Source organism: Neolamprologus multifasciatus, chromosome 5, assembly GCF_963576455.1.
Source record: "Neolamprologus multifasciatus chromosome 5, fNeoMul1.2, whole genome shotgun sequence".
NCBI lineage: Eukaryota > Metazoa > Chordata > Actinopteri > Cichliformes > Cichlidae > Neolamprologus > Neolamprologus multifasciatus.
In genome coordinates, this window is record NC_140443.1 from 26,150,863 (window position 1) to 26,220,333 (window position 69,471).

Below are 69,471 nucleotides of genomic sequence, written 5' to 3' on the forward strand. Positions count from 1 at the left end.
TTTAGTTCAGGCATTGACTTCCACGTTATATGAGCAAAGACAAAGAGATAAATGTTAAGATTCACAGGCTCTCTGATGAATGACAATCGTTTACACGTTATTTCATTAGAGAAAAAGAACCACATGAAGGAATACATGTACAAGGATGTATCAAATATGCATAAAATAATGCAGTATTACAGGATTCTTACAACCACAAACAGCAGGATGTAGTTTTCATAAGTCAAAATGTTTCCGTTTTTATCCAAATGAATATCTCACCCCAAATACCTTTATTTGAACCGGTACTATCACACAGAGATTTGCTACAGGTGATGATGAGAGCACAAGACTGACTTTTCTTATCGTTAGTCTAATGGTGCAAGAAAGCTACAAATACTTCACTGTGCATGCATGCAAATGAGTTTTCACAGTAATACATTAAAACAGCTGAAGCTTTATTTTGTTATGACCGCATAAATGAGAGTCACAGATCTCTTGACTTAACCATCCCACGTTAGTAGAGTAACTTCTAAATATCTGCTGATATATTAAATGAAAGGAGTGCCATGATTTCTGACTGATTACGTACACAGTATACAGTATGGTGTCTTTATAGGTTACAATTGCATATGGAAAGTAGTGCAACAGCAGCCTCTAGTGGTAAATGTTACCATGTAGAAAATACACTTTGGTTTTTACAGTGTGCAAAAAGCATTCTAATTTCCCAACGGGTATCAGTGTTTACACAGAATATATTTTTTAAGTATTTGAAAGTTTTTCTCAAAAAAATGCCATGATTGGTAAAGATCAGAGTGTGTCAACATGAATATATAAAATAAACCATAAAATCATTAAAACAAATGTTTTAATGATACGGCAACCAATGCTCTCAACAAAAAAATAAAAACATACTAGCCAATATTAGCGATTCTCACCTCTTTGTTCATTCTAGCTCTGTGTGCTTTTCATGTGTGCTGATGCATACCAATGACTTTCTTATGGTCTATGATGCATCCATGTAACTGTGGTTACAACCACATGTTCAGGGAGGGGGGGGGGGGCAGCATTGAAAACAGCATTAAACATCACATGAAGTAGGAAATCTCAATCCCTAAATTAGTGTGAGTATGGTTGCTCGGTCATTAAAAACTCTTATAATCAGAGACGGAGCCAATAATAAAACATTAGTGATTAAAGATATAAAAAAAACAAAAAAATTCTACATTCTCTCATCTTTTGAAAAGAACAAAGATCTTGTTAGAAAGCTTTCTTTAAAAAAAATATCTTCAGTAATTAAATTGGTAAAGTTATTGTGCTAAATTTGCATAGTCATATTCCAACAGGATTATATAAATACACATATATATTCATTTACTAGAAGCTTAATGTAGTGAGGGGTTTTTCTTTCGTTACCATTACTTCAGCTGGGGAGAAGCAAAGAAGCTTCCCTGGCGATTACAGGCCGATGTCGCTTTGCTCTTGCTCCCAAATCTAAGGATGAAGAGGTCGGGGTTGAAGGGAGCACACAGAATTAGAAGGTTAGTAAAAGTCATTTCAGACAAACAACTGAATCACTATTAAGATTATTGTTTTCAGGGAAAACCAGGAAACAATTGGACAACTGAGCTAACTTAATTTGATTATTGACTGCTCTCTATGCAGGCAGTCATGTTACTTACACGTGGCTTTTGGCGCCCTGAAAAACTTCAGGGCGCCAAAAGCTGACAATCCAACATTTTCCAATTCTCTCTACCATAAAATATTGAGAGACAAATTTCTGCATATCCAATCTGAAGCCTTTAGTTAACATCATAAATGCAGTGGAATATCCACAAGATGTTTTATGTCCCGCTGATTAAATGACAAGAACAGCAATTGATCTGCTCTAGTCCAGAGTCTCAGTAAGTACTGCTAGTGGCACAGCATGTTTATACTTGTACTTTTTACAATGTGACAAATTGAAATGTGTCATGTCTCTTGGAACCTATGAGGGAAGAAACAGCTTCACTTTTTTTAGTCAAGTATGTGGATTTTGGATGCTGAAGTTCCGAAATCCTGAAGTCTCTACATGATGTTGCTCACAGGATGAGATGTGAGGTCAAATATGTCCAATATTCTGTCGTTTTGCCAGTCGATGCATCATATACAGTACCAAATAAATTATAGCCAGAATCCTTGCATGTATTTTCTTGATTACTTATCCACCACAGGGTCTTTGTAATAGTATACAGAAAAATAAACTGGAAATTTAAAATTTGTCTGTCTTTAGCTCAGAAAGTGCGTGTTTTGGAACTTCCTGAAGCTTGTTATGTTGAGGGCAGAGATGTGAAAAAACTAAACCATCAGATGTAAATTTGACTGATTTAAATTGATAACATTTCAGTCTGGATAAGATGTACCAATCTAACAACTCTGCTTCGATCTTGTTTACTGTGAAAAGAATTGGAAAAAGAGAGTGAACTCACAAGGTGGTACTGGAGAGGGTGTGCTTCATGCGCTGAGACAGTGAACTGGAGGAAGGTGTTTTGGCCATCATCTGGTGCTCTGGAGTAGTTACTGGCCCCAGTATGCTCACTACAGATAAACCCATAAATCAACAGAACCTCAATTTAACAAGACAATATTATCAAATCTGTTGAGTATAAATGCTGAAAAAAAGGATTAAGGTTGGTTGATTTGATTCGATTCGATTTTTATCATATGCCATTTGCTCCACCAGTTCTAAAATCTAATCAAACCCACTTTTATCGGGGTATTCATTTTAGAGGAGCCTTAATGTACCTTTCATTGATTTACCTTTGTGGTTTGGAGTGTCAGTGTTGTGAGCATTGTCAATGCTTGCATTATCTGGATAAGCAAACTGGCTCCAATAGCTGTCTGGAATACTGAGCAAGCGCTCTATAACCTAAGAAGACAGGAAATAAATCCATTATTTATAGTCGAACACACTGAAGGACAAACACTGATCACTGAGGTACAACCATATACACCCACACACACACACTATGTGCTACTTTATAAGACATGCATTAGAGTTCTAAACATAATGCCTATGCTGAGAAGCCAGTCCTTATTCTTCACTTTACCCTTGGTTGCCTGTTGGTGTCGTGCAGGATGGTCATAGGGTCTGGGTTAGGAACAGCATGACCTACAAGGGTGGGGCCAAACACCCTGGCCAGGTTATTTACATCCATCCTGGTGTCCACACTTCGAGACACCCTGATAATAGAAAGAAATTCAGTTTTCTTGAGCTGACCTTATAGTGCAGATTCAAGAGATTTCAAAATTACAAACTGTAAATCTTGTGTATTAAGCAGAGTAAATTAAAAATAAGATAAAAGGATTCTTAACACGACTAAAGAAAGGAATGAAAATTACTTCTGCAGATGGATCATCACACAGGCCAGTGTGTCTCGGTTTGGTTGAGGCAGCTCACTCATCGTCTGATACAACATAGCAAGACTGTTGTCATCATCCTGGATTTCTACAACATCCAAAAAAAGAAATTAACAAAATAATAAGTACATAAGATATTTTATATTCATGGATACTCTTCCCTCTATCCCAGGCAGGAAATTCAACCACTCAGTGCAAATTCAGCTCTCTTAAAATAAAAGATTCAAACACATAAGAATTCCTGCAGGTCCTGCAGTCTCACAAACTCACCCGCTGCTTCCATGAAGGCTTTGTTGAGGTGGAAGGTGAGCAGTGGCTCTGGAAGGTTTCTGAGGAAGTCTTTGAGGACGCCTGCAATGACATTGATGTCTTCGACTTTGTTAAGAGGAGGTAGAGTCTTTCCTCTAATGAGCTTTTCCTTCAGCTCTTTCACCACACGCTCATGGCCAGAGACTCTGTACAGGCCAACCTGGGGTAAGGAGGAAAAAAAGAAACTAGAACTCAGCTCTCACTGTCCAGCCTTACTGTGACTCTGCTTTACTTTGAAGTAAAATACCTAATTAGATGGAAACGATCTACTGTAATTACTTAACGGAAAGGATTGAACTGTTAACATGCAAACAACAAGTACACAGGGCTTCAATAATGCCTTTCCCACCTCATGTAGACCTCTTTTTTCAATCTCCTTAATGCAGTAGATAACCAAAGCAGGGATCATTGGAGCAGTGAGTGGAGCAAAGTCAGCCAGAGTAGACTACACAAGAATTATATCAATTAATTTCTATGTAGGTGTGAAAAAAAAAATCATGCAAAATATATGGAATAGAAGCGATGAGACCAATAAGAACAATGTACCTCTGTGTTCTTGACAGGAGTATTAAGAGCAGTAGGATTACAGGGCATGGGACACAGGTCACGACACTCAGGATGGGCCACAGCCCTGCAATCCTGGCAGCGAAGATACAGCTTGCCAAACTTTGTTCTTCTTCCACATGACACACAAAACTCTGACCGGATCACCTTAGTGATAGAGGGAACACAACTCAATTAAACAGGCTGGTGGGGATTAAGAAGATAGAGATATAATCTCAGTTATTTACAGTGAATTCATTTTAGTCAAGAATTTAGCCGTACTGTTTTGGAGATGAAGTGATGTTTCTTTCCTCCTTCATTAGTTTTGGGAGTCTGGAGTTGGGCTGGGAATTCTGAGACAGGTGTTCTGGGAGCCTCGCTGACAGTTTCAGAGTTGTCAGTAGTCGGTGTATCAATCCAAGATGGAGCAACTGCAGGCACATGTAATGTCACATGTAAATCAAACCCCAAAACACGGAGGAAACTCACCAGTCCAAATCACTTATTTCAAGCGTACATTGGTTGTTTGGTATAATCATGTTGCTTTGTTACACAAGTGTGTTTGTAAGAGGCTATAAATAAAACATGAGGAAAATTCTTACCGCTCTTCTTTCTGCTGCGCGTCCAGTAGGGCACGGTCTCAATGGTGGAGACAGCCTCAACAGCACCACCATTTACAGGTACAGTGATGGTTGTTTTGGCCACAATGGATTCATTCATCTGAAGTGTAAGGAAGAAGATATTTCATACTAATTCATAGATACAATCACCTAAACTTAGGCTTACAGATCCAGACTTTTTTAATGTTATTTAGCACATCCAGCTGCAGAGGTCAGTATTACCCTATCTGATGGGCATCCAGTAGAGCGAGGCTTCTTCACTGCCTGCAAGTGACCTTCTGAAGGTTTTCTGGAGGAACGCTGTGGATTGAAATTAAATTTTCAAAACCAAAGTAAATATCAAGACACATCTGATGTCCCTTCTGACACTGAAACATGTCAAGATGACACAGAAAATTTAAAAAAATCAATGCAAGAAAAGATTCATGTGTGCAAAATGTGATTTAAGGCATGACTCACTCGTTTCTGTCGCCTGCGCAGTCTAACATTCTTCATCACAGATGAATCCCAGTCCTGCAGAAAACCACAGCATTTTACATTCACTTGGCCAATTTACTACTGATTTTTCTCAAAAACTAACAAACAAAAAAACAACTATGCTGTCACACCATTTGATCAGCAGTTCTCATAAGATAAACCTTTAAGGATCATTTTACCAAAGAGTCATCCGTATGGTCGTAGCTGATGTCTGACAGCAAAGAAGCTGATTCATCAATAGTAGTCAGTCTGTAAGACAAATCGAGTTAGTTGTCTGTGTATATGCCAAGTTTAAGAATAACACGGTTTTAATCACACATATGAAATTCTCTCCCTTAAAGTGTTCATGCATATGTGCTAACCTGCTACATGCAATAAAAGTTTAGCTTGTCTTTGCTCAGGGTATAGCCATTTCTTCTCAGCTTGTTTTTGTCCCCCTCCCATGCAAAAAAAAGAAAAAGGAGAAGAAGAAGAAGAAGAAGAAGAAGAAGAACAAAAAGAAGAAAGAAACAGAAGTGTCTCCTTCTGACCTTCGGCTGGAGTTGAGGTTGCTCTTTGCAGCTTGTGCTGCCTGGGAGTGGGCATTGAGGAAGGCCAGGGCTGAACGCTGTTCCTCACTGAGGAGGACGCTGCCACCGTTGTTCTCTGAAACCAGCAGCTCTCGGATCAGCTGTAGCTGTCGCTCCTTTTATACGCAAGGTTGAAAGAAACATGTTCATTTAAAAAAATGTATAACTGTCAGTCAGCAACAAATTAATTTTGTAATCTACACAGTGAAATGGGCATCGTCATTATCTGAATATGAATCTTCATCTATTCTTTCTCCATCTAATTTCACATCAGCAATCCTGCTGGTTACATAAAGAAAGAGTAGAAAGAAAAAAAAACAGAGTAGCACTGACTAGCTTCTCATATACGGCCTCAGCTTTCTGCCGCCGGCGGATCTCCACGTCCACCTGGTTTCGAGCGTGTTTTAGTTTGACCTCCAAGGCTCCCCTGTCCGTCTCCGCTTTAGCCAGCATCTCCTTACAGGAAACTAGCTCCTCACCTGCCTGCAGCCATTTCTTGCGGCAATCCTCAAAGTTCACTGCCATCTGGAGGAACTCTGGAAAACAAGACAAGGGGATTGCTGTATTGCTGCTGTGCACGCTGTACAATTCCTTATTTTTATTACAAAACGTATGGATAAGATCAACAAGGAAGATCTGCATCTCCTCATCTGTCCATTTTAACAGTGTTTGGTTGTTAGTCTATTTATTACATCACTTCTACTTTCCCACGCTGCAAAGCTCAATGCTAACACCATTGCTGTAGTCCAATCATCTTTCTTCAAACCAATTACCATCAACTCTTCTTTAAATAGTACTGCTCATCTTTCATTCTCCCTTCCAGACTCCTTCATGCAACCCACCTTCTCCCCATCCTTGCTTCATCCAAGCCTCCATCTTATCTTCAACGCCACAATCAGCATCTACACTCAATCATGTCTTAATTCCCATCACCGCTGGGATTTTGTTCTGTTGTGATGGATCATTGGATTCTAATCGCCAAATAGCATAACTGAATTCTCTGTAACAATAAATCATGTTCAATTGCTTCTAATGATGCCTCCTAATTGAGATTTAGATCTGTTATTTATAATCTATACTATTTAGAAAGAGGACAAAAACATAAGATTGTTTGTAGTAAGTGAATAAATAAAAAATAAATGGAGATGATTGTGACTTTCTATTTATTTTACTACACTCCTAATAGTTATTTCAATTTCTATTTGTATCATCAGATGTGTTATCAATATTCACTAGCCTTCTATTCACTAACCTTTAAGTTACTAATGCAGAGGCTCTATAATCAGTGCTGCTTCTGTGTCCATACAATTCATCACACCCTCTAACAAGTACTCGGATGGGAGGAGCAGGTTGGTGTTAATAGGTTGGCTGAAATACATCCACCTTAGTACAGCTACCAAGTATAACACAATTCCAGAGCAGATGCGCTTAATGCTGTTACTTAATGCTTACAAACACTGCAGTTTCACTGAAAGGCTTCTACAAAGGTGACTAATACCAAAGCTACCTAAGAAATTAACTTACGTGGTTCAATGCTCTCATTCAGGCCGTCGACCTGGGCTCTGAGACTCTCAAACTGGTTGTACAGGTTCACTGCTGACAGCTCCATGGTGTCTTTCTGTAGATGTGTTAGCTGAAGATTAGTGAGACAATAATGTTCCTTTCACTTTAATTACACTTCACACTCTTAGTAATGAATCAAGTCAAAATGGGCAGTCACGTTAGACAAAAGGTTTATCGTATGACAAATAAATACTAGGTTTGTTTCCTTGTTGTTTAAGCACTAATATTGGCATTATCATCAGTTTATTCAAACACTCGCAAGCGGCTAAGCTAACTCAATGCTAGGTTTATCATTACAATGAAGTCACTGGCGTGCTAGCGCTAACTTTAGCAGGTTTGAGGTCAGCTGACTGTGCAGCCTATCGTTAAAATAACCGAAAGAACACAGAAACAACAAAAACAACGTACCTATGCAATAAAGATGTTGTAACAGTGTGGCGGGCAATGTAATGTAACACAATCCGATGCTAAGACCTACGCTTATCCCCACAGTAACAACAAAGCCACACCTGCCCGATTAAGTTTACACATTCTTCTCCAAAGTTCAAAATCAGCGCCGCTTTTCTTCCTCGTCTATTGAAACCGGAAGTGTGTGCACTCTGGCACCCCCATAGAACCGGAGTTGTAACTGCACCATAAATGTGCCGCTCTTTATGTCCGATTGAGTTCGAGTCATTGAGGGCCTTACGGTAAGGATAACGAAAAAAAAACCGAGAAGAAGGCAACCCTGTGTGTTCTACTGCATGTGCAATCATCAGATTTAATCTCTCATATGATTAGCAAATAGCAAGCAGCTTTCATTATCTGAAATGTTGCTGCTTGAAAAAAAAAATTATTATAACTTTTTATTATTAAATACATAATGATTAGTTCCATAAAGATGTACAACTTTTGATCATCATATAGGATGCTTTTTCTTTTTACTTTATCCACTGATCTAGTTTTTAACATGCTCTAGTTATATTGTAACTATTAATTAACTGATACATATTATTTTCCCTTACAGATCCATTGTATTGCTTCATCTAATATACATGAGGACATTGAAAGATGTGAAAAGAACTGCTCCAGTTAATTTATCAATCTCTTTATTAGTTTTAATTATTATGATTATTACTATTTAATTAAGACACTAATTCGCAAGGGTGGTAGAATCATTGGTCAGAAATTGGAAGTGTTTGAGTCAGTGACAGACAGGAGGTCACTGAACAAACTGCTCTCCATTATGGACAACCCAGCACACTCTGCTCCACACTTCTGAGGCAGCAGAGCTCCTTCTCACTCTCTGACTGATTCATCCTCGCTGTCATCTCATAGTATAAGCGGGGCGGATGTAGAGAAATTTTCTTAGGGTGGTATGAGGGTGGCATTGAAATCAAATGGGTTGGCAGTTCAAAGCCATTTTTTACACATATGCAGGTGTTAGAATCTGTAATATCCATTATATATATCGTTAAAATACATCAAATGCAGTATGTTTCATATAAATATACTCTATACATTTCTTATTTTCTTTAGCCCACATAATTAAACATTTCAACTACATAAAACATGCAAATTTTGATTTTATGTACTGTATAGCCTATATAATAAGTATGTAGTCCAATAAGTATAAAATCCAGAAAGCTACACAACATGGGGGGTGGGGGGGGGGGGGTGTCCATTTACAAACACAAGTCTAACTTAGTTTCACACCCTCTTTTTCTTAGAAACAATCAATGCTTACATGCTTAAATTTACACAAAATGCCAGAAATCTGCAGTCATGAACATATTTTTCACCAACATCTCAAAAACTATTAAAGATTAAAGGTGAGTGGATGGAATGTCGCTATATTAAACAGTTTAAAGGTAATGTTTGAAAAGCACATGTCAACTCAGAGTGTAATGAAAGAAACAAAACCTTAAATAAACACTGCATTCTTGATGGATTTTAACTGACTTAGTGCAAGCAATCGTTGCCAGTACGATTGTTTATTATGTTATTATGTACTCTATGTGTTAATGTGTTGCATCATCTGTTATAGGTTTCCCGTTCATTTTCAGTTGTGTTAAATACATAAATAAAAAATACAGTGAAACAATAAAACTGGGGTTTCTGACGGTATTCATCTTTGCTGAAGCTCCACATAACTGTACTGGACCACACCCACACATACAGATGTCACATTGCATATGGACAAAAATCAAGCCATGCAGTCACAGCTAAACCTCAATCTCTGTATCTCATTGTAAATGTGTATAGTGAAAATAAAATGCATGCTGTTCTATCTGTAAACCTTAATAATGTGGTCTGGGTGTTCTCTGAATGTTCCAAGAACCAATAAACACAAAATAGTTTGAACTGGCCCTCATCTTCCAAGATGGAGTGGCACATTCCTTCTATGTCTGATTTCCTTCCAACCTTGACCCATTCCCTCTATGTCTGGTTAAACCCTTAAAATTGTGCATTCATATCAGTGTAGCAATGTGAAGAAAATACAGGCAGAACTAAGAAGATCCAGTTTTTCTATGAAAAATTCACTATGTGTATGGAAACATTGTTATCCTTTGCAAAAAAAAAACAAAAAAACAAGTGCACAAACAAAAATGCAGAAAACCTGTGCAAATTTAGTTCTTACCACTGTGTGTTTTTAGTCAACAACAATCCATATACTGCTATGCCTCTGCTTCTCTTTGCAAATAAACAAGTTTACCTCAAGCTGAAGTGGAGAAAGTGATGATGGTGTATGAAAGACGCCTGCATGAAAACAGGAGGAGATGTGATGAAAGAAAATGAATCAATAGTGTCACAAGTCAGAGATTATCTATATTTTTAATACATGAATTAGAAAACATGAAGAAGCTCCAGCTGTCTTAGAAAAAGTACTAATAGTAATCATATAACTCTTTCTACATTATTATTATTATTATTATTATTATTATTATTATTATTATTATTATTATTATTATTGTTGTTGTTGTTGTTATTGTTGTTGTTGTTGTTGTTGTTGGATTCTCCTTGGACCCCCAAGAGCAGTTCATGGTAATGGGAGGGGTCTAGAGGTCTTGGAGTCCAAATGGCTGGGGCTCAAAGGACGGTTCCTCGGGTTTGTGATGATCATTTCACATAAACTGACTGGACTGACCAACTCAGCTACAAGAAAACAAAAAGGTCATCTATGTTAATCATGACATAATCAGAGAAATTAAGGGTTTAAATCTCAAGACATGTACAGATCATAGTAAAGAACAACTTTGCATGTTCTCGGCTGTGAACAAAGTTTTGTGATAAATGAATGCAATCTATAATATTTGTGAATCATGAACAAATTGCCATTAAGCTTGCATAGAGTTTCAGTGATGTTTAATAATGAATTTGTGTTCAGCACTTAGGTTTTCATATTTGTATTTCAGTTAAATATCAGTCTATTGAAAGTAAAACAGCTAAAGTCAGGTGAGAAACCTCAAGCCTGCTTATTGTATGCACGCAATTTAAATTTCTCACCCATAACATACATCTGGACACCTGTATAGACGGCAATACTAAAGTAAATCTCACATAATGCACTCGCATAAATATGATATATTTATTTAGATCAGCATCTCGCAGTAGCCATAACTTATTTTGCACACTATGCGTACAAGATCAAATTTGGCCACATCTCCCTAATCTCCCTCAACATTAGTTAAAAATAATTTGTTCATTAGATGTACAGTTTTCACAGCACTTGTAGAAAAAGCTCCTGGTAACTCTCACACGTGAAAACCAACTTGACTGCTCTTATACCTGCCCCCTCAACACTTAACCCTTAGCACCTTGACTCCCAGTGTCACCCAAGCGAGGTGAAGGGATAAACATGTCGGTTTTATTTATTCAGAATAAGTTTCCCATAGTTATCATATTTTTTTTAAAAAAAAATCTCATTTAGTTTCACAGTTTCGATAAGTATTTTAATAATTGTAATATTGTAATATGTAATGTATTGTAATCATCGATTCATCACAAAATATTTAAAGAAAATAAATCATCTTCATGCGGAAAAAATAAATAAAATAAACATGAATATATAAACAAAAAAAATACCCGTGTACAATAAAGTTGGTGTACTGTGAAATATTGTCCGAGCGTTTAACTGCGCCTTTGATAAAGACGTTTCGCCCTTTTTCCGTTGTAGTACAGAATGAAATTTACCTGAAATGTATTAACGCCTGTTTATAGTGATTTAATCCCAACCTTTAACTTTAAACTATTGTACAAACGCAAATTTCAAATTTGAATAAATAGCTATCCGTTACGCTTTTACAATAGCCTATGAAGGTTAGAATTTAAACTAAATAATCTGCCGCATTTATCATTTTTTATTGAAAATATCTCTCCGTAAATAAAACTGGCAAATTAAAGTAAATCTCTACACCGCACCAGCCTTTTTTTACACAGTATAGCCTCATAAAATCGATACAGCTGTGACATTAACCAAAAACACCAAGATGTACCAGAATCCTCTTGCTATACCATGTCCTGGTTACAGGGTCCAAGGAGTTTCCTTATATTGGATTCAGGAGATTCATTGACCCCAGACCCACAGCAGCTGACGACACCTTTCACGTGCTGCAGAGTCCGAGGGAGAACACCATTCCACCTCCTCCACCTGCTCACCAGGTAGTATGATGGTGCTGCCTGCTGGGTCAAGCCTCCATTCTCAGGGCAGTGGAATCAGGACACCGGTTCCCCTCAGATAATGCCACTGCTGATAGAAGCAGCAGGATGAATTCATAAGTGCGCAGTGCAGTACTATAATCTCTCCTCAAATTTGGCTGACGTCGGTTGATTGGACTGCTTTTACCAGTGGAACTCCATAAGGACCCAAAATGTGCTGCAAAAACAACTCAAAATTCTGTTCTTAATTTTTTTTTATTTTTATTTTTTATCGCAGAGCTCCTCCTTTCCTTTGGAAGACTTTCATTAGCAGCAAGGAATGGTGATCTAGCTGCTGCATGAATTTGGATGTCAGTGGGACAATGGTGGTGCAGGTAAACTCTGCTTACACCTGCAAACATTTAATAATTACAAAGTAAAATGTGAAAAAAGTGTTCTGTGGACCACAACAATATGATATAAGATAAGGTTAGGCGAATGGACGAATATATCGACCACCGACGATAGTTTGAGGCTTTCACCGATCATTTTTACAAGAGCGATTTATTTATTTGCCCATGAGTACGTTTGGTAATAATGTTGGTGGAAGCTAAGAGAAGCAGTCAACAGAAAAAAATAATAAGGTTGTTTTAACGGCACCCTCTTCCAGCTGCGAACAAATTCATTCATTCATTTACTCAAACTCATAACAGCCACTATGGACTTGTGCCTGCCCAGCTTTCAAGCTTGGAGATGCTTTACAAAAAACATGTCCTGTAATAACACATAAAGCAAACCTGTGGCTATAAAATGTAAAATGTAAAACAAGCCCAATCTTAGTTTTACAGTACTAACTACTCTAAAACATGACAATAATAACTGATTCATGACGTGTCAAACTCAGGACTTGGTGTGGGTACTTCATCACAGTATTTATTTACAGACTGATGAAAGAGTAAATGAGTTTATTCACCTTTGTTCACTCATGTCTGGTTTATTTAGGATAGCCCTGGTCACAAGTTGTTAAATGTAAGAATGATACACAAGTCCCATTTCTTTTCACTGTGTAATGCTTTTAAAGCCTTAAGATGAAATTCAATTCTAAAGCACGATGCCTTGAGCACCAATGATCACTTCAGTCAAAATAAATGCCCTGCATGATTGCATATGAAAGCGGTTAAAAAATATCTGAAATTTCTAAAACTAAGAATAATTTCGAAAACTAATATTACTAGTTCAAAACTGCCTTAGACCTTTGCTGTTCTTCATGCTATGGAAGAATGTCTGTCCATGACCAATTTAAACTTAAGTGCCACAAAAACACAAACTATATCAGTAGTCCTGTGCATATTCTCTATACTTACAAATGACATTAGCACATTAACATCACACACAGAGAGTAAATGCTTTTTATTATGTGTGATAAACAGGACACTAAGGTGATTGGTCAAAAGTTGGAGGAAAGCCACAGTTGTCCTTCCCAAAAGGTTGATTCTGTCCATCTGGACGTAGTGTTTTCAGTGGGAGAAACGTTTCGTCACTCAACCAAGTGACTTCTTTAGTCTCAACTGACTGCAGGTTTCCCCAAACTTATAAACAGTACATTCGCACAATGACTGAAACCAGCCCACTACTTACTAGATGATTGAGCATACACACAGTTGTCTGTATTTGGCTGAGATTCAGCACTTCAGCACACGTCTTCTTCTGCAGCTTTCTGAGCATCTCCTTCTGTGGACACGCCACTTCACCCATCACCACAGCAACCACCTCTTGTCCTCCACCAAACCTCAGTAGACATACTGAGACATACACCTCTAAAAACATACTGTTACCAACTTTACATATTATGTTAGAAAAACATACTTACACAGATAACTGTTCAGATGTTTCCTCGCAGAGGAGTGGAGTCTTGCCTATTTTAAAACTGATCAAAATCCTATAGGATTTTGATCAGTTTTAAAAAATATCATTGCTCGGCACAATCAAAGACATTGGTTACTACTGACAACAAGAAATAACCATTTTTTAGTAGTGGGGAGGGAGGGTAACAGTATGCAATATTTTAGGTATTCAGTGTTAACTGTAGCTAGGCTCAAAGTGTTAATGCTAGCTTATTTTAAAAAAACAACATTGGCATATGCAAAAACCTAGGGTGGCACTACGGGTGGCAAGAGATTATTTTAGGGTGGAACATAACACCCTTGTAGATCGGCCCCTGAGTATAAGGCAGCTGTGGCACTACAAAGTGCTGTTTCTTTGTTATTTATTGTAGACTGTACTATTTTTTATTCTTTATCATGCTGTTGCAACACAACAATTTCACTTGTGGTATCAATAAAGTATCTATCTATCTATCTATCTATCTATCTATCTATCTATCTATCTATCTATCTATCTATCTATCTATCTATCTATCTATCTATCTATCTATCTATCTATCTATCTATCTATCTATCTATCTATCTATCTATTTAAACAAATAATCATCAATCAATCCTGAAATGTATAGAACAAAAGTATTAAAGGTTTTTATTTTTTTAAGATTTTCACATGAGGCCACTTAGTTTGACATGCCTACCTTACTGAATGTGAGTAAATATTACATATAGTCAGTGATATCAGTAACTTTTATATATATAGACTATGCAGTTTTCACTATAAGTTAAAAAGGCAGTTTTATTCAGAGTAAGCCACCACAATATATATACTTCCTGCTCTTTCTGTGTATATCATTGAATGCAATACAGCAATGGGAAATTATGTGTGAAATTACAAAGTTGTGAAACAGTGAGTAATTGTGCCTTATGTCTCATTGCCATCATCGTGCCAACTGGGATGCACCCAACAGCATCATTAATCAGCAGCGGATGGCATATCTGGGTGTAGAAGGAGTGCTTTGTGCAAGATTTAATGACAACAACAACACACACATGCTTTCAACTGCAGAACTTACATGTAAGTGTCCATATTAGAACAGTTTACAATTCAAAAACAGGTTTTAGCTGGTTTATTTTATTTTATTTTTAAATGAGCATTACTTCAGAACTGTCTGAGTACTTCAAGTCCACTATAGCTGATTTGAGATAATCAGATTTGTCAGTTGATGCATCCTTTATGTCTTTATCAATTATTCATCTTTATTTGTACATTTCCTCTAGTCATGGATCATTTGACTGCCAGAATATCTCTTTCCCCCCTCTAATCAGCAGCTCTTTCTTAAATTGGATGGACTTGTTCTCCTGTCTGCAAGTGTAACCACACACTTGAGGAAAAATGAGACATAATTAAATTTGCAGTGCAGTTCTTTTCTGCAGGATTTCCCCCATTCTCTGTGTTGCTATAAGTGCATGATTATGATATATTACATTTAGGTTTGCATTTAGAGTTTATTAAATCAGACAAACTGCTGTAAAAGGCACACACCCCTTTTAATGAGTTTATGCAGACAGGCAAGTCAACAAACATCCTTGCATCATTGAAGCATTGCACACCAGAAAACTGCATGGTGACATGTTTTTCTTACATTCGCAATCAAGTTTTCTTTTTTAGGCATTGTTTACTCGAATAACAAGTTTACAGATTTCCTCTGTCTGTCTAAAAGTTGCGTGGATACTACAAAAACAATATCGACATTACAAACAAAAGTGTTATGTGCATTTCAAGACTAAAAAAGTATAAGGATGGTCTAATGCACAGAAGTTTGAAAGGAAGCACCCTACAGATTGTGCTGAGTTAAGTCTTCTCACTGGCACCATTGGAAAGGTAATGGATCCACAAACAGCCTCATGGGGAGCACTTGGCAGGTATATAGTGCATCTACTTAGGCCCATACACTGAAGCACAGCCCACTCTCTCTATACATCCTGTGCAAAGTGAAGTTTTTATGGCATGACAACTGTCCAGTCCACGTCAGAGGAAGACGTGCACCTAAAAGATGCAATGCAATCCAATTAGTCCTGAAAAATACTAAAGTTGAGCAGCTTACAATGTTACATTTTTGTTGAGGTGGTGTATTTAATTCAATTATCTGGTCATTGAAAGGCTGTGGTTTCCGATGGGGATGTATTAGATTACAGTCTACTGTAAGTGTACTTTATATTTTAACCACAATAAAGGGAACTCTGCACATCACATCACAGCCTTACTTTGGAGTTCAAGCAACAGCACTCTGACAGCAAAAGCTGAAAGATAGAAGCTTTACACAGGTAGTTTTGTTGTAGAGATATATTGTTGTATCCCACTATAGATGAACAGATTTGCCATCAGCCGCAATGTATTCTTTAGTCAGGGACAAAAAGTTAGCATACTTAGTTCACAGGACGTTTTCAAAGGACAGCAGATGAATCTGCTAAGTGAGTCTGCAAAAATGTGGAAAAGCTATTGGCAAGTGAGTACTGTGAAAAGATAATGTGCATAGGTAGACTCCAAACATCCCATCAATTAAATTACAAGTGGAATCATCCACTCAGAGAGTGGTTACTGGAAAGGGCTCCCTCCTTTTTTCACTGCTCCAGAGCCAAAGCATCACGAACGACAACAAAAACAACAACAACTTTCATTTCGTGAAACCTGACGCTTGGTAAACACTCTGCTCCACAAGTCAGACACATTCAAAAATGGATTAGACAGTTTGAAAATGGACGAAAACTCTATAAAAATATTATTTTTTTTAATAACTTAACATTTTATGAGCAGTATATCTTTTAAAGTACAAGAAGAAATGTTGAAACTAAACTTAATTATAAAAAGAAATCCAACTCTATTTATAAATTACAGATGTTAAACTCCGATTTACTAATGAAACAATTATCTTACATAGAGGTGAAATAAGCCCTAGTTTGTTCTCAGGGGAACAGCAAGAACAAGTCAGGCAGTGTTCAGTGCTCAAGCATATTCACAATGCATTTTTTAACAGTGCTGTTTCCCAGAAAAGTGCAGACAAAAGGAGGGAATAAAAATAAAAAGTCCCTTTTGCATTGGCTCAGTATTACTAGTTTCAACATATGCTATCAGTTACTGTAGAACTGTTTAAAACCTTTAAAGTTAGTTACTTCCTTTGCAGCCGCTTCAGTTTAGTAGGAACATAAGTCATGAAATAAATCATAGCAAATGGGAGAAAAAAAATGGCACGGGAGATGATTTACAGTGTGTATGTAACTGTACGAGGGAATGACTATATGTAATTTCCAGTAACAGTTAAAATCCTCCTGTATTTCTGAAGTAATAAATAATGATGGTGCATGCAGAGAAATAAAGGAGGTATTGATCATTCGCAGATCATCAAACCCGCTCAAGAGTCACAGTCTCTCCTCCACTAATCTCAATAAGAATCCCATATATGGTCCTAGGCACAGCTCATAGCTGCTGAAAATAAATATATTAACAAATTAAATGAAATCAGGCAAGAAAGTGAGTTTTCTGGAAGAGGCTTCACTGGCCAATGGTGCAAATGGGAATGACGATGATGAGAATGATAGTCACTGCAGTGGCTATGAGTGCAATCAGCTTGCAGATCTTGGCCCGGCGGAGATCAGCTTCTTTACGCCTGAGTAGAGCATCGTAGCCTGGATTGTAGATGTCGTCCATCCAGAACTCCATGTTGTTCGGGTTCAGAGACTCGGGAGCCTGAGGGACATAATTCCATTTAGTTTCTATACCAAGTAGAAATATATTTATTATTTCAGACTTGTTCCATGTTTTTATTGGCTGACCAGTCATTTCCTTTTGCACTAAGATGTTAAATGTGCAACACATAAATATAAATAAAGTTTGACTGATATGGATGTCAGCTGACTCTGCATTAGGCACTGATATTAGGCAATCAAAATAAAAATCATACAACATATTTGCTTGTGTCATTTCCACACTGCTTGTGTCACTTTAAAAGTCAGAAATTCTTGCCTGTAAGTCCAATGGTGAGATTCGTGCTTCTCTGTCATCTACAGTCCATATTGGTCTTCCCCTTCCCTCGGCCAATCTGGGGTCCAGGATCTTTCCAGAGCTTAGCCCCCCTGTGAGACTGCTGTCTTTGTGGTGGAACAGGGATGAGTTAAACACTTGTTCCACCAGGCTGGCAGGCTTTTGGGAGAGTAGGTTAGTGGTGCTGCCGGACTGATCTGCCTAGAATAAATATGCACCAAACACAGATTTTATGTATGCTGTTTAGATGACAACACATCTTTAAAGTATTTAAAATTCCGCAAGTTGACAATGTTAGTTATGCTAAATACCACAATGTATATACATTTCAATATATTTCTTTTCAGTCTTGACCAAATCTTAGTCATCCTAAAAGTTTAAACCAATAGCTCACTTGTCAAACAACCACATAATCACAGATGTCTAGTCGGCAAAATACAGAGTTAAAAACATGCCTTTTTGAGGCTGAACATCATGTTTATATTCATGGCTGAAACTGTTATGTACATTTAAGGGCGATTAATTATATGCTTCTGAACTAATCTCTAATCTAACATTTATTTCTTGTATCATAGAAAATATAGGATCAAATACTATGTGGAATTACTCTACCTGCCCGGTTTTTCTTTGTGAAGCTTTGCCATCTTTACTTTTCGAGAATGACACAGTCCAGTCTCTTGCAGAGTTAGACACATTCAGTTGTTTGGAGTCAGAGACACTTTTCTCTTCAGGCTGGGTTTTAGAGGCACGACTAGATGATGCATCCTTCTTCCCTTCTTTCACGCCCTTTGAATCTGCCTGACCTTTGCTGCTTTCTGTTTGATCTCCTGGAGTATTCCAACGGCTCCAGTCCAGACTACTGGAGCTGGTAGCGGGAAACAGATGTCCAGATGCAGACAAAGGTTGAGGTTCTGATGATTCTGAAGGAGTTAAAGGGTGGCTCATGAAAGAGGAGACACCACTAAGAGGTTCAAGCCATCTCCCACCTGTAACTTGTCCGCCACCTCCGGGTGGCTGCTGGATCTTTTCATCTAATCGCTGCAAAGCAGAAAGTACCTGGGAAATCTCAGACTTCACATCATTCAGCGATTCTAGTTGTCTTTCTATCTGGCTCATACGAAGCAGTAACTTACAGACACTGGCTTTCAGCCCATCGTCACTGCTTTCTAGAGAGTGAAAGAGCCTCTGGAGTTGACCTAGCCGGCCACGTCTAGCCTCAGGGGTGTCCTGGTTAGCGGTGCTATCACTGGGGTGCAGGACTCCTGTGGAACCACACATACTAATGTCATCTAAGAAACGAAAGATAGCACTGATGTCATCTTCCCCAAACTCAGGGTCATCTAATGAGGTCATAAAAGAGAGGCGATCAGCATGAACAAGGCTACGGAGTCGCCGAGGGTCCGGTGGGTCTGTCTGTGTTGCCTGAGCTTTGAATCCATCAGCTCCACCTGGCAATCCACTATCTCCACTCTCTCCTCCCGAAGACCCCCCAAATCCCCTACTGATAGCAGGGGTTGAACGCCTTGGAAGTTGCCCCCCTTGTGATTCTATGCCCATCCCAATGCTGTCTAGGCCTAGCCGATCCTCTAGACTGTGACTTTTACTGCTCCATGCATGCTTTTTTGTCCTAGGAGGTTGAAGGTGCCGTGGGGATGGCTCCGGGATAGAGCCGGGTCCGAAATACGTTGAGTCCTGTAGGTCATCCAAGCTTTCATGTTTAACTCGCTGCTCTGGAGTCTGGTAAATTGCTGTTGGTGATGGGTAAGGATTAGGGATCATATCAAAGCTGAGATTGTCGAATCCTTTCTGCCCTTTGTTGGGACTGGGAGACTCACTGCTAACAGTGACCTGGGGTATTAAAGGTGGTTGGTTGTGGAAGTCTTTCCTGAAGATGTTTCTCTTCTGGTCAACCGATGTTCCCTGTTCAGCTTCAAACACCTCCACGGTGGCAGAATCTCCACTAGACTCACTGTCTGTTTCCAAAGGTAGGTAGATATTCTTCATTGCGTTGTCAGAGATTTGACTGCTAGGATACAGAAGGGTGGTGTGAGGCAAGTCGAAAGACACAGCCCTCGCTCTTATTGGGGGGGAGGACACAAGTGAGATAGGATCCGGGGGAAGACTTGCTCGTTTCCGCGCTGAGTAATTTGATTTTGGAAAAAGCAAGTGCTGGTCAATAGGCTGGCCACTGGAGTCAGAGTGGGTGCGTACTCGTTCTCGACCAGGAATATTCAGCTGGTGGATCCCAGGCAGACTGGGGCCTGGGGACTGGTCAACAGGCAGGACAGTGGGAGCTCTCATTGGTTGGCTCCCTTCAGAGACCCCACCCGTCATCTGAATAAGATTGAAGATAGTTACTATGTCAGCAGCGACACCTATGGGTGACAGCCCCTGGCCTCTGGTAGAAACTCTGTCCCTGAACAGAGTGGCTGGGAAACAGGGATCCCTGCTAGCTGCAGCAAAGAGCAAACTCCTGAGCTCAATAAGGTGCTCGAGGTCAAAGCGGCTGCTGACCATACGACAAAGATCCTGGAACGTAAGCCACTGGCGCATATTGGCCAGTTCCTCCAGGATCCCCAGAAGAACTCCAGGGTATTCCTGCTGCAGGTTAGCCATGGTTGCTCACCTGACAAGCAGAAGGAAGCAGTTAGGATAGGCAAAGATTGCTACAATTTAAATATAGCACTTCTCAAATGCAAGACAATGCCACAAAACTACTAAGTATTAAAGCCACTTAAACATGATTGCAAAGGGAACTGAAGTCCTATATCTGACCAGTCAAAAAGTGAGTGAAGATAAAATAGTTTCCCCAGGAAAGTCAAATTACTTAAATCAGAATAATACACATGCTGTGTATAAATAACAAAAAACAATAGTGATGTAAGTGAAGTTATTGTAGCCTAGGCATTACTACTACACATTTCTTTTATATTATTATTATTAAAAATATAGTTTACCGGTTCTAAATGATATCATACTCATTTTACAGTCACATTTATTATGCTGAGGTTCTTATATTAGCTTACAAGTTTCTGTTAGTTACAGAAGCGATTCAGACACCTTCCTGTACAGAGGATACTTTTTTTCAGTTTTGGAAAGCGACCTTATTCTGGGGTCCTAAAATAAACGATCATCTGATCTGATGACGGCGTCACACTGCGCACACTTACCTCACTGGACATTTTTTATCCACTTTTTCTATTAACAGCTTCAGGGCATTTACTGAACAAATGAAGACCATATGGATGAACATACTGACGTGCATTTGGAAACTCCAATTGTTGCATTTGTAAATGATCTAAATATACAAACAGTATGGACCGCTGTCTTTCTGTTGTTTTTAAAGAAAAAAAAAAAAACACAACCTCTTTTGGATTAGTGTGTCAGATGGGATAAAACCAATTACAGAAAAATTCTGCAAATATGCAATTTAGGTTGTAAACACGTCGGTAAAGGTGAAGCATATCCCAAGGCAAACCTAAGTGTATTTCCACTTACCTGAATCTACCAGTGCAGAATTGCAGCCACGCCTGTATCCATCAAACAAACATCCAGATTTACACTGACAGAGAAACCGTATTCCAAATAGGTCTGGTGTAGCATCGTTTTAGTCACTCTTCTCACGGGCTTCTCTGCGTTTGAATCAGTGTCGAGCCCACAGCCCAGGCAGGAGAGGAGAAAATTAGAAATCAGGTCATCTTCCCACAAGTCCCTGCAGTCCCCTAAGGGACCTCAAAATACATCCAAACGGTTTCCCCTCACCACAGATCAGCGACGACAGTTGTAAAGTCAACAGTACACTGACATTTCTAACTGACACAGCGCAGGAGAGACACTCTTGGCAGGGCACTGTGATGTGCAAGAGTGGGTCAGGACCTGGAGCATATTTTCTCAGGCTGCCATGGCAATAATTGGCTATGTGTGCAAGATGAGCATGAAAATAAAGGGCAGATTAAAAATTGATGTTTGCTAATTGACACTCCTTCAACTTCAAACCGACAGTGAACCATAAGGTGCAGGCTAAATTGCCTGCTGGATTGCTGTGCACACACAAAAGTGTCTGCCAGACTCCAGCCCTCCCAGAGTTTTCACCATTACTCTGCATTATCATCCATAAAGGGTTGTACTTAAAACCCCATTAGACCAAGAGAGATGCGAGGCTTTCATCGCTGAGTAGTAGCACTCTGCTACAATAAGGATGGACATCTCTAATTCATCCAACAACTCACTAGAAAAGCATCCATCATCCTGTGTACTCAGGAATCAATACAGAGAATGAGCAGTGGTATGAAAAGCAGTGTGGGTGTAGGCAGCAAATGCTTTACTGACAGGGCCAGTTGAGTAGCAGCTCTCATAGTCGGGTATGAAAGAAAGACACAATTCATCACTTTCAGTGAGTTATGTCATGATACACTTAAAAATACAGAAAAACTGAGGGAAACATTTCAGAATAACAGTATTTAAACTCTGATTTAAAACCTTTTTATGACAATACTAGTATCAACAGAGACAATTTGGCTTTGTAAGAGGAAAACTATAACAACAACAAAAAAGAGTCAACCTTTTACAGAATATTACTGCAGGGAAATGTAAACGCTGTGAAATGATGTCAACTCTGATGAGATTCTCGTTTTCTTTCCTTCTTCTGTTTTGAATTCTTCACTGGTGTTACTACAGTCGGGGTGAGTGAAGGGTTCAAAGCTGGATCTAATGCTGGATTAAGGGCCAGCAGGTCCAGTATCGGGGCACTCTGATCACCTGTTCAAACGCAAACAAATTAAAAAGGACATGAAAGAGTGAAATGGGAATATGCACAATTTAATTGTCTGGGGTAAGGGTGGTTACCAATGTCGTCCTCTTCACTGCTGTGTTCTGGATCATGGCTCTGGACAGAAATCCGGGCCAAAGCTGCAAGCTCAGTTATGAAGCTTTCTTCTGCCTCCTAATGGACAAAGCATCACAATGTTAACACAACACATCTAAAGGATGTAAATGCACCTACTATCAAAAAGTACAGTGCAGACGAAGCATACTAACCAGTGACTCTTCTTTGACCCTTTGCATGGTTTGATCCTGGGCTATTTTCTTTTGCCTAAGCTGCTCGTAAGTCATCTCCTGATCCAGATCATATTGCTCCAGCACCTTTCTTTTGTGAAGTTCAACCCTAATACATTTGAAAACAAAGATAAATGGAAAATTATATACAGTGGTCCCTCATTTATCGCGCGAGTTACGTTCTAAAAATAACCCGCAAAGTAGCGCGCTTTATTATGTTTTAAGGCTGTAAAACCCCTCACTACACACTTTATACACTTTTCAGACAGGCATCAACATTTTCACACTTTTCTCTCTTGTTTAAACACCCTCAAAGTTCAAACTTTTGTAGAAAAATAAGTCCAGTATTATAGAATGAAACCAAAGATCAAACCCTGTTTTCAGGTGCCAGAGAATTCAACATTAATGAATCAATGGTACGGAAGTAGAAGAAGCAAGAAGAATGAGCTGAGTAGAGTTTGACTTATCTGTTTTGTTTCACTTAATGCGCCTTCTAATCTACAGGGTGGGCCATTTATATGGATACATCGTAATAACATGGGAATGGTTAGTGATATTAAAGTCCTGTTTGTGGCACATTAGTATATGTGAGGGGGCAAACTCCTCAAGATGGGTGGTGACCATGGTGGCCATTTAGAAGTCGGCCATCTTGGATACAACTTTTATTTTTTCAATAGGAAGAGGCCCATGTGACATATAAAACTTATTGGTAAAATCACAAGAAAAAAAATGGTGTGCTTGGTTTCAACGTAACTTTATTCTTTAATGAGTTATTTACAAGTTTCTCTTTGTTCACAGCCATTGACATATCGAAGAGGTTAACACGTGAGGAGCGGGTTGAAATTGTGTTGATATCTGGTGAACGCAGTAACCGGGTCATTGCAGCAGATTTCAATGCAAGACACCCTACGAGACCACCCATCTCCCATGCTACAGTTCAAACAGTAGTACAAACTGCTTGCTAAGTTTCGTGAAACTGGTTCAGTGTTGGATTTGCCAAAATGTGGACGCAAGAAAACTGTCACTAATGAAGAAACATCAGTGGCTGTCCTAGCTTCATTCAGCAAGAGCCCACAGCGTAGCACTCGCTGCATGTCACTGGAGAGTGGCATTAGTCGAACATCCCTTCGGCGGATATTAGCTACTCGCACCCTTACAAACTCCAACTACTGCAGCATCTCAACGAGGATGACCCAGATCGGCGCACAGAATTTGCAGAATGGGCAAAACAAAAATTGGAACAGGACCCTCAGTTCACGCAGAAGATTTTGTTCAGTGATGAGGCAAACTTTTATGTGAATGGTGAAGTTAACAAACAAAACAAAACCACCGCTATTGGTCTGACACTAACCCACATTGGATGGATCCCTCCAAGACTGTTGGAACAACAAAAGTGATGGTTTGGTGTGGTATATGGGGTACAACGATAGTGGGTCCATTCTTCATTAATGGGAACCTCAAGGCCACTGGATATTTGAAATTGCTACATGATGATGTGTTTCCCTCTTTATGCACTGAAGCTGGCACGTTCCCTGAGTTTTTCCAGCAAGATGGTGCACCAACACATTATGGGTGCCAGGTCCGAGCATTCCTAGATGAACAGTTTCCTGGAAAGTGGATTGGTCGTCGTGGGAGGTTGAATGGCCCCCAAGGTCTCCCGATCTGACCCCCTTAGACTTTTATCTTCGGGGGTCATCTGAAGGCAATTGTCTATGGTGTGAAGAAACGAGATGTGCAGCAAATGAAACTACGGATACTGGATGCCTGTGCTGGCATTTCTCCTGCGGTGTTGCTATCAGTGTGTGAAGAGTGGGAGAAGAGGGTTGCATTGACAATCCAACACAATGGGCAGCACATTGAACACATTTTATAAGTGGTCAGAAACGTGTAAATAACTCATGAAAGAATAAAGTTACATTGAAACCAAGCACACCATTGTTCTTCTTGTGACATTACCAAGAAGTTTGATGTGTCACATGGCCCTCTTCCTATTGAAAAAACAAAAGTTGTATCCAAGATGGCCGACTTCTAAATGGCCACCATGGTCACCACCCATCTTGAGTTGAGGAGTTTGCCCCTCACATATACTAATGTGCCACAAACAGGACTTTAATATCACCAACCATTCCCATGTTATTACGATGTATCCATATAAATGGCCCACCCTGTATAATCCGGTGCGCCTTATAATCCGTTGTGCCATATGGTCTGAAAACACCCCCACCCCCCCCCACCCCCCCGGTAACTTCTGCCTTCCTTTAGCATGTGCAGAAGTCCAACTTTTTGTGCAATGGTTAGCATCTTTCTCTGCCTTTTGGGTGCTAGGACAGGTGCCTTTTACGGTACAAAACGTTTCGTTGACATTGTTGTGTTTGTTGGGGAGAAAACTTACAAACATACAGTACAGCACTTCGAGTCACAATGCTAGCGATCTAAATTTTACAAGCTGAACGCATTCTATACCGTACAGGAGACACAGCACGGAGGAGATTGATTACAATGGTCTCCAGCAGATCAGGACACAGAACACAATGTGCTGTAAAAAAATAAATAAATAAAATAAAGCATGCAAGATTGCACACCAAAAAAAATCAGCGAAACAGTGAGGGTACGAAAGGTGAACCGTATTATACCAAGGGACCACTGTACGTGTTTTGTAAGAATTAATTTACAATAAAGTACCACTGAAAAAAAATACCAGCTCTACCAGTTTTATGTACCTCTGTTGGAATTCAGCAGATCCGGGTTTCTTGCTCCAGTTCATTAGCTCTCTCAGCAAGGCCCTGCTGCTCTCTTGCCCCTCATTCACCTCTGAAGGATTGAAGGAAATGTTTACAAGAGTAAAAAGAGTAAGGTGGATTTTCTGTCTACAGACTACTAGCTGACGTACAATTTTAAATGTAAAATTTGCCATTTATTATGCTCATTTCAGCTCTATTATGTTATTTTCTGACTCTAATAGAACACCTCTGCTTGATTCACAGATCAAAAGAAGCTTCAGTTATCTCACATTGGAAAGCGGTGAACTCTATTCGATCGTGCACTTCTGAAGCAAGTCATTTCAGCTTCTCCTTCCTCCTTACAGGAAATCATTCATAGCTTAAGCAATAACAACACATCTGACTAGCATTATCTGCTCTCTTCTGTTAACAGTTTATTTCAACCCTGTACTATCACAGCTCCTACAGTAACACACGCTAAGTGTTCACAGTCAGTGCTGTGTACTGGGAGAAAATGCCTAGAGTATTGCCTCCTTTTGAGGGAAATCAAATAACCACTTTATATATGAGTTACCTATCACCTTGAAGTAGTTTATAGGTAACAAGTGCTATTCTTCATACCTTGTTACAACCAAGGTATACCAAAGAGCATCTCTGAGCACACAACACATCAACCTTGAAGTAGATTGGCTACAGCAGCAGAAGACCACAATGAGTGGCACACCTGTCAGCTAAGAACAGGAAACTGAGGCTAGGCTCACCAAAACATTGGAAATACAAATCGAGTGTAACCAACATGAAAGCACCAATCCATCCTCCCTCTTCAACCATTTTGCATCAACTAGCTCAAAGTGGTTTGTTGACAATGAGTTCATTGTACTTAATTGTCCTCCAGTCACCAGATTTCAGACCAAAAGAACTCCTTTGGGATTATTTGGAAGGGGACATTTGTAACAAATGAGAAAATTATTTTACAAATAAGAAGGCAGCTCCTTCAAGATTTCTGAGTACTCAGTAATGAATACAGGGTTACTTTGGTTACTTTAGTTTAAAAACTAAACTCGTGCTGGGTCTGTCTCACCCTGGTTTATTTTTGAATCATCCTGGCGCAGTTTTCTGGTGATATCCTGTAGGTGGGAATAGTAGCTTCGGACCAGCGAAGTAAGAGAATCTTTGGTCAAGTAAACGCTCTCTGCAGCAGCTTCCGTCAGGTGGTGCTAGTGGAATAAAAAGGTTATAGCCTGCAACCTAATGAAAACCAACCACTGGAAGCTAATTCTAAGTTTATTAGACATTCATAAAAATAAGTGAAATTAAAAAACTTTCACCCAGGTCTTACCTTCAGGCTAGAAGCGGTCTGTAACTCTGTAGGCGGGTCTTCCCTCATTTGTTGAATGGCATAGCTTAGGGTGTTGCCTAGTACCAGCTGTGCATGGCTCTGAAGGAGCTCTGTTCCCGTTTCCAGTTCAGACAGGAACTCCTGCTGGAAGCTATTCCCCAAGAGCTGACTCTCTGGGCCCAGATGTCTCTCTGCTAGGCTGGGCCTGCCATTCTGTGACTGTTAGCAGATAACAGTGTTCAACAGAAGAATTATTAAAACACTGAATTAAATTAAATTCAGTGACTTAATTAAATTAAAAACAACTGTGTTTATATGTATGGATTTTCCCACCTTGAGAGTTAAATTGACACACAGCGGGCTTTTACTGGGATCTTCTAATAGTAGAGTTCTGAAATCAGTCTGAGATAGTGCCTTCAGCTTGGACAGCCTCATCTCTTTCAGCATATGTAGACAAAAGTGCCTGACCACAAAGTGCCTCTGCACCACTAGCAGAAAGTGCTCATGTTTCTTCTCTATCAGCTTCCCCATTTCACTAAGAGAAATATTACATTCCATTACTCCCTATTAACTCATAAGTGGATTTGGCCACAGTGCAGACCTAGTTTTTTTATACACTCAATATGTCATAAATATTTTTTACGATTTTACCTGTTGAGTGTGTAGCTCTGTTTGGCTACCATGTCTTGGATGATCTTCATCTGTTGTTCCCTCAGGTGTTGCAGACAAGACTGCCCTAAAGCAATCCCTTCAGTCCATACCTACACAAAGAGAAGCTCAGTTTAAAACAAGGAAAAGCAATTTTGTAAGATTCTCATGTAATTAGATCACTGGGCAGGGTTTAAAAATCGGAAGAAATTACTGTATTTTCCGCACTATAAAGCGCATGTAAAATCCTGAAATCTTCACAAAAATCAACAGTGCGCCTTATAATCTAGTGCGCCTTATGTACGAATTTTGGTTTGTGCTTACTGACCTCAAACTGATTTTATGTGGTACACGATTCTCAAAAATCTGTCAAAAACATTTTTTAGTACCACTTTTCGGAGCATTACGGTTACCGTTGCCAGGAGCCTCGCGGAGTAATATGTACTGTGCTTCAACATAACATTACCGTGTTGTGTGTGTATAACGACTCCAAAATGGCAACCGCGAAGAGACATGCTTACGAAGCGGATTTTAAACTCTGAGCAATCAGTTATGCAGTAGAAAATGGAAATAGAGCAGCTACGAGACAATTCGGCATTAATGAGTCCATGGTGCGCAAGTGGAGGAAGCAAGAAGATGACCTAAAACAAGTAAAGAAGACCAAAAGGAGTTTCCGAAGGGAACAAGGCGCGATTGCCGCAGTTAGAGGACAAAATTGAAATTGAACAGTGGGTTATTGAACAGAGAACAGCAGGTAGAAGTGTCTCTACAGTCTCTATTCGACTCAAGGCAACAGCGGGAGCTCGTGACATGCAGATCAACGACTTTCGAGGGGGACCTTCTTGGTGCTTCCGTTTTATGAAAAGGCATAATCTCTCAATCCGCACAAGAACTACCATCTCACAGCAACTACCAAACGATTACAAAGAAAAGCTGGCCATTTTCCGCACCTACCGCCAGAATAAGATCACTGAAAAGAAGACCCGGCCAGAACTCATCACTAACATGGACGAGGTCCACCTCACCTTTGACATCCCCGTGAACCGCACTGTCGAGAAAACAGGGACCAGTACGGTATCTATATGCACCACAGAGAATGAGAAGTCATCCTTCACTGTAGTTCTGAGCTGACTTTGCCAAAAGAAAAGTTTCCGGCCGGCGTCATCGTCAAGGCTAACACAAAGGGCTGGATGGACGAGGGGAAGATGAGCGAGTGGCTGAGGGAAGTTTATGTCAAGAGACCGGATGGCTTTTTCCACAAATCTCCGTCTCTTTTGATCTACTACTCCATGCGCGCCCATCTCACCGAGGCTGTCAAAACCCAAGTGAATCATACGAATTCGGAGCTTGCCGTCATTCCAGGTGGATTAACCAAAGAACTCCAACCACTAGATACTGGTGTCAACAGGTCGTTCAAAGTTAAATTATGAGCTGCGTGGGAGCATTGGATGACAGAAGGCGAACACACATTCACCAAGACAGGGAGGCAACGCCAAGCGAGTTACGCCACTATCTGTCAATGGATCGTGGATGCTTGGGCTAAGGTATCAGTCAAGTGTCGTCCAAGCTTTCACAAAGGCTGGAATAATCACTGAACAGCTAAGTAACAGCAACAAGACTGATTCGGATAATGATGAGAGGGATCCGGGCATGCTTGATGCCGAAATTGCCCAGATGTTTAACTCAGACACGGAAGGTGAAGAATTTGATGGAATTGTGGAAGTTGAATGGACTGAAAAAGCAAGTGTATTTTTCAATATTTAATGTGTTACAGGTTAACAATGTTAAGAGTTACTGTGAATGAGCTTAATAAAGGTCGAGTTATCTGACTGTTTTGTTTGTCTTAATGCACCTTATAATATGGTGCGCCTTATGTATGAAAACAGACCCAGTCTTCAACAGTGCGCCTTATAGTGTGGAAAAAACGGTACAGGGAAAAAAAAAATTCATTAAATTTGAAATGTGAAATGAAACAATGACACAGATTCAACACAAGTTTTCTACCTGTTCATATGTATCCAGCTCAGCCCTAATGTCATCCAGTTGCTGCCTAGTAGTGCACTCCACCTGCTGCAGCTGAGCAGACAGCTCCTGCTCCAGATCCAGCCACAGTTTCTCACAGTGTTCAGCAGGGAGCTTTGTCTGAGCAGGAACAGAGGAGAGAAAAACATCCTTGGCCAGCTCCCCGAGCCTCTTGGACCAAGAGGTACGAAGTTTCTGAAGACACAGAAACTACATAAGAAAAACAGACGAGCTCTGTAAGCAGACAGAATTTAGCGATTGATCATTTACCTTCCAGAGGTCACAGAGGCCGTCAACCACCCTTCTGTCCTGCTGCTGCTCCAAGTCCCAAATCTGTTGCCTGTGCTTCATCAGCAACTCATGATATACCTGGAGGGCACATAAGCTCAGACTTACTTGCACACTTTCCCTGGTCTCTTTTGCCTAGTTATTGTAACAACAGTGACTAAAACTGACAAGTACCAACAGATAATCATATTCTTTAAAGCTCTCTCACACAATCCCATTTCAACAGTAATCCTTAAGGTATTGGACCTGACCTTGGTAAGCTCCTGTAGGTCACTGGGACTCTGTTTCAGTTCTAAGGCGCGGCTCTTCTCCTTGGTGTGACTCCTCTGAAGCTTCTTCCTCTTGGACACCTTTTTGCTGCACTTCTCATTCACCAGCTCATTTGTCTTTTTCATGCAATCTGCAGCATAGAGGAATCTGTCAAGCTCAGGATTATCAAGATAACTGCATTTGTTTTATTGCAGTGCAAAGATAGTTTGCAGAATATAGAATAAAAGTTAAGTAATATGCTTTACTTGTTGTATTTAGCAAGTAGTCATGACAGAACAATGTCTCCTAGCTGCATAGCTCCATAGTCTACTTAGGTTTCTCACAATTAATAAAATCTCGAGCACAAAAGGAAATAAAAGTACCAATAAGTCCAAAAAGAAAAGATTCTTTGGCTGAAAATTGTAGGCACAGTTAACGTCTAAACAGCATTGTCCTGTTTTTTTTGTCTATGACAACAGTGAGGGATATGTAGAAAGAGGCTGAGAGTCTGGGATGCACTAACACATACAGTATGATACTCTCTGCTGTCCTGAAAGAACTTGACCTTATTTAAGGAGCTAAAGAGGAGTCCACCACTTAAATTTAAGAACTAGGCTAGATATTACAGATTGTCATTTGTCTCTGGGAACCATTTGAGTATATTAGAAGATAACTCCACACACATTTGGTCAATCATTGTAAAACTGTCATTACATAATTTTTTTTTCTTGTTTAGTAAATATATGCCTTAAGAAACATACATCTTACTGTCAAATATAATTCTCTTATTTGGTAGAACCACACAATAAATTTCATGAGATTCAACTAAAACTATTTCAGTTTATTCATCTTACCGTCAGTGCACTGCTGAAGGCCTTCAATCAGTGTAGCCTGAATTTTTGAAAGTATCTTTTCCATTTGGCTAAATTTCAACATGTTATCGCTTGTCAGCTGTTCCAGAGTTGTAGCTATCAAGCCTTGCCTTAGAGTCACCTCCTGTCTTAGCAAGGCAGGCTGGGATTGAATGAGACCTGTCAGCTCCTCCCACCACAACAACTTCTGTTGCATTTTCTAAGAATTGGAAAATAACAGAAATACTCAGAAGCATATTTTCAGTCAGTAGGTCTTAAAATGATGACAAAAGTGATGAGAATCAAAATAAACGCTACTCCAAATGACGAGTGTTAGTTTACCTTTAGATCTACTTCTTGAGCCTTCAGCAGATGCTTCTCTACTAACAGAAGTGTCTGAATCAGAGACTGAATCACATTCTGAGCTTCATCTGGAGAGAAAGAGCTGGTCTTCTTAAGTAGCTGTTTGCACAAGTCCTCCACCTGTTTGCTGAAACTTTTGGACTATGAAGAGAAACAAACATTGTGCAGCCATGTTTATTCATGGAAGGAAGCATAAATAGATGGAGTCTAAAAGATGTAAAAAAGCTGTTCCTCTCGACTTTTACCATTTGAAGGCCACGTTCAAGAAGATCTTTCTGACTTCTCTCAATTTCTTCCAATGTGCATGGATCATCTTGACTCTTCTCACTCACAGCTTGGCCTGCAGTCAACTGTTTCCTCAACTCATTCAGCTCCTTAAATGATAAAAACTGATGCTTACATTAAAAATTTTAAAAGTCAGTGATTCTAAATATAGTACTAGTAATTGACTCCTACCTTTTCTTGCATCTGAAGAATATTCTTGGAAAAGGAAGCATCATTTTTGTCTTTTGGAAACCGATAGTTCAATATTATTTTCACCATCTGTAGAAAAATCTAAAATATGAAGTAAATAAAAAATATATATTAGTATAACAACATTCTTTAAAGGATATCTACAAGAAATCTAGTACATTATAAGACAGATGATTAAAGCTCACCAGATATTTTTCATCTTGAAGCTGAGAGCAGTGATGTTGTATGTCCTGCAGGGCCAAACAGTAAAGGCTGATCCTACTTCCAAAACTGTGTAAACAAATGGGTGAGTGTTGTTACTTGGATCTGTGCAATGTGCCATGATTAATTGGTGGTTATAATGTGTGTGTACAGTTATTTTTTACCCTGTTTGCGTCAGTGTGTGAGGATAGTGGGAAACCCTGTTAAATCTCTGGTTCTGTAAGCTCCTGGGGAACAGCGAAGAGAAAATGAACTGACTGCTGCCATCGTTGTCTTGCTCTTGGCTCACAGACTCTCCATCCATGAAGGAGGACGACTCTTCATTAGGCATCACTGGCAACTTTGAGTGCTCATGTAGAGACGGATTGGATGCTCCATCTGCTAAAGGCTGACAGGTACAGTGAAACATAAAGCGTGATCAGTAGCCAAGTAGGCCATGTTTCCTTCTTGTCATTGTAAAACACAACTTATACATATTCTTTATATCAATTTCTAACTAGCATTGTGCATGTTGTAGTTAATGAAATATGCAGTTAATGGAAGAATGCAACTACTACTTATTAGTGTATGTCAATCGAAGCCAAACTTCCATCAGTTAATTTGCATCAGGTTAATATTCAATCAATTCAATTCAATAATATAATATAAAACACTGTTTAGTTGTGTACGTGTAATTCTGCCACATGTTCTAGAGATGGTGGACTTACTCTGTATTTTTGGTTGATGGGATAAACCACTTTTGCTCTGGATGCAAAAGCAGCCACATCGCTGTTCACGGGTGGCTGCTTCTTCTCCTGCTCAATAAGTAAACAGAGTAAACTATTAAAGAGAAGTCTTAACCATCAAAAACTTTGTGACATTGAATAAAAATACAAGTTTATTTATGTACAGTTTTGGTCAGAAGTTTACAAGCAGTCATCATGGGCATGAATGTTGTGGTCATTTTGGACTTGATTTACCTCATTCATGTACCTGTGCAAAACAACACTAACTTTCAGTAATTGAGTCTTAGAGTAATACTTTGTCATGAGTGGTTCCACTTGGAGCCTCCTCCTTGCATTTGCTGACATAGTCCCTTTGGTTGTTGTCTAATTCAGCATCATCAGGTTCAAGCAGTCTACTTGCATTGTAACCCTGATGGGACAAAAGAGAAAACAAACATCTCAAATATGGAATGTAAAGTGTAAGGAATCAGTGGATTCTGCGGATGTGGAAGAGACAATGTATGCTTACTTGTCTCGTCAACAGTAAAGGCTTCAGACAGAAGACATACAAAAGAGCAGCAGCTAATATTCCCGACAGCCCTCCGCACACTGTAGTTACTGTCAGCAGTCCTGTGTACAGATGCAGCGACTCGGGGAAACTGACCAAAACATCGGTGGCGCATTCCGCCATCACTTCCCTCTCTTCCATCTTTGCTTTGCTTCAAACTGTAGAAATAATACGGAGCATTTTGTAGGACTCATCGAGTAAACGGTAACATCTGACGCTAGCTAAAAAACAAACAAAAAAAAAACCCCAATCTCTACACTAAACTTATCTGCTCGAGAATGATTTCAAAGGTTTTCGTGTTACTTTAAAAAATACGGTTCTAAACTTGAGCAAGCTACGATTTCCAGCAACTTATTTGAGCCAAAACCTTGTCCTAAAACGACTAACTAAAAAAAAGAGGGCTGGAAGGAGATTTTCAGAGTGAGACAAGACAGTGCTGCTAGATCGGAAATGAAATACATTTGCTTTCAATGTTAAAGCACGATGAATTATCTCTGCATAAAAATAAGGGAGTCAATGTCTATAAGAACACTGACACAAGTAAGAGAAAAAAAGATTTCCAACAAACTTAGAGTTTCTTAACATATGAGGTTTTTTTCTAGCGCTATAAAAGTATTTGATTTTAGGCTGATATTTTCTTTTATTTTGAAACCACAGACCGGAAACTATCCGGTGTACTTTGTTCCTCTTGACTTTCTTGGAGTTAAACAGTTCTTCCCAAGTTTTGTAGATGTTTTCCGACGTTTTTCCGCAGTAGCGGTTATTATGAAGCTTGACTTTGTTTAGGTCTATAAATCGTTGAAACGGCGTATGCCGTTTCTCCGTATATGTTAAAATTCAAGGACGACGTTCTTGAGCATCGGAGACGCTGTTACATTAGGTGTTTGTCAAGAAAAGCTAGAGAAATGTTTTCGTCGCCACAGCACAGTGAAGTGCAGACACAATGCAGACAGTTAGCTAGCGGCTTCCCTCGGTGGTAGCACGCCAAGTCACGAATGCTTCGGGTACACTTTACCGTGGAGAGGGTCGCAATATGTATATATTTCTTAAATATCGAAGTATCGTGTTTTTCTCCAGCCTTTTTATATTCACGTTGCGGTCCCGATGTAACAAGGCGCACCGGTGTTTTGGAGGACACAACTGGAAACCAGTCTTGTTATAACGGCACTGCCCTGAGTACATCATGGCACACAACATCTTCTTTCCCTGTGAAACATAGGGTGAGTTGCTCAGTGGTAAAAAGTCAATGGTATTTGTTTAGCTGTCAGCTAGAAATTAAATTTAGCAACCAATAGATTTATTCACATCATCTAAATAAATAAACCGTTCTTTCGTAACAAACCCTTGTTTTTGTTTGTTTGTTGTTGTTGTTTTGTTTTCGTTTTTACAGTTGCAGTCATAAGTTTACATCCACTCATCACGAGCTTGACTTTCATGGTAATTTGGGGGCTTTTAATGATTTCTTTGAACTGGTGGAATGATGGTACCGCTCCATCTTCAATGGCTCTAAAAAACAAGAACTATGTGCACAAGTTTGAATTTATGTTGGATTTTCTCTAATCCTTCTCCTTGGTGATCATGACTGACTACAACTGTTAGTTTCTTTTTAACACCACAAAAAGGATTTGTTTGATACCACTCATGGATTGATCAGTGCTCAGAACAATGGGAAAGTCCAAGGAACTCAGTGAAGATCTGAAAAGGAGAATTCTACCAAATCATTAAATATGTATGCAAATATTCCACCCTTTAAAAAGAGCGGTGAAAATAAATAATTCAAAATTACCATGACAATCACTATCGTGATGAGTGCATGTAAACCTCTGACCATAACTGCTGGCCATAACATAATTACATATTTAATATAATACATGTGTACCTCTTAATGCTCTTATCCCATCAGATCCTTGCCAGTATGGATTCAATACAATATGACCCAGGCGGACAATCAGCAGACCCATTACTTAGAAAGGATGGTTTGTGCTTTTTCTAAGCCAATAACACAGAAAATAACTTTTAAAATAATGAAATAATATGCTGATTCAACTGTACATTACTCCATGATGTGAAAAATAATGTTTGGTTGTGTTTTTTTTGCCCACTTGTGTTGTTCATTTGAGTGTAAATTTCCATAATGAACGCTGTAATAGTTTTGCTTGGGGAATGTGTGATATACAGGCTCTCTTTCAGCTTTTGTAGCTGCTTTTTTCAAGCTGTTCAAGCACCATGTATACACATTTACCTGACAGGTACAGTGGAAATTGGTGAGGCTAAAGCATTTTTCGGGAGGGGCCCTCTCGCTTCTTCAGCTCCTGCTGGTCCGTGGGGACACTCTTTTTACTCTTCATTTCCCTATGTATCAAATGGCTTGCACCTCAGGAACAGCAGAAGCACCCTCACCAGATATAACCTGGGCCACTCGCTGCCTCAGGTATGTTTCTACATGATTATTACTAAACTATTCCAGAAAAAAAAATCAAAGGAAAAGATTATTGTGTTGGAAGAAACTAAATATATATTGTTTTGTTTTGTTTTTTATAATCCTGCAGGTTCAGAGTGTGGTGCCTCCAGCTGCATTTGGAGTAAAATTTCACAAGTGTGCACAGGTACATCAACAATATTGAAAGAATTTAAAACCCTTTGATAAATGCACATTTAATGAACCAATTAACCTGATATAAATTTATTTTTCAATAATGTAACCAAGGTGAAGCTTGACACTGATCCCCCTCAGTTGACGTTCTTTCTGCTGGTTCGCAACGTGGGCCCCGTGGGTGGCACCAACCTATCTCAGGTGGCTATCCGGGACTCGATTTCAGGATTAGTACCTCTAAAATCTGAAGGCAGGGTTGTGGAAAGAGGCTACCAGACATTTGCCATTGAGTCGTTGTTGGGTATGTTTGGGAATGAGGATGTTTAAGAAGATTATTTTTAGCCAGACTATGTCTGCATGCTGCTTCGGCAGTTGATATGTTTATTTTGCTCACTTAGCTGGATCTCAACTGGTTCTCAATTATACTGCTCACGTAAGGAGTCAAAAGAGTGAAGTCCTTGACCTTCCAGCTTTTCTCACCTTCTCTAATGCCTCACAGGTACTTTTTTCAATCTTCCTAATTAGCAACACTGTCAAACCAAAGCTTTCTAGATCCTAATTTGCAGGATAATAAGGTCATTTCCAGCCCTGTTAGCCTGGTTGTTTATTTCTTTCTTGGTTCCACAGAATGATGTCAGCATGTTTGGCCCATTAAGGGCTAATCTAACGCTGAGGATGAATTCCACAGACAGGGTAAGTTTGGGGCAGCGCCTTAATTTGTAACAAAATCTACATGACAGCACAAGTTGTTTATTGTTGTCATTTCTTCAGTGTTATATTTATCATGTTCATAAAAGGGACTTAATTGTAAGTGTGACATATATGTCTCTCTTTTAGATCTATCCTAACCACGGTGTTCATTTTGCTGGATTTGTTGCTGGGTTCTTTGTCACCATGGTGCTGCTGCTGCTGGGGTTTCTGGCCATAAATGTGATAGGACTCAGAACTAGACTGAATCTTCTTCAAAAAAGGGTATCACAAGTTCATCTCTTAAAACTAATGATAAAGTGTAATATTGACCATGAACAATTTAAATGCAGTTGCTATAACAATGCTTAATGCTTATTGCAATAAATTTCATTTGCATAGTAATGTCTGTATATGTTCTTTTGTTTTGTTCTTCATCTTCATTCTGCCGTATGGTGTTTCTTTTGCTTCAGAGAAACAGAAGTGATTCAGACCCTGAGTTTGCAGACTCCAACTTGAGTGAGACAGTCAAGGATGAGGCAACATTTGAAGACAAGATTGTGGACACCATGGTTCTGGAGGATCCACAGAACATGTACAGGGCTTTGGAAAAGTGAGTAGATCAGCCCAGCATGACTTAAATTCCTCTAATGGAACAATACCAAAAAACAATTAGTACAAAAATGAATCATTAATTGTGTTACTGTAAAGTTGTTCCTTTTTCTACATTATGTCAAAATCAATACCTGCAACATACCACCTTATTCTGTTTATTGTGTGTTTTATCTCTTTAGTCTTGAAATGTCTTCACTGCTACATGCCACCAATAACCTGGAAGCCATCCGGATTCAGATTTACAAGGACGTGATGTCCTCCTTGCTTGCCAGACTTCAATTTCAGGGCCAGGCCAGTGCTCAAGCCCAGGAGAGGCTGCTTAGTGTGCTTCACGGGCAGCTGCTAGGCATGGAGGGACGGCTCAAGGAGGAGCGAGGGGCTCGCATGGTTGCCTTGGCTGGTCAGTGTAACCTGGAGACTCGGGAAGAAATGGAAGCAGAGCACTGCAGAGAGGCTGCTGAGAAGGCCCAGGCTGAGCTTCTGTGTCAACATGCAGATCAACAGGTAGTAACAATCTGTTTTTGCATTGTTAACTCTGCCAAGGATGTTAGCATTTTGGGATTACACAAAAACTACTAGGTCAGTGTTTATGAAATTGGACAAAGGAAGAAATCTGTTCTGAATCAAGGTGTGTATACTAGTTTTGTTTTTAACAGTTCAGTCACACTGGAAGCCTGTATAGCTCTGTAGTGTAGTAGGGTGTAGGGCATCTGCCATAAAACTGCCAACTTAAACATGTAGAGCTACCTGCTGTGATGGGGGACCCCAGCCATCAAGGGCTGACTGAAATGTAATCGTTAAACCACTATGGCAGAGGCACCGCAAGTACAACAGCTATTTTGGAATATGAAGGTTTCTATGAATAAAATAAATATAAACATGTGTTAGAAGAAAGATTTCACTTTTACAACTTTAAGATTAATTTTGAAATCTTGAAATCTCAGGAACTTCTTCAGTGTAGTGTCATCCTGGAGAAGCTGCACAAGTTGAGCCAGAGTCAGCTTCAACGCATCTTATTGGTTCGTCATGAAGAGGCCTCAGCGAAGCTCCAGAGGCAGATCATTGAGTGGCGACGGGTGGAGCTGCACAAGATTTTCTCAGAGGAACTGGAGGAGGCCACCAGGATGGGAGAGTTGGAGAAGAGCACAGCCAAGAATCTTCAGCACAAATACTTTACTTGTCAGGTGAACAGTCAGAGCCTGTTGAGTTGGGTTATCATTTAATTGTCATGCCTGTTTAAATAAAAATGTTGTGATATCCATACATCTACACTTGTGGTGAAACATTAACATGAAACACAAAGAGTTGTTGTTTTGTTTTTGTTTGTTTTTATCCAGGATCAGCTAGAGGAGGTGCTGGATGTAGTCCTTGCCAATCTGCGCTATGTGCTAGCTGAACGCAGCGCACAGAGGAAGTTTCTGGTGCACAGCCTCCACAGCCTTAACAGCCTGATTTCTGACACTTTCTCCAGCACCTCCAGCAACTTGGACAGCTGGTTCACTTACATCAGGGGGTTGGTGCCAATTTAAAAAAACAAAACAAATGTTCCTGCGTCTTAATAAAAAAAATAACTGAAACATGTCTGGTAATCATGTGATATATACAAAACAAAATATGCAGTATCTAAAAGTTCAGGGACATAAATGCTCTAGTGTTTTTAAAAATCTTGTTGATATCTACAAATACAAGTACACTATGCTAGAGTTGTTTCACTGTGGTACTCTGCTCCCTTCTCCACCAGAGGGAGCAAACTGCCTGCAGTGCAGGTCGACCACCTGCAGGAGAAGGCTCAGAAAGAGCTGGTGATGCTGAGACAGAGACTGGATGAGGCACTGAAGCAGGAGAGGAGAGCCATGCATTGCGGACTGATTAAGAAGAGGAGGGAGCTCATATCTGACATGGTGAGCAGAAGTGGATATACACAGGTCTCTGCATTTATTCATTGTAACTGATGTCAAAAATATCTGTTTTGCAAGGTATTTCCGTTTGAAAAATGAAATCCTTTTGTTTGCCTTGTCCAGGTGACGGTCCACAAACAAAGACAGAAGGACCTGTCGAACATGTGCAAGGGTCTGGAGGGAGGGATAGAGGTAGGACAGCATCTGCACTGTTGGCAGAATTTACTGACAGCTCACAGCTTGGAGCTAGCAGAGCTTATCAACAACCTGGATGAGGAAGCTGCTGCAGACATCCGCAAGGTGCCACACTCAGACTTCACATCACTTTGCGTGTCAATTTTCTCATGTGAGACATGAAGTTGTACAAATATGAAGTGAGGTTGATCTCATACCTGTTCTTTAGGTCACCATGCGTGTGATCCAGGGTGCCATAGCAGACATCAAAGCCATCCAGCCTTCTGCAGCTCAGGCTGTATCAGCCCTCTTGCCTCCAGGAGAGCAAGACTTTCCACTGCAGATGGAACCAGGACAGGGAGCGAGTGCTCTCCTGGTGGGTCAGGAAAGACTGCACCAGGAAGGCAAGGCGGCCTTGCGTATCCTCAGCTCCACCAGGGAGGCTCTGAAGGAAGACATGGAGAAAGAGCTACAGGAGCAGAAGGCACTTAGGACACGCTGCAAAGATTTCTTCAGGTCAGTGAGGCAATTTTACTGATTTCAGAAACTAAAGATTGTGTATGCGGTCCCAGTAGAAGATGGAAAATCAAAGAAAGAAACAACAAACTGGTTCCACAAGTTTGGGATGATAGCAGGTGGGAATTCTTAAAGCAGCTGTAATGGTAGCAGATGCCACACACTGTTTACTTCCAATGAACTTTTTATCTTTTATAAATAATATATACATCGGATAATGGTACCCAGTAAGTTTAGAAGAGTCAAGCTGGTTCACCTGTCACTTTTCTCTTTTCCTTTCTATCATAGGTGTTTGTGTTTGTCCCAGCTAACTCTGTCTGAAGATGACAGGCTAAAGATGAAACTGGAGTTTCAGAAATGTCTCTCTGTGATAGATCGCTGTCTGGTGATGCCACACGCTGTCGCCAGAACTAAACTTCTGTGTGCTCTGGCAGCTTGGAGGAAGGAGAGCGAGAAACAGATGGTGCGTATATAATCACATGTTACTCAGTTCATTTGAAATGCTCTTAAAATGTTGCTGTATAGAATTGCATATTGTACTGATTGTCATTCATTTCATAGTTTGAAAAAAAGTTTGTGCTACCCTGAATTGGAAAGTGGATGGATTGGGTGGGGGGCTTTTTCCTGCCTTATTCACTAAACTTAAAATTAAATCAACAATGCCGTCATAGATTTTTCCCCCACTTCTTTTAAAAGGCATTAGCTAAAGTAGTATGGCTAAACAATTTAGCTTCTTTGCACTGTAGTTTTTCAACTGCAGGCAATGCTCTGAATTAAATTTCCCTGGGAAACGCTGATCAAAGCATGCATCGTTTTATGGAGGCATTTAATGTGGTGGTAAAGCAAGCACTCGTCTCGTTTTCATCACCAGGCCTTTATGCATTCTGGTATTGATAAGTTCTTTTGAGTCAGTTCATGGCATTTTTCCCATGTTTATTCAGTATGCATTAATATCTTCTTGTTTTTGAATCTCTTTATAATATTCTTAAGGTAACTCAAAGTAAGAAACTGACCCCCATTAAGCTACAACTAGAGATAATGATGCTTTTAATGTTTTCTCATATGAATAAGAGAAAACGGCCAGTGGAAAACCACACTGCTGTAATCCTCAATTGTGTGGCTGCTGGATGAGTGTGCATTGTTATTGAGAAAATACAAAGGGGATCCACAGAGTGGCTTCATTTCTGATCACGTCATGACATTGAGCTTGGAGTTCTTTCCCAACCACCTTCCGGATACTGTGGCTTTTTGCAGATGAATACACAATCCAAGGGGAAAACCAGTGAGGCCAGACAGAAAGCAGACACATCCGACCTGCAACTTTTCCAGAAAAAGCTTAAGGATAGGATTCAACTATATGAGAGGGAGAAGGAGATGGAGAGCAGTATAATGAGCAAGGTATAGCTGTTTCCTAAAACCTTGATGATAAGTTTATTTATTATCATCCTGTATTTTTACAGCATGTTAAAGTGATCCAGGAAATTCACAGAGCCAAGAAAACCATAAGTCTTGAAGACAGTTTGAGTTTAACATCAAAATTGTGCATCAGTAGGTTTTGAGTTTATACCAGATGACTGAAAATCATCCGTTCTCAATATGGCAGGTGTTGGAGGAGATGAAGCATGAGAGAGAAGATGATCTGCACTCTCAGGCAGACAGCCTGGCTGTGCAAATGGCTATCGTCCATTACCAGAAGGCTGAGAGGCGAACCAAAGTTTTGGAGACCTGCAGAGCAATGCTGACTCTCCATAGCCTGCTTGTTCAACAGCTCAAAGAAAGGAAGCATTTGGAGAGACAAGACATGGCTCAGAGTATACAAAGCCACTGCTTGGTAGGTAGTATCTGACTTGTGTGCGGTAGCTGCTTCTCTCCTGAAGCCTATAAATTTTCATTCTGTGAAATTTTTCATTTTTATCTTTAATTATTGGGTTTCTTCTGAGACATGGCTATTTGAAGGTCACTTTGACTTTTGCCACAGGGCCTAGAGGAAGCAGAGCAACAGTTTCAGGAGGAAAGAACAAAGTTGGACAGCCTGCAAATGTCTCAGCCCACTATAAAGTCAAGTAAAACACATCAGGAGGACTCTGGTGTGGGAGATGAGAACTGTGAGCAAGAAACCGTGTTTCAGTTGCAGACAGATTGCAGGATGGGGGCCATCCTTCAGCATGCACTTTATAAGCGTGAGCAGGTTACTTCACTGATGGCTGAGAGGTAAGCTGTTATTTAGCATTATTTAGAGAGCAATGAGGATTTTGGGGGTGTTGATGTAAGCCATTCCATTTCACAATGTGGAAACTCTGATGTTTTCAGGTTTCACTTAATGACTGCCAAGAGTCAAAGCATGGAAGATTTAAAAGAACAAATGGAGCTCAAGAGACTGTATGCAAACTGTGACCAGGTCTCAGTTTTTTTCCCCATGATAAGTGTTTGGATAATATGTGTAATAAAAGCAATCAAAACTTTGTACCAGTTAGTTCAGACAAAATGTGGGCTAACGAATATTCTGCACTGCTCTTCGTTACAGGATCTGGACTTTGCATCTCAGCTGGTCAAGCGGTGTCATGTGTCTACCGAGGTTCTCCTGGAGGCCCTACGTCTCCTTCTCCCAACCCTGCCTGAAAGTGAACTCCTTTCAATCAGTGATGCCCTGTGCCCCAAGCAGCACCCTCCCTCAGGGTCTGCAGAACAGGAACACCCAGGGTAAGAACCAGGTTCTGAGTTTCTATCCTTTTATAAGAATCTGGAGGTTCATACGTCATCTGTCAACAGTGTTCAGTGCTTTGACTTATGAGAGTGAATCTTATTATATTGTAACAGTAAATAGAGTTCTGTCAAAGAGATAATCAACTTTTTTTTCCCTGAAGGAACATCTGAACAGAATAACATAACCACTACAGTTTGCTAGGGAAAAGGGAAGTAATGTAAATGAGCAGGTAGAAATGGTTGATAACAAAATTGCAATCTTTAATGAGTGAAATTAATACATATGCTAAGAACATAGCCAAACGCAGCAGAAAACACAATGAAAGAACTTTTGTGTTTTCATTGATTTTGGAAATGGTGTCTTTCCACCAGCCTTATAGATTTATTCATTACTTTATACAATTTTTCATGAAGTCATCCTTCACTGACTTGTTGCAGTTCTGTGCCTGGGCATGGTTAGTGATCACACTATGGGTATACTGCATCAGGCCATGCTACACTTAACCGTTATCAGGCACTGTACACAGCAATCACTGCACACAGCTGGACTTTGGAGGTCAAACGTGCTCAGGCTTTGTAGGATACCTATAATGAGTACATCCTAAGAGCCCGGGGGTTCTCTTAAGCAGGTGAGTAAATTACAGATTCGGTCTGATTCACACATGAGGCTGGGACACTGGTTCAGTCCAGCACAAGGGCCAATGGAGTAGATGACTCACAAGAAAGCAACAGAATATCAAGTGCAGCCACTAATCTTGATTGAGCAATAAAACGCATACATTTTTTATCAGGGCAATAACATTAGACGGTGAAGTTCTTTGAGGAAATTTAAATTGGACATATTGGAGCATAATGCTATTAGTTTGACTCTTGGCTTAATCTATTATAGCTGTGCAGTATTTAATGTGTGTCATGCTCTTTTACTGAAACTCTAAAGATTGTTTGTTCCTTGTTTAGCTGAGTGATTTAATGAAGTTAAATGAAGTTAGATGAGATTACTTCTCATCATTTAAAATGCTCAGTTTTAAGTTGGGTCTCCAGCATACATAACCTACATGCAACAACAAGTTGGTCTAGTCTTGCTAAGGAAATGATAATGTTTTGTTTTTCTTTTTTTCTTTCTGCTAGTACATAGCCAGTCTCAACAGTTCAAGTTCTGTTTTTTAAGAAAATATATTTGAAGTCTCTTATTTGAGAAGAAACAAAACTGTGTTTTCCCAGCAGCCAGTTGAAACACAACCATCTCTGTGTATTGTCTTAAATGTAAATAACAAAAGCTGTTTTCCCTGAGCCAAGATGGAGAGATAAATGATTTTACTCATCATTTAATTTCCCCTCTTGTCCTGGTGCACTGGAACAGTTTTGTCTGCACCCCGCTGAGTCTGGATTATTTTACTGATGAATGATGCCTCCTGCTTTGGATCTGAGCTTCTGGCCAAAGGACAAGGGAGTGAAAAGTTTGGAACAATATGCAAGACATCTGTTTTTCTTTTCATTAGTTCTTTTGTGTCTGCTTTTTGTTTGGAGAATGGAGTTCACCAATTCTTAACAGCTGTTTTAGTTTTATTGAAAAGAGGATTCATGTATATAGTATTGTTTAATTTGCTGCTGTTCTGCTGTTCTGAGGACAAATGTCTCCCTTGATTTGTCTGTGTCCTTTGCTAATTTGGACACTAATATAAAACAATCAGGTTGCTCCAAAGTGGTCAGGCTTTAAATTTCCCTCTATCCAATACCACAGTTTGCTTTAATACACTGCAAAAAAGCAACTGTTGACAAAACTCAAAATACTGAGGCAGCTTGGTTGAATAGCTGTTTTGAGTTTTCTTGGCTTTTCACTGTTCATGTTGATTTTAGACTTTCATGTTGAAACAGCAGTTTTGGCAACTTGAAAATCAACTTATTCATCATAATATACCTACAGTGTAGGAGAATTATTTGAACCCCACATGGATTTTACATAGCATGTTGTATTAAATCCATAGGTAGGTGTTCAGAGGTTCTGTCCATGCCATCTGCTCGCTGCATAGCTAATGTAACACATATAGTCCCCCCATTACAAAACCCTGTTGATGACTCATTTGCATTTTGAAGTACAGAGAAACCAGAAGACTTGCACTGTTTACTGTCGAAATAAAGACTGCCTACTTAAGACCGACTCAGTGTTTTGAAGGCAATCTTAAAAATATAGTAATTCTCCTAAAGGTTTTTTCAGTTAGACTTATCTGGATTTATTAATTAAACTGCCTAGCTTAACATGTTGTACCCTACTTCGAAGGAGATAAGATATTTAATCATTTTTCTCTAAATGTGAGATCACAAAACTAATGAATTATTACAGTGTGTGAATAGTTATGAATTGTTTTATTAAACCAGTTGTCTGCAGACTTTGTAAAGCAGCTGACAGTTTTGTATTCTGTTGGTGACTTTTTGTTTAGGTGTGCTGAGGAGCTGAACAGAGTTCTTCCTGTCAAACTGAGAGAAGATGTGGTGCATAAAAATATGCTGAATATTCCAAGTTGTGCTGTGGATAAAGAGGGGTGAGTTAAACACATTTCTTTGTTCTTCTACCAACCACCATATAAAGACTTCATGTTACACCACAGCCAAGGCTAATTTGTAGTTTAGTGGTCATCAGATATTACTGTCAGATCCTTAAATTGAAGTGAAATGTGCCTGTCGGATTGCATGGTTTGGCTGCGGTGACCACACGCATGAGGTAAGCGCGTTAACACTCTAGTCCTGCTAACAAAAGCTCCTTTGTCCTCCAAATCTCACAGACTCCAGGAAAAGAGGCAAAGTCTGATGGAAAAACTGCTCCCCAGGTCCGGTCTTGTGCTTCAAGGGGATACTGCACCGCTGCTGACTAAGGAGAAGGGAAAGAACATCTGTAGCAAAGCACAGCAGCCGGTTTATAAATCTGGGCTGCCTGTTAAAGAGCAGCAGAGCGACAGTGGAAGAGAAGAAGTTGTGGACACGGTAAAGGAAGCAGAGGAACACACGACTTCAGCCTCTGCTTGCTGTGCGCCGGGGAGCCCAGCAACTGGGGAAAAGCTGTTTGTTTTCCGGGATCCACCTGAATCATGTAACAGTGTAGATGTCCCAAATAGAAAAAGGAAGAGGAATTTCCTCAATCTGAAGAAAGGTTCAGTGGCCCCAACAAACCTACCTTGAAATTTGTCTTGTCTTTTGTATTATTGTTTTTAATAAGGATGGTATTTTATATATGATCATGCTCCAAAAAAAAATCTGGTACTTCACAAAGTGTTTATATGATCTGACTTTATTTTTTAATAAAATCAGCTGGCTTAAGTTGTTTCCAGTCATTTCTCCCTGTCTTCTCAATAATTCAGATTTCTAATAAGCTGGTCAGAAATGACTGGTTGAGTAATAAATTGTTATGTTGCGGCCTTGTCCTAAACATCTTCCCAAAAGGCAAAACTTCACTAATCAATAATAGGAGAAAGGAACATGCCAAAGTGAAACCTTGTAGCTGTGTGTTAATGAGAAAGCTGCTACTTTCAAACATCTGTGTTAAAAACCCTACATTGGACAAACGGATACAAAGTTTCCAAACACGCTCACACCTGTGATTTCTACTAATGAACTTCGTGACTGCAGGTCAGATGATTTGACGTACAAAGTGGCTGACTTTCGTTTTAGCTCTCATTAATATCTTGCTTTTACGTAATGACGGGCAGTAGGACAGAAAACACCGCAAAATCCGTCCGTCCATTGTCAGCAGGGAGAAATCAGTCCCCGCTGCTATTTAGACATGGCTGATTTGCTCTCCACAACGCAGAAGATCCCAAATGTCTTTTTGGGGGGGTTTGTGTGAGCTGTGCTGATCCTCCACGTCATCCTACGTGTTTTTTTTTTTTCCTTCTACTCCATCCTTAAAACAGCAGCCGGCCCTCCTCTGTACTACTTGACAGGCTCTACCAGTCCAGTCCTGAGTATCGCCGTCTGCAGAGCGTTATCCGACATGAAGCTGGGACTCGCAGCTCTCCTGTGCCTCTCCAGCCTCGTGTGGCTGTCGGAGTGCACACCTCCGACCTGCTACTCCAGAGCTCTCGACCTGAGCAAAGAAATCATGACGCTGCTGGATAAAATACACACCTCTCATCGCACGGTAAGAGAGTCTACGTTTGTGGCGTTTCTGGCATCTTGATGCCACCAGTTATTTAACTCAACGCTCATGTTTGCTGGGTTGCAGAAAACATGTGCCGAGATTCTGCCTACCATCTTCCTGGACGTGCATGTAAGTTGTTAATTTTTTAAATGTTCATTTTCTTTTACTGTATAATTTCCCAGTAAATGAAGCGCTAATTTAATACAAAATCAACTGACTAATTTAGCTGTCGCCCACTCTGTTAAACTGGCACATGACAAATATTTCCTGTGGCAAATTTGTACAGTTTGGATATGTGCATTGAGAATGCCCGAGGCACAAAATCTTAAGCTTTGATTTGCACCTGATGTGCAGATGTTTGCAGTTTGACAGCTGTGCTGTGCGAAAGAAAGAAAGAAAAGAATAATAATAATTTAAAAAAAAAAACTGGTAGTATTTCTCTTGGAGATTGAATGTAAATACTTGTTTCATGACTCCAGAACTCCTGCATCACTACCAAGCTCCGTGACTTTCTTTACGTGGTGTTGAACCATCCCAACCAGTACTGCAGAGAGAAACCCAGAATGGTTCTGCTGAAGCGCAAAATCCAGAACCTTTACAGCATCATCACCAGAATCTGTTATCGGGTAAGCACTCCGCAGTGTGTGTGGGTTTCTTTTTGAGCTTTTATGTTTTCAAGTAGAGCAGCTACACCACATGTTTCTTGTTTCTTGTTTCTTGGCAGGACTTGGTGTTTTTCACAGACGACTGCCAGGCTATTGATACTGGAAACACCAGTCCTTACTATGCAGAGGACAGGCTTCAGCTGCTCCAAGAGGACAGATGATCAACAAAAACACAGATATCCGGGCATACGCTGGGCTGTTACATTCATATAAATACCACAGTAACAACAGGTAGAATGGTAGAACATGCACCATAAACACCACATACTAAAGTGTATCAGATGCAGCATAAACACATCATACGGCTTTGGTAGAGCACGCAGTGCTGTTTCACACTGTACCCAGTTGGGTACACACTCATGTTATTGGACATGCATGGCTACATTCCAGCAAGGAGTGCAGAACTTTCCACAGGAAATTTGCTGAATGCCAACCATGCCGATGAAAACCTTAAAATAACAAACCAAGGGAGCCAGCCTTAACCGCTGCTTACTTACCAGGGCTGATCAAAGCTCCGCGTGTCATTAAGAGAAATATATCGTTGTTGTCGCAACCTGTAGCCTGACAAACATGTATTTGAGGGAGCACTGTAACGCATTTTGTAAACATCTGAAGACCTGAACATGGTGGGGAAAGTGTTATGCAAGAAATAAATATCTAAGCCATGCTTGTACAGTATGTTCCTTCTGATAGGGTTTGAAAGAGTTGTGTCAGTTCTGCTGCTTGTACTCATGCTGAATGAATATCATGGATCAACGGCCTTAAGCAGACTGAATGTAAAATAATAGATGTATCACTGTCAGAGAGAGAAACTCACTGCCTTTTATGAGTACTTACCCATAATTACCCACATATGCAATAAACCATCTCTTTATCTGTCAGAGTTCATGCCCTTGTTGATTTGTTCTTCAGAGTTATTAAAAAAATGTCGGCCAGTTGTTTTTGGAAAGAAGGGATTATAAAAACAAAAAGAAAACAACTGGAGGGTGAGTCAGCAGAGGAGCCCTCCCTGAAAACATTATTCATACTCGTAACTTATTTTTCATTCAGCTCTTATTGATTAATTTAACTTAATTAGAAAGCTTTTTGTTTTTTATTTAAAGCTGTTCTGTATTGAGTTACCACTGTGTCATTTGTCTCTTCAGTAAGCGGTGGATGAGTTTTGAAATGTGACCCATTAACTGTGACTGAAAGAAATCCACAGACACAATGACTTTTTATTTAATTTTGGCATTTTGGCCACACAAGGTTACTTGGACAAATAACTGTGCAGCTGCCTTTATGCTGAAATCTAAGATTTTCAAAGCTGTTCTTCCCAGATGTGAGTTGTGGCCTTTGCTGCCCTCTGTTGCTGAAACCACACAACCAACCTACAGAAGATTTTCTACTTTTGTTAATTTATACAGACAGACAGTAAAGAATTCTGGGATTTGTTGACCTTTCAAAGCTAAAATATACAAGAAAAAGTTGTCCTCTTTTCACATACATTTTTCAAAGTGTGAAACCGTTTTCTCATCACAGGCTGAAATTTTGCTTTTTATGTATACAGCACTTTTCTCAGCACCCTATATTATCGCTTGGATGTCATTCAAACAATTATAAATAGATCTGCTTTATGAGTCATTTTGGATGAGGTCATGGTGTTTTGGCCTTGGTTTCCATTCATGTCAGTGTAAAAATTAAATGGAGTGCTTGAAATTACCTGTAAGGTACAGCATTACCTATTAGACATTCTCATTTTAATTTTTTGACAAAAGACAAGAGGCTTAATTATTTTTACATGACAAACTTGCTCTTTCACTGTCAAGTCATAGAAAGAATGGCCAAAATAGCAACATGCTTCACGAAAGAAACCAGTTGAAAATTCTAGTCAATTATTTATCTCTTGAATTTTCCATTTGACATCAATACATCAATACTATTCCAAAGTAGTCTGAAATTCTGATCTAGCTTTGCTTTTTTGTTTATTTTTTAGAGTAATTGATGTATCTGATGTTGCAAGTGTAAAGTATTATGTTTTAAATTTGTCCCAAGTTTACTGATGCCTGTTGTGCCACCCCAGCTTGTTGTTAGATTTGCATTTTTAAACATTACAGACTGAGATAATGTGTTCAGTGTATTGTTGAGCTCTAAAACAGCTGGTCATATCTAGACTGTGTTGTCTCTCTCTTTTTTTTCTTTTCTTTTCTTTTTTTACTTTTTATTCAGCAATTTATAACAAGAAAAACAGAGCAGGTGAGATACTGCATTGCACTGCATTCTTACAAAAAGGTAGCTTCCTCCTCAGCTTACATAAAGGCGACCCATTTCTTCAACTTCTTTAGAAAGGTGTCTCTTTTAGAGTTTGGCAAGAAAGTCAACCTCTCCATTATAAAGATTCCCCTAACAGTGTCAATCTATTCATTAAGACTTGGAGGGACTTTGGTTTTAATATTCAGATACTGGATTTATCCTTGATAGGTAGTTATCTTTTGTTTCATAGTCAAGTCTCAGCTTTAGGAGGATTTTGACAGTGCTCTGATCTGTCACAAGGTGGTGCTGATTGACCTATAATTCTACATCTTATATCCTTCTACATGTTGTACATCTGCAACAGAAGTGCATTTTAAACCTACCCTTTGAATGAAAGTAGTACTAGAAAAAACACTTTTAAAGGGTCTTACGCTGTTTATCTTTCAATTACAATTTCTTTAAGCAATTAACTAATTTTTACGGTGGCCCCTAGAGACAAAGCACGTACAAACGCCAAAACACTTGCAAACTCCAAAACACATGCAAACTCCAAAACACATGCAAACTCCAAAACACATGCAAACTCCAAAACACTTGCAAACTCCAAAACACATGCAAACCCCAAAGCACATGCAAATTCCAAAACACAACGGAAGTGCTCCAGGACGCTAGGGGCAGTGTTGAGCTCGATTTGCAAAATAAACGGCAAGTTTGTCTGTATGGGACGGTCTAGTCTCTGTCGCGCTTCCCAGGTTGCCTAGCAACCATGATACTAACCGCTGGATACGTGTCATACAACTTTGTTTGACAGAAATGAAGGAAAACATATTTTGTTCATTTGTTTGTTTGTTTCTACAAGAGCTTTGTGTGATTTGATAAGTATCTGAGGTTGAGACCACAGGACAGTAAAACATGATTTTTGGGCTTCATTTCTGTACTGAACAGTCATTTAAGATTAGTTAGTAAATAACAATTAGCTAATGTTGTTCATGAGACTAAAGTCATATCACTTTGGTAATGTAAATATAATATGGCCAATATTATAGTTATTATATTAATCATTATTAGCTATTACAGCAGTGAACATGAACTCTGTGTCAAATACTGAGCCACAGTACAGATTCAAGTTGCAGTTATTTATAGGTCTTATCACCTTAAATCTTCACTCAAAGACAAGTATCTTTGACAGTGCATATATAGGTGTATCATATATAAGAGAGAAATGTTGTTCCTTCAGTATGTTGGCATTACTAAATTTGGCTCATTGCTTACATACGTGTGTAAAAAGAAATTATATGAGCTGTGATAACTGTTTCTGATAAAATGAAGAGTAGACTGATATATTGAATATTCCTTTATTGGGTGAGAAAATCAGACCATGTCATAACTGCTTTAAGTCATACAGAATAGATATCAGAGCCTTAAACAGGCTGACTTCTGCTAAATGGGTCAAACTGGGCAGAAAGTATACAAACACATAGCATCATTATAGAATATGATGTAACACTATAGATCAACTTACCTCAGAATATATAAAGCATATAAACAATTACAGCAATATGATGCAACAAACACAGCACTGCTACTAATCCAAAATACTCAAAGCTTCATAGAACTGAAACAAACATTTATTTTTAGGTCCATTCAGCTGCTGATACATACTTTAGGTTTCTGAATATTAAACTTGTTTCTTCCTTTCATAGTGTGTAACTTGAAGGCCCTGAGTACTTTCTCCCACACTGCAAACACTGGAATGATAAAATTATTTGAACATTACCTAATAAGACTGATTCAGGACAGACAATTAGTTATGTTAAACTTTCCTAGCAGTCCTTCACAAACAGGGAACAGTCTGTCTATTCTCTCCATCTGTCAGCTGCTGCTGGCTCTTCCTCCTCCTCTTCCTCACACACTGCTGAGTCCTGGTGGATCATCAGGGGTGCAAAGCCTCACAGATGATGTGCAGCAGTGAGTCCCTCAGTCTGTCCTCACTCTGGACACTTGCAGTTGTCACACATCGAAATCAAATGCGTGATAAGCTGCAGGATTCAAACACAAATGTAACTTATAAATACATGTTCATACTTTTATTACACAATCAGAGAGAAAGAAAAAGAGAGAGAGTGCAGGACAGACAGACAGGTGACAGCCTCAGGTGTATACACTGCTACAAAACAGCACAAAAGAAGGAGGACTGTGTTATTACGAAACAAGAAGAGTTCCCAGATGGTACAGTGGACACGTGTGTGACTCCTGTGATTAAAGCACCTTTCTTTCAGCTTAACGAGTGAACCGTCAGCTCGTTCAAACACATGTTAAAGTCCGTTTGGCTCTACACCACCGAACAGTGGCAGCAATATAACATAGCTAACATTAACAGTGCAGTGAATCCTGCTTGTGCCGTGATATTCAGGACTGCAAACCGAGCAGCATCACTGACTTTCAGCCTGTTGTGTTTGTGGATATATGACTGACTTTAATTATCCATAAAATCATCACATTCTCTGTAAGATTAAAGTCAACTATTGAACGGCGTATATTTTGGAGTAAAGGCTTTAAAACCAAGTTAGTACAAACATCGCTAATGTCACATAACTTTCCCGACATGTGGCCAACAGTAATGTTTTAATGTTCTTCATTATAAAAAACATTTGCGCATAAATAAGTGACATAATATTCAGTACTTACTTCTGAAAGTTTACTCTTGGCGGCTCCGCTTCAGCCGTTTTTTTCGGCAAAATTATCCACACCACAGGCGAGCTATGAAATCTGGGATATGTTGGGCCATGAAGGCTACAGCGACCCATTCTTAAAATTCAGGGAAATTAAGGACGCATTTGAGGGCCGCATTTCGAGCAGCCTTTGAATTGGGACAGCCTTCGTCGTGTCGCTGTGACGTAATCGGCCTTAAAATGCGGACTTTAAGGCTGCAGACCCCAAATCCGGTCATTGGTACATCCTGGCTTGTGTAGTTACTAGGTAACAAAAGCTCAACACTGCCCCTAGCGTCCTGGAGCACTTCCGTTGTGTTTTGGAATTTGCATGTGCTTTGGGGTTTACAAGTGTTTTGGAGTTTGCATGTGTTTTGGAGTTTGCAAGTGTTTTGGAGTTTGCATGTGTTTTGGAGTTTGCAAGTGTTTTGGAGTTTGCAAGTGTTTTGGAGTTTGCATGTGTTTTGGAGTTTGCAAGTGTTTTGGAGTTTGCAAGTGTTTTGGAGTTTGTACGTGCTTTGTCTCTAGGGGCCACCGTAAATTTTGACTCATTTTGTTCAGAAGCCATCACTTGACCTGTCCGTCTTAGGTAATTATAAGCCATTTTCCATCCTTGCTTTTATTTCAAAAATTTTTGAAAGAGTAGTTGTAAAACAGTTAACTGAACATATGCGGTGGAATTGTTTATTTGAAGAGTTTCAATCCGGTTTCAGAGCTTTAGTAAAGGTTACAAGTGATCTTCTTTCAGCCTCTGACAGTGGACTCATCTCTGTGCTTGTCCTGGTAGATTTCAGTGCAGCGTTCAATACTGTTGACAATAACATTTTATTATTGCGATTAGAGCATGCTGTAGATATTAAAGGTACTGTGCTGCAGCGGTCTGAATCATATCTATTTAGTAGACTCCAGTTTGTTCATGTAAACGGAGAGTCCTCTTCACACACTAAGGTTAATTATGGAGTTCCACAGGGTTCTGTGTGAGGACCAGTTCTGTTTACATTATACATGCTTCCCTTAGGCAGTATCAGTAGTAACTATGCAGATGACACCCAACTTTATTTGTCCATGAAGCCAGATAACACACACCAATTAGTTAACTACAGTAATGTCTTAAAGACATAAAGACCTGGATGACCTCAAATTTTCTGCTTTTAAATTAAGATAAAACTGAGGCCCTGAAAATCTTAGAAATGCAGTTTCTAGCCAAATGCTTACTCTGGATGGCATTACTCTGGCCTCCAGTAACACTGTTAGGAATCTTAGAGTCCTTTTTGATGAGGACATGTCCTTAAATGCACATTTTGAACAAATATCTAGGACTGCTTTCTTCCATTTGCGCAATATCTATAAAATTATTTTAGAGTGTCGCTGAAAAACTAGTTCAGTGCAGCATTTATTGCTTCTATAGGCTGGACTAAAAACTCCCTGAAAACCCTTCAGTTAATCTAAAATGCTGCAGCAAGAGTGCTGACAGGAAATAGAGCATATTACTCCTATGGCTACTGGCTTCCCTTCATTGACTCCCTGTTAAATCTAGAATTGAAATTAAAATCCTGCTACTCAAATACAAGTTCTTTAATAATCAGTCTCATTGTATCTTAATGACATCAGAGTACCACATCACCCCATTAGAGTTCTTCACTCTCAGACTGCAGGTTTACTTGTGGTTCCTAGAGTATTTAAAAGTAGAATGAGAGACAGAGCCTTCAGATTTCAGGCCCCTCTTCTTCTTCTGTTTCCGCGTTTAAGATTAGGCTTAAAACTTTCCTATTTGATACGGTATATTGATAGGGTTGGATCAGGTGACCCTGAATACACCCTTAGTTGCATTGCAATAGGTGTAGGCTGCTGGGGGATTCCTATGTTGCATTAAATGTTTCTTCTTCAGTCACTCAGTCACTCACTATGTGTTTATACACCTCTCTGAATTTAATTATTTTTTATTATTAATCTCTGGCTCTCTTCCACAGTGTGTCTTTGTCCTGTCTTTATCCACTTAACCCAACTCCGGTTAAACTCTGTCACAAGTATAATACAGCTGGACCATTTGAAGTTCAGTGCATTTATATATCTATATATCTATATCTATATATATATATATATATATATATATATATATATATATAGATATAGATATAGATATAGATATATAAGCAAAAAAATATTGAAAAAATGCTAGAATACTGTGCATCATAAATATTGGGCCGAGGTTTAACAAAAATACTCAGTCTCTTTTTAATAAATATATAAATGACTCGTACATTTATATATTTTATAGTTTGGATCATGTTGCATAAGCATTTTATTTGATCAAGTTTCTGCATTCTGAATCATCAGGTCTGAACTCTTCACGGCTAATTAACCTACCCTGCAGAGACGAAAAAGTTAGCAGCAAACGGCTCGTTGAGAAATCCGCCTGCAGTGCGCTAATAAAGATTAATTCCTGAGCTTATTAATCATCATTCTAGGGCCTCAGAATCCACCTTCTTTTAAGGCAAACGAGAACAGATCATTTAAACCACATGCGGCCAAGTTATTAAACAATTTTATGTCCTGTGACACTGCACCAAAAATGTTAAATGCTGCACAATAAAAGCATAACTTTGCCGAAGGGTGACAGAAATCATTGTCTGCCTTGCTGAAATAAATGTCCTTGTAAATGACAGATCATAAACTTATTTACATGAAAGGATCTCTGATGCACTTTGTGATTTCGTTTGGTTTACGGGGTTTTCAGGCAATTTTCCATCACATTTAGCGCTTTTATTGCACTTTAAAAGAAAACGCTGCCTCATTAGAGCGCATAAGAAAATGTTTCCCCCTTGTTTTCCACTAGATGACTGGCGCATTCAACGCGATACTTACAATAATTACGCTGTTTGGCAAACATGGCTGTGTAGTAAGTGTTCGGGCTGCATGGCGATTCAAAACTCTCACACTGCAGAGCCACGTTTCTCCCACGCTTGCAGTAAAGGCACCTTTTAAACGCACAGTTCAGATTATGAGCTCGGGAGGGAGGGTCAGCAGGGCACCGATGCAGTTCAACAAACGTGGTTGTAAACGAATCATTTAACAGTTCCACTCCTGATGGCCTCTTTGTTGTCCCCGTGGTTAACGACCTGAGCCACATGCAAAGTCAGGTCACGGGCACAGGCCATCGAGGGTCTGTGTGACACGTAACGGAGCCAAAACGGTACTGCCCCCTCCAGAGGGCCTTACCGTCCACGTAAGCGCGAGAAGGACAGTAATCCAGTAATCTACATATTCTGCATGCAACATTTGTAATACCATATATATATATTTGACAAACAGATGACAGTGGAGACTAATTGATAAACTATTGGTTTAAAATAAATATATTTAAATGAAACTGATATAAAATCTGATTCTGTGAGCGCATACGCCCACCGTCATATATGCCAAACTACTACTGAGAGATTATTGAACTTTAAAAAAAAAATTCTCTTTTGTAAATTCCCTATATTCCCATAAATTCCCACAAATTTGGGTTGAATAGTCATCTTTTTTACGAGCTTTTAACATTAATATTGTCCTAATCGTTTAGTTTTCACTGAAGGGTTTCACACTATTGCTGAGGCCCTTATTCGTGGGTTAATTAATAGCTATATGTTTGTTAGCTTCACTCTGATGGGGAAATAGGTTAAAAAAAAACAGGGCAGGAGAGAGAAAGTGTTTTCAAAATGTAAGAACTTATCAGCAAGTGATATTTGCCAAAGATGAAATTTATTTTCTATGTTTTTCCTATTTGACACTGGATCTGTAGATTTTTTGTTTTTTGTTTTTGTTTTTTTAAAGAAATTAAATACTTTAACTTAAAAGTAGGAAAAGCATGCTAAGTTACAGTACCGTTTACAGTGATTTTTCCTGGTGCAGGACAGGCTGCGGTGTCCATGGTCACTATTAGATTAGGTTGAAGGTAGTAAGCTGATGATGCTCTCTAGTTTCTATTGCCAAATTCCGCCTTTATACTGAACTGAAACTGGTTAAGGAGTGGAATCCAGTCATGATCGTATGATAGCTCATATAATAGGTGCTAATATATCGCAGACTCGCAGTTGGCTAAATCCATGAAAACAGTTGAACACAGTCTTTGCACAAAGAAAAACAAAAATCTACTGGCGCTCACATCAGAGCGGATGTTAGGGTTCCATCTCCTTTCATGTTACATTCCACTTTAACTCCTGCCTTTAGTTACAGAGCATGGATGCGTATTTGACATTACTCAGAGTTCAATTAATTATTTTTAAGAAAAAAATGGGAGTTAAATGCTTTAAAGGTTTATCTAATGTTACTACAATCAATCCTCAACAAGCGCCCACGAAATGTTTCTTTTGTTTTAACAGAAGTATTTCGAAAATAGCTTTAATAATTATTGTTATTCACAATAATAATAATAATAATATTTTATTTTGCTCACTAAGAAAATAAACGTTTAAGTTGAAAAGAACCAAAGGCTTACCACTAAACAAAATATGAAGAATCGCATTGTGTATTAAGCCTTAGTAATTCATGCGTTTTAAATGGATGGTTTTGGTTAGGTCAAACTTTGCGATTATGCAGTTATTATTATTATTACTACTGGAACAAACCAGGCTGTGTTATGTTATTCTGCGAACAGTAGATGGTGTTGTGGTACCTGAAAAAGGTTGGGGTGGGTTTCAGAGTTTATGGATTTTGGCTTTAAAAAGGTGTAAGGTCAAAATGTCTCCGTATTTATTTTTTTAAGTAATAACAATAGCCGATTGTGAGCATCGTTCTTTACACTTGTTGTTTATAACATTTGCAAAGTCAACATATCTTGGTAACACTCTAACTTTTTGTATTTAAAAATATATGGTCTCTTTTAATAAAAATCGATACCCTTAATGTGCAGACATTTTCAAATCATTTACACAGTTGTACCATAATTGTATTTATTTAGAAAACAACATCAAATTACAGTAACAAATTTCCGAACTTTCTTTAAGTCAGATGTAAGTGCTTTCATAATCTCTACTTGGTTTTATTCTCTAAGTTTCTTTAATGATCAAGTAGCACACGGGTAAAATAATGAATTGTATCGTTTTGAAAATAAAGAGAACAACCATCAGTTTAACCCATATTCTATGGCTTAATACGCTTCAACGAAAGGCAAGTCGGCGTTTTTTCAGTTAGCTGTTTCATAAAACTACAAATTCACACTGATTATCGTAATTGATCGGGGCTAACACGAATTGTGTGATATGATTTTTTTTTTCTGAGACACTTCATTTAATAATTCAGCCCAAAGAGCCACATAACGCAGGCCTATCCCACATGAAAAATTAATGCAGAGTAAAGGGCCCATTCCTTAATCATTTATCCAGGCTGTTTTGACGGCATCTAATAACCCATTTTTCTTTCGTGAGGATCAAGAGGTTTTACTACGGAGTCAAACAGCCTCCTGTGATCTTTTGGATGATCTAAACAAGTGACTTTTGTTTTCTGTTTGGCTCCTGGCAAGATAGAGTGCTGGAGACAAAAGAATGAAAGAGTTTCAAAGAATCGGCCAATCCCCTTAGGCTCTTTTGTGTCAAGTTTCTCTTCTTTTTCAGATAGAGCGTTCATCCGTGTGATTTGAACCTATTGTCGGGGATTATGTATTAATTCATCCCTCATGGATGGACTGGACTGGAGATTATCTGAGAAAAATAGATGAAATTTAAAAAAACTGGTATAAATCAAATCGAAAGAAAAAAAAACCCACTTTACCTAAACTCAGACTGAAAGGTGTAATATTGCAAAAACTTTGAAGCCGAAGGTGAAACGTGTCTTTGAGAGTGCCTGAATAAATGGGAAACTCTTTGGGAACACTTTCCAGGATAGAAACCTTTCAGAACTGAGGAGGAGGAAATCACGGCGCACTGAGGAGTGTTGCCCGTCCCAGTCCCCCGTTGACATTTTAGGAATGATAAAAGTTCCGCCTTGCCTGGAGCTACAGCCACGCTGGAGCCGGCCTCTGTCTGTGGCAGATTGCCTTTGCTCATTACAGCAATTATTTTACTCGAGTTTAACCCCTGCTTGAATGGCAGGGAAGTCAAGAGAAAGCCTTTAAAACTGCTGTGGAGTGGCCTGTAATCCCCCCACCCCACCCCTTCTCCACCTCCTCCTCCTTTATCTGATCCGCAGTTTTTGTCATTTAATTCCTCCTGATGGCAGAAAATGACTCCGGTGTTCAAATTCAGGTTAAGGTGTTTTCTTTATGTGCCACATGGCTCCTGACACTCTGTCTTCCCCCTCAAAATGAGGTGTCACCTGGCTCGTTTTACACCCTAAATGCACATAATGACACTCAAGCGGATAGTTTACGAGGAGTTTAGCCCCGGAGAAGCAATCTCCCAATATTTATCGGCGTGTTTTGAAGTCAGCACAACTGGTTGTCTCACCCCCTTCTCTTTCTCTTTCTTCCTCTCCCGCAATCTCCACCCCCTCTAAACTCTTCTGGCGCCAACAAAATCTAGGTTAGTTGTTTCAAAGCGAGAGGCGACAGCTGTAGCAATACATTCCACCAAATAACATGTGACAAGTTTAAATTCACAGCGCACACCAGCCGGAGCGCACAGTGAGTGTGACAGGCTCAACTGCAAGGAAAACTCAAGCAAATGTGGGGCTTTGTATTGTCACTCTGTCAGTATGGGTCACTTGAAGCCTTTAATCGTCCCTGTGACGTTTTAAAATAAAAATAATAATTAAATGTTGAAGTCATCGAGCTCATTAGAAGCCTGTTTTTAATTTCTACTCCTTAATAGACCTGATAGAGATTTTTTTAAGTAGAAGAAATATTTTTTTCTATATTATGGCGTTAAAATGATTAAATACTGACTAAAGTTTTCAGTTAGATTTTTTTCCTTACAGTAATTCGCCTCACCGTCGGCGCAACAGTGTGCATCCTGTCAGTCAAAACGAGCAACCGCTCAGTGAAAAAAGAATAAACAATTTATTGTTAAGTTATGTCACAAATATATTCATAATATAAATGAGAATATTCTTCAAATATACATTATTTTACAGTACAATTATCCCTTCCGAAGGGAATCAATCCGACAACAGACAGTGTTGTCATAAGAAAATAATAAAAATAACAATAAAAAAAATGCTGTGGTTTTCAAAATTCACAAAAGAGCACTCACCAATACTGGATTTAGTAACCCACTATAGTTACGCATTGATATGAATGCAATAAAAAGAAAGAAAGAAAATGAAAAGTATGGATGTTGTGGTGTGGCAGCAGCCTACAGATGCAATTAAAAAAAAAGCCCAGCCTAAAGTTTTTTTTGGTGCATAGTCTCTGATGTGCAGCCCTTTCGCCTTTTCACCTGGCTGTAAGCACTCGCGAAGGAGTGAGCTGTGTGGCCACAGCACTACAGTCCATACTTAAAAGTCCATTAGTGATATACCATAGGGCTACAGGTTTAAGCTGTTTTCTACCTCCGCGCCGCAAAAATGTCCACCTTAAAGTCATTTAAAGTCTCATCCTATTTATCCAAATAAGATTTTACATTGTTTATGTTCTCCTCCGTTCAAATTCATTTCGGCACAACACAGTTGACATTAAATGACGAATTAAAGTTGGATTATTTTTGCAGTGTGGGAACTTACTGGCGAGGTCTAGAGAAGTGCCTAAACTTCAAGAGCCTCAGAAGGGGGTGGGGGGGGGGGGGGAGGTCTGTGGAGAAGCCTCGCCCTCACCTGACAAGGTGTGACACTGACCTCGGCACCAGGATGCTTCTTTATGTGGTGCAGTGTCACCTCACTGGTCCCAAGGGGTCCCCTCTCAATAGGGGCCCTCACAAAACATCCTTAAACCCCCCTTTGCGTCCCGCTGCTCGCTGCCCTCGTCCTCCGTTCTTGTCAAGCGAGGTGATACATACTGTATCCGACGTGAGCGGCGTACAGTCCAACCGGAGAAACCGGCAGCGAGTGCCTCTGGAACGGATGCGACCCTGCATAGGACGCGGGGACGTGCGTACCGAGAGGAAAGGAAATCCCGAAAGCCGGAGGCAGCATAGGCTTTGCTGCCATTTTCAGTTTTTCAAGTTCTGCCTCTTGCAGACGTTTGGCCTTAGCTCTTCTGTTCTGAAACCAGATTTTAACCTGGGTCTCCGTCAGGTTGAGAGAACTGGAGAACTCTGCGCGCTCGGCGATAGAAAGGTACTGCTTCTGGCGGAACTTCCTCTCTAGGGCGAGCAGCTGGGATGTGGTGAAGGGGGTCCGGGGCTTTCTGTTCGTCTTGTGTTTTCGCAGTGGACAGGCAGGAGGACTCAGCCTTCCTATGGGAAGACAGAACGATTTAATTCAAAACTCTGGTGTCGACGCGCAATGCCAGATCAACACAAGACCAACAGAAAGTATTACAGACATGTAAAACACAATACCAAGAGAAAAAAAACTAGATATTCTCGCTTACATATGCTTATATCGTTAAGAGACATTTTTAAATTCTAATTTAGTAACTTAACTGAAACTTAAACTTACTTGGTGATGTGGGAGAAAAGCGTGGACTCTCCATCCACGAAGTCCTGTCTTTACTGTCCGGGCTCTCGGGTTTAATCAGCACGTCTTCGGGCATGTTCATGATCTCGCCCACTGAAAATGTAGAGCTCATAGGTAAAGTCGAGACTGGTGTATCCAGGCTACCAAAAGAACCCATCCGCGCCCCCTTTCCCAGCACTTGGGACGTCCCGGCTACAGAAGCAGGATCCGGCGATGGCACCTCTTTGCTGGGTTTCCTGTCAGCCATCAGCGCCTCTACGCTGAAGGGCAGAATAGGGACTTTTGGCTTCCCGGTCTCCCCCGTGGGACTCAAGCTGGTCTGCATTTCGCCTCTGCTGACGAGAACCGAGCGGGGAGAAATATCTTCAGCCTTCAAACCAGCAGCCAGAGCGGACATGGATATCGATGGGGCCATACAGGGCCGACCGGCACCGCTGAAACGACTCGTTACAAAGCAGTGTCGTGGAGAAGAGATGCTATTGAGTTGGTTCGGTGCTGCCCTAATGTGACGGTATCCTCATGTTTGTGTGGCCAAATTGGAGCGCAGCTCCTATAATAAGGCAGACGTGGACAGAGAAGCAGCCAATCAGGGAAGACGTGGGCTGGACCCGGAGTGAAAGGGGGCTGAAGAAAGTTTCTTTTTTTCTTCTTCTTCTTTTGCAACAACCAATGTCAGATAAACATAAACACGACAAAACTCTTGATGGAGTGTGGTTTCATCAACCCCACACCCCACCCCCTCGCCCCCAATCCCTCCACCACCACTACCATTCTAGTGAGTAAAGCTCCAACCATGAAAAGCCAAGGGTGGTTTAAAGGCGTCTGGGTTCCTTCTATTATCGCCCCTACTCGTTTGCCATGTTTGATAACACAACTATACAGTCTCAAACATTTTGACTGGGTCGACCCATTTTCCACTTTGGCCTCGCAGTGCTTTAGGTAAGTCCTGACTGTTGCACAACAATTTCCTCCCTCTTCCTCTGTGCCACGCACCCCTCTTGGAGTGCGCTGTTTATTGATGGCTGCAGGGGCTCTAATCAGATTGAAACACACAGGCCTTCGCAGTCATTTAGGGGTAATTATCGGGCTGGGGGGTGGGGTGGGGGGGTGTCAGTGGGATTTTTCCCCCTTCTTTGACTCCATCCCTTAAAGTAAAAAAAAAAAAAATCCTGAAAACTGATGATGAGTGGGAGCCAGGGAGAGATATTTTAATCCCGGACTGTCATTGATTTGCCTGGATGTAGCTCGCATACCCTCTCATTTTCTGGCCACTCCACGAAGAGGGTTTTTTTTATATAAACCCACTAAAGCTAGCTATTCCCCCTGCATTTAAAAAAAAAAAAAAAGAAAAAAAAAGGGGGGAGCACAGCCCTGCCTCACTGGATGCACGCATTTGTAAATATAATATTCAAAAAGAAATCCCAGAAATTCACAAACCTTTGGAGTAAAGACAGGCAAGAGATTATCTTTTTTTAATTGATTTATTTAGTGATTGATTTTGAGCGCAGTCAATTCTCGTGATGGCTCCTGCGTTGCTAACTGCCAGGCATAAACAATCTGTCACGATTTGTCAGTCTTCCTAATGGGCAGACAACTTATGTTGTTTTTAGGCGCCAGCAGCGGCGCGGATCAAAGCGCCCCACGTTTTAGGGAGACTATTGAAAAAGTTGAACCCGCACCGAGAGTGCGGCACCGCCTCCTCCTTCTATCCGCCCTATAGCCCGGGGACACTGAGCCATTCAGCCTGAAAAATTAGTTTTCTCTCAGCCGATCGCACGCTATTTCCATCCATTCAAATGAGCGCTATAGTCGTGTAATAGCAGGCTTCTCAGAAGAAAAGGTCAGCGCCCACGGAAGGTTACTTGTGAGCGCGTATCCTCGCTGAAAGGGATTCCATGGTGCAAGTGTTTCCCAAGATACGCGTCAGACCGCGGATCCCTGAGGAGACGAGTTGTCATGACTCGGTGCGGGACTGTGTGGGGTGCTGAGACCTCGAAACAGTCTCAGGGAGGGAAATCCGGAAAATCCATGTTGTGCTGTAGTCATGGTTAAAAATGCAAATGTTTCCTTCGCATGAACGGTGCAAATAACATTCATCAGCGATTTGCCAGCTACCTGTTAACGACAAAGCAAAGCCGATGAGTTAATAATTTGCTGTTCACTGAGGCTTGCCGCCGGTACATATCAAGGAGCCCACGCTGTGTGTGAATGATAGTTTCAGAGAAATGATGGATCCTGAAAAACAATATAAAATCATTCAAATGATCAGTTAAACTTCAGGTCTGTCTCGAGTGATTTCCGGTTGTCGCTTTCATTTTTCAAGCCTGGTTGCTGTTTTGGGGTTTAGAGCATATAAAATGGAAACGCGTAACGCGCACGTCACCATTTATCATCACCTCAGCTGCACATCCTGTGTGTCAGTCAGTGTGTGCGTGTCTGTGCAGGTAGGAGTCTCCACGTGGAGCTGTTGTGTGTTTGGAAACACTTCAAACCTCAAACTTGAAGCGAGTGGCATCGTTTCTGGAAGCTTTTGAAGTCACGCCGGGGTCTCCTATATCCGACTGAGGTCCCCTCTGCTTGGGGCTCAAACACTTAACCCGCACTCTTAAACAGCGAGTCCTCAAATGAGTGTGCGCAAACACAAATAGACACACAATAAAGTTAAAGTGAACAGCATTGAGGCTCAACCTGCTTTTTTCCCGGTGATGTCCACTATGAAAGTAACGGATGTTTTGTTTTTAATAACACAGGTCTGTGATCAGGGAGCGTGCTTTTTTGCTTTAGTGACCACAATCACGCGATAATAACGATCTTCTGATATCAATCAGCTATTGGGCCTAATTGCGCGCTTCGCACACCAGACACTATTTTCTCGCATCTCAGAAAACGATGATTTTAATAAAGTCACAATTAACCTCCGCGGTGCCTGAACGCTGCAGTGTCATTGTTTCCGATTAATTTGCCTTGTGAACAGAGGGCCGGCGGTGCTGGCAAACAATGTTGATGCAATTAGCATCCCAAACAGTGACCTTAAAAAAAGAAAAAAAGAAAGAAAGACCGATATGCCGTGGAGAAGACGATTACCATAGCGTTTCATTTAAATCCCGAGGCAACAAATGAGGGCCGCGTTGAGTTACAAAAAACTGTAAGGCTCATCGGGCCTTTATTTAACTTTATAAACTACCTCTGATTCCCAGTGAGGAGGCAGGGACTCCCGACAAAGGCCTATTGTTGCCCGCTCTGAAAGTTGTCTTAACCCTTTTCATGCAAGGTCTGTCCGTTTAGACTGTAAAGACATAAAAGACAGAGCCCACGTCAAAAGGCATTTCGAGGCAAAAAAAAGTTTGCTCGACCTTCATCTGGGGATCGTGACATCGCGCGCGTGAGTATAACTGCTAAAATCTTGAATTTTTGGAAACGAACAGGTTCCATCAGCTATTATCAGAACGCCTGACATGTGAGGAATTTGCCGAAACTCTTTGAGCAACATTAAGTGGCTTTGAGTTAATTGGATGGCGACTTCGTGATGCACCTAAGAGAGATGAAAGGAACAGCCGGCAGTCCCGCCCAAGGTCTCCGTAATGATACGTAATGTATCCCATTTCAAAGCAATTAGCGCAATCAGGCGGATCGGGGCACTTTGCTGCCGCTAAGTAACAATGCCTCACGGCCATTTAAGCTTAAAATGCAATTGACACTCTGCAGACTGGTGGTTCAGTCGCTTTAGCAGGTGTACTCATCCAAAGTTCGCAAGTCTCCTTTTTCTGAAGACGGTTTTTAATTCTGTCAAACCTCGCTCACCCATCCAAGCCAAGGCTTCTAACATAATAGTCTGATTAAATCTTAAAGCTTACATGTTTTAGGCTTAAACATTTAAGCTTATATAACTTTGAACAGAAAATAAATAACATAACAAAGACTGTCTCGATCATGATTTTAAAAAAGTAAAATTGAATAAGAAGAGTATTGAGTAAGAAGAAGAGTGTGGTCCCCATCAAAACATGCATTTGGAAAAATTACGCAAATTCAGCATTTTGGAAAACATGAACGTTGAATAGTCATGCATTTCGTGTCATTGTATTTTAGTTATTTTAGTGTGTGTGTGTGTGTGTGTGTGTGTGTGTGTGTGTGTGTGTGTGTGTGTGTGTGTGTGTGTGTGTGTGTGTGTTTACAGTCAGGGTGAAAAATTAAACAATAAACAGGATGATTATATATCCTGTAATCATGCGCTGGTGTCTCAGAGAATCACAAAGGGCTCGTCTTTAAAGCAGCCATGCTGGCCCCGTGGAATAGCGTGGAAAAGAGCACAGAGAAATCAGATCAGATCCAAATGTGAAGCCGTGCCGAGCTGACGGCGATAGGTGCGTTTGCAGCTTGGCAGCGATTTCAACGACTGCGTGCGGGTTACGGAGAAGAAATAAAGACAATTGTTGTTTCTGTCACATGCCTGTTTCTCCGAGTCCATCCGATGCACAGCTTACTGAACTCTATTCCCCATTCATCTCCCTCACCTTTCCCCGGCTGACAGACAGGATGAATGCGTCCCCGCGGTGTTGATGAAAACCTTCTTGCGGTTCAGGAAAAAAAGGGCGAGTGGGGTTTTCAGTCCCGGTTGTCGCCTCCATCCCCGGAGAGGAGGAGGAAGCATGTTGTTAAAGGAGACTCTCTAAAAAGAAATATCAGGATTTATGATGATTCAAGCTTGTCTGCTTAGCACTGATACCCCCGCAACCAAACTGCAAGTAGCCTACTGCAAATGACAGTCGCACCCCTCCCTCTCATATGATCGTATGATGTAGAAAAAAACACGGCACGCTTCGGTCGGCACTTGTTTTTCTCATACAAGCATATCAGTGGATTGTAAAACAGCTTGGGTGTTTGGCTCAAACGGCCCTATTTGTGTTAAAACCACAGCAGCAGCACTAAGTAAACGCACCTGTGACCGCGTCACGATCCGTTTAAATATTCACGCGCTAATTAAAAACCAGCACCGCGACGGCGCTGTCACTGAGGTTATTTAAGACCTGTGGGCCCCACAGCTACCGAGGGAAGACCACCGTTTAGAGTAACACGCTTACTATTGAGTTTGATTGTAAAACAATGAACGGTGCTAGACTTTGGGCACTTTTTTCAGTGATGGAGTATCAGAATTTAGGGCTAACATTTAAATACGATAACGTTTGATTGATGATTATCAGAAAGCAATATCGGCTTAATTTCACCGCCTCGGTGTGACACGGTGGGCAAAATGTAGTACTTCTGGAACTGTTTAGTGAGTTTGACTTTTATTTTTAAGTACTTTTGATTTTTCTTTTAAAAAAAATCTATTTAATCAGTTTAAGGGATAAATTCCTCTAACATGGGCCAATGTGTATCATTATTATTATTATTAGTTTATAATATTATAAACTATAATTCGTTTATAATAAGTATAATAAGATATATATATGTGTGTGTGTGTGTGTGTGTGTGTGTGTGTGTGTGTGTGTGTGTGTGTGTGTGTGTTATCTCCCTGACAATTACTGATACATACGCCTTGGGGCAGATAGCCTCTCTGTTTCTCACACCATGACCTCCGCATGACTTTAAAATCACACTGATAGCACGGCGCTATCAGTGACCGTCCATGGCGTTCATCGCTCTGTAAAACTTAGATAAAACTGCGGCTTTTTAAATTTACAGCGTTTCATCGTTCAGTCAAAGACATCTCAATTACCCGAGGTACTGGTGTGAAATTGAATTATCGCCCCTTTATTTCTTTCACGCCATTAAACAGGAAGCATACTAAAAATCATTTGCAAATCACTGGCCTGGGTAATATGATATCTATATGGATTGATTAACTAATGGCAAATCGTGGGATTTGTTTTGATAAGTCCGTCATTTGGGCTTTTCAAACGCTGAGCCTCTTGTTGATTAGAAAGTGAATAGAGTCTTAAATGAAATGCTTAATAAGCGCATAACAAGCAGTAGTTTAAGCAACAAATCGTTCCTGTAATCGGAAATGAAGAAAAAAAACCTTTATAATGAAGTAAATGATGTAGAGTATTTAAACACTGTCACCCTTAATTCACAACGCTCAAAACAAACTGATTTATTATTATTATTATTATTATTATTATTATTATTATTACACTTTTTATATTACTAGAATATAAATATAGTAATTGTTTTTGTAATTTATTTTTGGTAACCACACCTGATCTTTAGTAATCTTTTTACACTATTTTAAATAAACAAATTGCCTCATTGTGATTATTATCTAATCACTCATTTCACTTACTCCTGTTTTTTTGTTTTTTTTAATGGCACTTATTATTATTTCCTCTGTGGACATCATCACTAATTTGCTCCTCCAACACATATCACAACACAATCATTTTCAGTTTTCATCAAGATAAGGAAGAAAAGTGGTCATAGTTATTTGTTTTGAAAATTAATTCTGTGGGAACTGACATGAGATACAAATCGGTTTTGAAATGCAATCATGGGATTTATACAGTGGTGTGTGTGGTTCGGCCTTTTTAAAAATATCACTGCAAAAATCTCTGCCTTGTCCTTCCAGTGACACCACGTACGTAAACCAATGCTCACAAAAACCTTAAGCCCATCATTTTGGGTTGTTCTCTGCCGCTTTATAGAGCTGGCCAAAGAAAAGCAAACCTAAACAAATAAAGGAGGGGGCAGAAGCAGGGGGTTTGTCTGGGAAGTTGTGCTGTAGATGGCGAGCCGCTGTGTGCCCTGTCCTTCAGATCACAGCGTAGCAGACTTGGCTCCATCCTAATCTCACAAGTCTCAACAGTCTGAAACTCAAGTTTATCCAGAGGGGGTTGAGCCTCTCGGAGCTCCCCATCACCATCACATCTAACCCACCCCAGCCTTCCGCTTGCCTCCACCCAGAGGAACACACTGTCAGTGACCCTTTACTGACTCTGGCTGCCTAATCCTTTAAATTTGGGCAAAGCCTGAAATGATGAGGAGTTTGGCTTTTTTTATATACAGGTGATGTCCTTTGCCTCTCTGACTTCTCCTGTGGCCGGCAGGCTCAAATTAAAGAACAAAAGACACAACAGATCCGTTTGTTGTAGCGGGGAGCAAAAAGACCATGTGAGCTGCAGGAATGCAGAGGATGTTTTACAAATTCAGCTAATATGGACACGAGGGAGGAAAAAGAATGGACAAATCAGAAGTTTTAGGCAGATTTGTTCACACTGAACACACTATAAGGTCACAAGCAAGCAAAAGGATGACGGACACTTAGAAAAGTACAAGAGTGCGGTCTGATTGGTTGGAAATATTTGAACAAACTATACAAGACCGTTTAATATAGTATGTTCAAGTTGTTGTCGAGATGTGGAACTTCAGCAGTGTTTTAAAGCCACTAAAATCACGCTGAAGATTTAAGACTAAGTTGCTTTTTTTTACAGTAAAATACTGAATAACTGAGACCAGCAATACACAGTAAATCCCTCCTAAAGGTCTTAAAGATGGCTCATCCTGTTCAATTATTGTAGCATAACTGCAAACATTGTGTGATTTTTTAAAATTACAGTTCAAGGATATTAAGAGTTTTCTTTTTTTTAATGTTTGGAAATTGAGCTCTGAAAGGATTTTTTAAAAAGCTGTTTATAAAAAAAGACATCTCCACCATTGCCTCTGCCTTTCTGTCTGTTTTATGATGTCAAACCATGTTAGCTTTCTAAATAAGGTTGTCACATACTCCATGATGCCCCTGGAGTCACAGCTTCTCAGAGAGTGAGCTCATTCGAGCGGCAGCGCTTGCGCCCACCTCCTTCCACAGGCCCACCCCTCTCCTATGGGAGACATATTTAATTTAATCAAGGCCTGTCAACACATTGATTTTGGCACTTTCAATTATGGCCCAGCCATTTACGGGCTTCATGGGCTGTGGATCTACTGATCTGTGATGAGGGGGGCCCTATCAGTGCAGGACCACATGGACGAGGAGCCTCTTTGTCTTCCTTATGGCCCTGCGCTGTCTGCAGGAGACACTGACACATGGCTGGTGCTTCGGTTTCACTCCCCTCCTGCTACCCATAATTAATCCCTCATTAGACAGGTCTTTATTGTTTAATTTGTGCCTTTCCTAATCAAATTGGGCAGATTAATTGCTACAGAATTTAGAAACGGTGGTGAAAAATCACCGCTTTTAATTGCCTTCAGGTTTTATGACGCCCAAGGCTCTTTTACTGAGCCATCACTGGACACGGGAGAAATATCTCACATCCTAAAGAATGTTCTCTGCACCAGCTTTTGAGTGATGATGCATTACTGGGTTGCTCTTTTTTTTTCTTTTTTTTTTTCAGAAAGCACAGCTACTTAGCTGAAGCTCATTAAAATGTTTCTCTGAGATATATTTTCCCTTGCAGTCCTAATTGCAAAAGTCAACCTTACAAATTCTTGTGTTTATTTATGGTCTTGGCCTTTTATTTGTGTTCTTTTTGGACTTTATAGGCAGGGTTGTGTATATGTGTGTGTGTGGATGGGTGTGGGTGGGGTCTAAGAAAACAAG

At 40.0% G+C, this 69,471-nt stretch overlaps 6 protein-coding genes across 9 annotated transcripts in view; 2 read left to right on the forward strand and 4 right to left on the reverse strand.

The window, feature by feature from the left end:
* Nucleotides 1-8,073, reverse strand: part of LOC146518859 (rac GTPase-activating protein 1-like) — an 8,095-nt gene extending 22 nt beyond the window's left edge. The window contains exons 1-17 of one of the 2 annotated variants that reach the window (XM_085161260.1): nt 7,868-8,073; nt 7,421-7,514; nt 6,230-6,432; nt 5,858-6,012; nt 5,507-5,576; nt 5,310-5,363; nt 5,073-5,150; nt 4,833-4,950; nt 4,513-4,661; nt 4,234-4,398; nt 4,037-4,132; nt 3,649-3,847; nt 3,361-3,466; nt 3,069-3,201; nt 2,779-2,887; nt 2,448-2,556; nt 1-1,473 (exon numbers count right to left, since the gene is read on the reverse strand). The exon at nt 1-1,473 is cut by the window's left edge and continues 22 nt beyond it. In XM_085161260.1, coding sequence (XP_085017386.1) covers nt 1,398-1,473; nt 2,448-2,556; nt 2,779-2,887; nt 3,069-3,201; nt 3,361-3,466; nt 3,649-3,847; nt 4,037-4,132; nt 4,234-4,398; nt 4,513-4,661; nt 4,833-4,950; nt 5,073-5,150; nt 5,310-5,363; nt 5,507-5,576; nt 5,858-6,012; nt 6,230-6,432; nt 7,421-7,505 — 1,905 coding nt within the window. In that variant the 5' untranslated portion in view covers nt 7,506-7,514; nt 7,868-8,073 and the 3' untranslated portion in view covers nt 1-1,397. Of the gene's footprint in view, nt 1,474-2,447; nt 2,557-2,778; nt 2,888-3,068; nt 3,202-3,360; nt 3,467-3,648; nt 3,848-4,036; nt 4,133-4,233; nt 4,399-4,512; nt 4,662-4,832; nt 4,951-5,072; nt 5,151-5,309; nt 5,364-5,506; nt 5,577-5,857; nt 6,013-6,229; nt 6,433-7,420; nt 7,530-7,867 lie in introns of both variants that reach the window. The other variant, XM_085161261.1, reaches the window with a different exon arrangement.
* Nucleotides 8,074-14,886: 6,813 nt separating this feature from the next.
* LOC146518860 (major intrinsically disordered Notch2-binding receptor 1-like) lies at nt 14,887-22,150 on the reverse strand. The gene is made up of 3 exons (XM_085160027.1): nt 18,611-22,150; nt 17,981-18,199; nt 14,887-17,704 (listed from the first exon to the last, which is right to left on the reverse strand). Exons 1-3 carry the CDS (start codon nt 20,612-20,614, stop codon nt 17,510-17,512), a joined length of 2,418 nt encoding a protein of 805 aa, XP_085016153.1. The 5' UTR covers nt 20,615-22,150; the 3' UTR covers nt 14,887-17,509.
* A 252-nt stretch (nt 22,151-22,402) lies between these two features.
* Nucleotides 22,403-33,937, reverse strand: evc (EvC ciliary complex subunit 1). Its single transcript, XM_085160025.1, has 20 exons — nt 33,442-33,937; nt 33,229-33,342; nt 32,916-33,002; nt 32,373-32,596; nt 32,193-32,277; nt 31,990-32,088; nt 31,779-31,907; nt 31,513-31,674; nt 31,174-31,390; nt 30,322-30,470; nt 30,053-30,151; nt 29,765-29,977; nt 27,764-27,873; nt 27,446-27,647; nt 27,113-27,331; nt 26,855-26,990; nt 25,774-25,864; nt 23,036-23,162; nt 22,844-22,940; nt 22,403-22,756 (listed from the first exon to the last, which is right to left on the reverse strand). The coding sequence occupies exons 1-20, from the start codon at nt 33,619-33,621 to the stop codon at nt 22,608-22,610; spliced, it is 2,889 nt and encodes a 962-aa protein (XP_085016151.1). The 5' UTR covers nt 33,622-33,937; the 3' UTR covers nt 22,403-22,607.
* Nucleotides 33,938-34,160: 223 nt separating this feature from the next.
* LOC146518862 (limbin-like) lies at nt 34,161-46,261 on the forward strand. Of its 3 annotated transcripts, XM_085160022.1 has the most exons (23): nt 34,163-34,700; nt 35,384-35,456; nt 35,730-35,911; nt 36,030-36,086; nt 36,188-36,374; nt 36,472-36,572; nt 36,701-36,766; nt 36,911-37,045; nt 37,234-37,373; nt 37,555-37,879; nt 38,320-38,559; nt 38,713-38,888; nt 39,117-39,276; nt 39,397-39,573; nt 39,677-39,963; nt 40,252-40,426; nt 41,218-41,361; nt 41,567-41,794; nt 41,942-42,174; nt 42,274-42,361; nt 42,488-42,663; nt 45,105-45,206; nt 45,447-46,261. In XM_085160022.1, the coding sequence occupies exons 1-23, from the start codon at nt 34,476-34,478 to the stop codon at nt 45,838-45,840; spliced, it is 4,071 nt and encodes a 1,356-aa protein (XP_085016148.1). In that variant the 5' UTR covers nt 34,163-34,475; the 3' UTR covers nt 45,841-46,261. The 3 variants fall into 3 exon arrangements, with proteins under 3 accessions (XP_085016149.1, XP_085016148.1, XP_085016150.1); XM_085160023.1 differs by lacking the exon at nt 36,911-37,045 and having other exon boundaries at nt 34,161-34,700; XM_085160024.1 differs by lacking the exons at nt 34,163-34,700; nt 35,384-35,456 and adding an exon at nt 35,478-35,729 and having other exon boundaries at nt 35,860-35,911.
* Nucleotides 46,262-46,490: 229 nt separating this feature from the next.
* Nucleotides 46,491-48,347, forward strand: LOC146518863 (cytokine-like protein 1). Its single transcript, XM_085160026.1, has 4 exons — nt 46,491-46,798; nt 46,883-46,927; nt 47,278-47,424; nt 47,523-48,347. The coding sequence occupies exons 1-4, from the start codon at nt 46,652-46,654 to the stop codon at nt 47,622-47,624; spliced, it is 441 nt and encodes a 146-aa protein (XP_085016152.1). The 5' UTR covers nt 46,491-46,651; the 3' UTR covers nt 47,625-48,347.
* An 11,016-nt stretch (nt 48,348-59,363) lies between these two features.
* Nucleotides 59,364-62,012, reverse strand: msx1a (muscle segment homeobox 1a). The gene is made up of 2 exons (XM_085160840.1): nt 60,921-62,012; nt 59,364-60,715 (listed from the first exon to the last, which is right to left on the reverse strand). The coding sequence occupies exons 1-2, from the start codon at nt 61,351-61,353 to the stop codon at nt 60,297-60,299; spliced, it is 852 nt and encodes a 283-aa protein (XP_085016966.1). The 5' UTR covers nt 61,354-62,012; the 3' UTR covers nt 59,364-60,296.
* Between the last annotated feature and the right edge of the window lie 7,459 nt (nt 62,013-69,471).

What these genes read in the sequence shown, in the direction of transcription:
- LOC146518860 (XM_085160027.1), bottom strand. Translation starts at nt 20,614, where the DNA reads ATGGCTAACCTGCAGCAGGAATACCCTGGAGTTCTTCTGGGGATCCTG. An exon ending in CACAAAGAAAAACCGGGCAG is followed by an intron (nt 18,200 to 18,610) that starts GTAGAGTAATTC and finishes TATTTATTCTAG; the next exon opens with GCAGATCAGTCCGGCAGCAC. An exon ending in TCTCACCATTGGACTTACAG is followed by an intron (nt 17,705 to 17,980) that starts GCAAGAATTTCT and finishes TATGTCCCTCAG; the next exon opens with GCTCCCGAGTCTCTGAACCC.
- LOC146518863 (XM_085160026.1), top strand. Translation starts at nt 46,652, where the DNA reads ATGAAGCTGGGACTCGCAGCTCTCCTGTGCCTCTCCAGCCTCGTGTGG. An exon ending in TACACACCTCTCATCGCACG is followed by an intron (nt 46,799 to 46,882) that starts GTAAGAGAGTCT and finishes GCTGGGTTGCAG; the next exon opens with AAAACATGTGCCGAGATTCT. An exon ending in TCACCAGAATCTGTTATCGG is followed by an intron (nt 47,425 to 47,522) that starts GTAAGCACTCCG and finishes GTTTCTTGGCAG; the next exon opens with GACTTGGTGTTTTTCACAGA.
- msx1a (XM_085160840.1), bottom strand. Translation starts at nt 61,353, where the DNA reads ATGGCCCCATCGATATCCATGTCCGCTCTGGCTGCTGGTTTGAAGGCT. An exon ending in CTTTTCTCCCACATCACCAA is followed by an intron (nt 60,716 to 60,920) that starts GTAAGTTTAAGT and finishes GTCTTCCCATAG; the next exon opens with GAAGGCTGAGTCCTCCTGCC.
- evc (XM_085160025.1), bottom strand. Translation starts at nt 33,621, where the DNA reads ATGGAAGAGAGGGAAGTGATGGCGGAATGCGCCACCGATGTTTTGGTC. An exon ending in GCCTCTGTGACCTCTGGAAG is followed by an intron (nt 29,978 to 30,052) that starts GTAAATGATCAA and finishes CTGTGTCTTCAG; the next exon opens with AAACTTCGTACCTCTTGGTC. An exon ending in GTGTCAATTTAACTCTCAAG is followed by an intron (nt 27,332 to 27,445) that starts GTGGGAAAATCC and finishes ATCTGCTAACAG; the next exon opens with TCACAGAATGGCAGGCCCAG.
- LOC146518862 (XM_085160022.1), top strand. Translation starts at nt 34,476, where the DNA reads ATGCTTCGGGTACACTTTACCGTGGAGAGGGTCGCAATATGTATATAT. An exon ending in CGCTGCAAAGATTTCTTCAG is followed by an intron (nt 39,964 to 40,251) that starts GTCAGTGAGGCA and finishes TTTCTATCATAG; the next exon opens with GTGTTTGTGTTTGTCCCAGC. An exon ending in TGTATGCAAACTGTGACCAG is followed by an intron (nt 42,362 to 42,487) that starts GTCTCAGTTTTT and finishes TCTTCGTTACAG; the next exon opens with GATCTGGACTTTGCATCTCA.